This window comes from Macaca nemestrina, chromosome 5 (genome assembly GCF_043159975.1).
Source record: "Macaca nemestrina isolate mMacNem1 chromosome 5, mMacNem.hap1, whole genome shotgun sequence".
NCBI classification, from domain to species: domain Eukaryota; kingdom Metazoa; phylum Chordata; class Mammalia; order Primates; family Cercopithecidae; genus Macaca; species Macaca nemestrina.
Window position 1 is genome coordinate 169,967,500 of NC_092129.1, and position 72,089 is coordinate 170,039,588.

Consider the following 72,089-nt stretch of genomic DNA (forward strand, 5'->3'; position numbering starts at 1 on the left):
GGTGCAATCTTGGCTCACTGCAAACTCAGCCTCCTGGGTTCACGCCATTCTCCAGCCTCAGCCTCCAGAGTAGCTGGGACTACAGGTGCCCGCCACCACGCCCGGCTAATTTTTTTGTATTTTTAGTAGAGACAGGGTTTCACCATGTTAGCCAGGATGGTCTCAATCTCCTGACCTCGTGATCCACCTGTCTTGGCCTCCCAAAGTGCTGGGATGACCAGCGTGAGCCACCGCTCCCGGCCCATCTCCATTTTAACACAAGACTGCGCTTCTTGTGTTAACGGGCTTTTCTTTCTAACAAACCCATTTCTTATTAAATTACGTTCTTTCATCCTTCCTTATGATGCTAGAATTAGACAATCTTATCTGTGTTTAGTCACAGGAGACACAAAGTATTCTGGAATACCACGACACTGTTTTCAGCCACAGCGCAACAATACCAAGGGCATATGAAGCTTCTACAGATAAGGCATCGAATGCGGAAAGCATCAGAAGCCAGCTTTGAAGGACACAAGGTATCGCTCATGACATTTCAATGCCACGAAATAGGGCAGCCAGTGTTTGCAAAGCAAGCCAAGTGAGTTGGTGGCATAAGGAAAATGACTTCAGAGCTGGAACCTCTCCTGGTGTGGAGAAAACAGCTGGCTGACCTTCCACCCAGAAACTCCTCCAAGTAGCTGAGCAACACAGGCTGCCCGTGAAGGCTGCATTTGGCAGTGGGGCAGTCAGCAGTCATGGCTGGGGCAACCAGAAGGATTCCAAAAAGGAGCAAATAGAGAATTTGAGCAAGGATGGAAAGTGGAAGGACAGCAAAGTGGTGTGGATAGCTCCTTAAAGAATGAAGCTACATTGATTTTATCTGAAAGATGAAGTGTGAAATCCTGCGCAGGCATCTTCCATGGAATGACTTAGGGTAAGCCAGAGAACAAATGAGGGAAGAAGACAGCCCTGATAACTAAAGTCTCTCTCTACCTTGGTTGCTAATGTTTTACCCTGGGGTCAGGAACAGGGTGGTTGTGATGGCGTAGAATATGGTCCTTTCTCCAGCATTTGGGCCCCTCTGCCCCCCTTGCTGTCCATCATCACTATGCCCAGAGATGGGCATGGGAAAAATGGGAAGCTACATGGAGGGTCGTCTGAGTGGCTTTTACTAAGCAGGGCCTTGTACAGAGAAAATTGAAGCTTCTGTGCTGGAGGAGGTGAGTGTAACACTTGCTCCCTCCTTTGAGTGAGTCACACTCAAGTCATCCCATGCCAAGCCTGCGGTTTCACAGTAACAATGATTTTAGACTCCAGGGTCCCTGTGTAGACCAGCCACCAGAATTCCTTGTCCCCAAGCTCCACTGCCTTTTCTTTCTGGGCACTAGCAAGCTCACCCACTCACAGCAAAAACCTCCGAAGTTTTCCACCCACTTTTGTCATGACCTCTGAGACACCTCTGCTCTCCCCCACTGCCTCACCTCTTTTACTCTCCATCCTTCCTTGAAGTTTTGCTTTACTCTTTGGATAGAGACCTGAGGTTGCTTCTTCAGAAGCTCCAGAGGCCCCTTTATGAAGTCCTCCCCACTAGTTTCTTCTCTGTGTAGTCTATAAGCGTATATGGAGCACCTAGTGTGTGTTGGGTCTTTAGCCAGGGGTCAGGCCCTGGTATCTCCCTTGTGTCATGAATCTCAGTTCACTCATATGCAGAAAGTCTAATGCCAACAGCCTAAAGTGGAGGTCAAGCCCCTGTAACGCCAAAAGAGGCAAGAAAGTCACGAAGGTAGGGTTACCAGTGGTATCACTCGGCTACAGCTGCCGTAAAAAAACACCATATACTGAATGGCTTAAAACAGTGACGCTCATTCCTTCACAGTTCTGGAGGCTGGAAATCCAAGATTAAAGTGTCAGTAGGTTTGGTTTCTCCTGATGCCTCTCTGCTTGGCTTGCAAATGACCCCCTTCTCCCTGTCCTCACATGACCTTTTTTATGTGTGTACACATCCTTGGGTCTCTTCCTCTTCTTATAAGGACACCAGTGCTATTGGATTAGCACCAAGTCTTATGACCTCATTTAATTTTAATTACCTCTTTAAAGGCTTTATCTGTAAATACAGCCACGCTGGGAATTAGGACTTCAACCTATGAATTTTGGGGAGAATAATTCAGTCCATCACACCAGTGAGGAAGCTTTTGTCTGCAAGTAGCAGAAATCTGACTCTTGTGTTGAGGTGTCCAGAGGAAGAGAGTATCCACGGTTAGTTCAGGGACCCAACAAGTTTATCAAGAACCAGACTCAAAAGAGACCACTGAAATTATGTTTGGCTATGTGTACAGATCCAAAGACAACGATTCTCCAGTCGAGAAATTGTTTTAAGATTTTGTCCATCTGTTCTGCCCATGTCACTTATTATTTGTGAGAACCACCAGCAAAAAGCATTAAACCAGGCTATATGATTGCAGGGTACATAAGGGTGTTTTCACTTTATCATCACTGGAAATGACATTGACATCACTTTCTTAGTTCATTTATTCAGAACACAGTTAATAAACGGGTCCCCTGCATTTTCAAGGCCTTGAGTTACGGGCTTTCAAGGCCATCAGTATGAATCAGAAATTAGAGTGCCTCCACCTTGTTTTGTGAATTTCAGAGCAAGGTTTAGCCACGTATGCCCACAGTGAGAGGAGAATTCTGAAAATTCAGATGTTCAAGAAAATATATGGAAGCAATAAATAAATAAACTGTGACACTCCTTAGAATCAGGCAGTAATCAACTACACAATTACTTACAGTGAAGATTCACACTTCAGGGGACACCAGAAAAAGTAGCTTCTGGCAGGGCATGATGGCTCACTCCTGTAATCCCAGCACTTTGATAGGCCGAGGAGGGCGAATCATGAGGTCAGGAGATCGAGACCATCCTGGCCAACATGGTGAAACCCCGTCTGTACTAAAAATACAAAAATTAGCTGGGCGTGGTGGCGCACACCTGTAGTCCCAACTACTCAGGAGGCTGAGGCAGGAGAATCGCTTGAACCCGGGAGGTGAAGGTTGCAGTGAGCCAAGATCGTGGCACTGCACTCCAGTCTGGTGACAGAGTGAGACTCTGTCTCAAAAGAAAAAAAAAAAAGTAGTTTCTACTCCTTTTTACTATTATTGCTTTCTCTTTTTTTAAATTTTTTTATTTTTTTTTTTTGCCTCCCTATCTTGTTGATTTGTGCAGCTTCCAGCAGTTCTCTCTCCACTTCTCTCTAAGATTTTCCATCTTGCTTTTTATGGAGCTTGATGTCTCTCTCTTTCCCCTTTTTCCCCATTAGTCTTTGCTTTTAGTTCCTGGCCCCTGCATGTAATTCTCCCTCCTCCCCACCATGTCTCCACCTTTTCCCACTAAGGCCTTGAGAGACATAGATTTCTTCCAGAGACACTGGGTGGATGTTTTAAACTCGCCTTAGGAAGTTACTTCTTTCACAGATAGCTGCTTCAAGTGAGAACCAAAAGCACTCTTTATAGCCTGGATCTGGGAGGCTGCAGAGCAGAAGGCTGCTGCTGAAAGTGGAGCAGGAGCGCTGGGCATTCTCTTTGAAGAAAGCAGAATTCTTTTATCTCCGAGCAGAGTCCAATTTTATGAGCACATGGAAAGTTAGATTGAAGCAGGTCAAACCTCAGCCAATGCCTTTAATGACTGCATCTTCCCTCACAAGGGCCATATGCTTGGGATGGATCTGATTGTGTATATAATATATAACACAGACAAGGGTACACTCTTATACTCTCGCTGGCCAATTTCATGTTTTTGAACCATGAGATCCCTTGCTGTTGAAGTTGGGTCCCTGCGGGCCCTGTAACGCCTTCTACCCATAGAGGTAGAATTCGTGGAGTTCCATTGCGGAATTAAATTAACTCTGCCATCCATAAAAGCTGACAATCCAATGCATCCTCAAACCTCTGCATTTTTTGAAGAGTATAAAATGCGAACACATGGAGGAAGATTTGAGACCAAATAGACAAAGAGATAAGTGGTTGGATAAGTTAAAGATTTTCCCCAACAATGATTGTTGTGCTATTTTGACAAGGAGGTTTTTAATACATTCTGGCAATTAAATAAATTTAGTAGTCTTGGAACCAGAAGCCTTTGAGAACGAACATAGTCTTTACATAAGAAGCTCAGTGAACTAAGGGAAATACTTGGCAATATTGCCATCAGCAGAGTGAGGGATTTTTTTAATAGTAAATAACAATGGTTTGTAAAATTTGCATATCAAGCAAACACACAATCACCTAGCCAAAAAGCTGTGCTTAAGTATGAGGCAGATACAGAGCTGCCCCTAGCTGACAAGCAGTTTCCAGGAATTCTTTAAGAACAAATGCGACCTGGTAAACAAGTGTGGCTAATAGTCCCCATATCGCAACAGTTTATAGGGCCAGGGTCCAGAACAAATCCATGAAGAGCTATAGTTCAGCCCAACCCAAAACCCAAGGAGTAGAATGTTGGGGACATTAAGCTGTTTTAGGGACATGCAGGGCACACACATGTTTGCCTTCCTGTGGATTGGTTATGCTATAAATGCAAGCTATTTTGCTAGAGAGAAAAGCATGTTGGGGACAGTCTCCTAAATTCTGGTTGGCTAGAAAGGACAGAGTTCCTAGATGTAACGGCCAAGATGATTGCAGAAAGCAGCAGAAGGAAAAATAACTCTAAGAAGCTAGAATCACAAAGAATGTCAAGAAACCAGTGAATGGAAAATACAAGGCACAAGGAAGGAATGCACCCAAGGCCTAGCGTCGTGTCTGGTACATAACGCTTACTCGGCCAGGCGCAGTGGCTCATGCCTGTAATCCAAGCACTTTGGGAGGTGAAGGTGGGCAGATCACGAAGTCAGGAGTTCAAGACCAGTCTGGCCAACAGAGTGAAACCCCGTCTACTAAAAATACAAAAAATTACCCAGGTGTGGTGGTGTGCACCTGTAATCCCAGCTACTTGGGCGGCTGAGGCAGGAGAATTGCATGAACCTGGGAGGCAGAGGTTGCAGTGAGCCAAGATAGCAAGATCATGCCATTGCACTCCACCCCAGGCGACAGTGTGAGACTGTCTCAAACCAACAAACAAACAAACAAAAAGCCATTTACTCCATGCATGTTATTGAAGAAATGAAAGAATAAAACACTAAATGAATAAATGGGAAAGGTTTAATCCACTGTATGTATTAGGTATAGCCTTTTTCCATAGATAGTGGATCTGGAGCTTTGAAAATAGACGGAAGCAAACATTTCATAATCCGTGGGCAACTAAAGCTTCATGCTGTCCCTAGAGGGAAGATTCTCATTATGGTGACTGATGTCTCCCCTCTGCAGGGCTAGAGGTGACTGTGAGTACACTTGGCATGGATAATTGGGAGGTAAAGGAAACAAGATGGACACATTTTCAGGTTTTTCCAGACTTACTGACAGCCACTTGGCTTATGTGATTCAAGTGTAAATAGTTGCCATCCACATGAGAAGCAAACTTGAGTTGTGGGCAGAAGTAGGGTTTTCAGCTCTTCTTCCATTGAAACTCATGACTTTGAAAGTCAAGACACCTTTACGAAGTAGACAGGGAGTGAATTTTCTAGAGCATACCCAGAGTTTTTCAGTCAGGGGTGGGCACTGCCTTCATTTTGGGAGGGACAATATTTTATTTTGTAGGCCAATAGTACAGCCCTGCCTGTTGCCACCAAATGCCAGTTAACACACCCCAGTCATTGTGACAACCAAAAAATGCCCCAACACAGTTCCAGTTGCCCTCTTGGGGAATGTTTTCCAGGTGAGCAACACTGGATGCTTTCAAAGAACTGGATTTAGTCTTCTGAACCATAGTACACTATGCAAAAATAAATGGCTTAGGAAAGGAAAAAGTTTGTCTTGTAAATATTGGACTAACAGGCTTGGCAGAATGATGATGTGTTCAGAACAACGTTGAATGATATTCAAGTGTGGAACAGAGACAAACTCAAATATGCATTATACCCTTGCCTATCTCAGTAGGCACTCTTCAAGTGTCTACTCTAGTATAGAACACATACTGGGTGTTCAGAGTTAAGCAATCTTAGCTACTGCTTGCTTATGCCCTGCTCCAGGCCTCAAAGGCCTTGTTTTCAACCTTGCCTGCTCATCATTTCACCCTCTGGCTTGCTTTTCTACTTTCATCCAGTGATCAGCTACCTTCCAGCTCCTGGCCATGGCTCAGTTTCCTGGATGCTGCTTTTGTGGTGTTCCTGCATCATGGCAACCCAGATACATGACTTTGTGATGACCATGTTGCCCAATCCAGCCCAAGGAGCACCCACCCTTGGGCAGAGTGCCTCCATGCAGCCCTCACCCAATCTTAGTTCATCTTCAGTGGCAGGGCCAAAACAAACACCACATAACATAAACAAACAACAGTAAGGGAGGTTTCCAGTCCCTCTCAGGAAAGAATAATAGGGAAGAGGGTTAAAAACAATGCTGACATATTCACAATTTCACATGCAAATTCCCAGAGTATAAGTAACAAACCAAATGAACTTGAAATTCTAAGAATAGAAAATAAATTGGCCTCATGGGTCCAAATGAGAGTTAGGAGCTCATGGAACTAAAAAGTCCAGAGGTAGAGCTAGTTATAAACATGGGTAGTGTATTAGTACATCCACCCACTGTTATAAAGAAATACTCGGCACTGGGTAATTTATCAAGAAAAGAAGTTTCATTGCCTCCTGGTTCTGCAGGCTGTGTGGGAAGCATGGAAGTATCTGCCTTTAGGAAGGTCTCAGTAAACAGGAAACAGTCATGGTAGAAGGTAAAGGAGGAGCAGGTACATCACATGGCCAGAGCAGGAACAAGAGGGGCAGTGGGGGTGGGAGGTGCCACACATTTTTAGACAACCAGATGTCATGAGAACCCTATCACCAGAACAGCATCAAAAGAGGAAATCTGCTCCCGTGAGCCAATCACCTCCCACCAGGCCCCACCTCAACACTGGGGATCACAATTTGACATGAGACTTGGGCGAGGACACAAATCCAAACTGTATCAGGTAGATTGAGGAGCTCAAATTATGTCAATAAAATAGAAGTAAAATCTCTTGGTCTTGCTTTCTCTTGTGTTGACTTTATTCTCAATAAACTTTTTAAACTTGAACTATGTCTGAGATGGTCACTAGAGAGTATAGTTTACCTTCTATCAATCAGCTTAGTAAACCCAGTGTAAAAAACTCCTTTTCCTAAATTATTCCAGAAAAAGTCCTGGGGTCTCCTTCTGGTTTAACGAAGCACATAATTATTTTCCAATCACAAACAGCAAGGGTGTGAAGTACTATCATTGAGCTTCCTCATCCCCAGAGGTTGGAAAGATGGTTCCCCAAAGGAAAGTCAGAGGAAGAGGAAAGAATGCTGAGCAGCCAAGAAGGACAGATATCTACAATGTTGGCCTGGAGCTCTTGACCTTGTTTTGGCAAAGGAAGAGTACAGCTTTATTTTTAAATACATATACACAAAATATATACACATAAAAATAATATAAATATATACATAATATATATCTGTGCATACAAATGTGAGAGAGATATATATATATATTTTATAGCAAACTCTATCAGCTACCTAAAAAGTGAGCTCCACAAAGGCAGGGAATATTTTTTATCTGTTTTGTTTGCTATCGCATCACCATTATTTATAACAGTGCCTGGCACATAGTGGGTCCACCCAAAATAGCTGATGAATAAATGAGTATGGAAACCCATACATACGAAGAGGAAAGCCCAGGGGAGAGTGTGTGAGTGGAGACTGAGTATATACCATAGGCTGCCCCCCAGACGGAGGGTATTACTGATGCTCTCCTAACATCTGCCCATTACTAATGATGGATTTAAAGTCTCCAGACAGTGATAAAGACTGTATACCCCAAATATATGGCTTCTTTGACTTATCTTGCTAATAATTTCACCTTCAGGGAGTAATAGAAGTTGTATCCCTTAGAATTGTCTCTCAGCAACCAGTGAGAACCATTTAGGATTGAAGGTGAAAGAGATAAAAAACCTTTGGAAGAAAGTGGCCAGACCAGTCATGGTGGCTCGCACCTGTAATCCCAGCACTTTGGGAGGCTGAGTTGGGAGGATTGCTTGAGCCCAGTAGTTGTAGACAAGCCTGGACGACATCACGAGACCCTATTTCTACAAAAAATAAGCCAGGGATGGTGACATGCACCTGTGGTTCTGGCTACTTGAGAGGCTGAAGTGGGAGGGTCACTTGAGCCCAGGTGACTGAGGCTGCAATGAGCCAAGGTTGCACCACTGCACTCCAGCTTGGGGGACAGAGCAAGACCCTTTCAGAAAGAAGAAAGAAGGAGAGAGAGAGGGAAGGAAGGAAGGAAGGAAGGAAGGAAAGAAGGAAGGAAGGAAGGAAGGAAGGAAGGAAGGAAAGGAAGAAAGGGAAAGGGGCCATAGGATCCAAGGTTTAAAGGTATTGGTAAACACGCACCTCAGATGTGCATTTCTGAAAATGCAGACATAGTGATTCAAAATTTCATATGGGCCAATAAACAAGATTTATTTCAGCAAATGTGAATAAGAAGAACAATGAATGGGGAATATATATACAAGATATTAAAATACAGCAGTCCCTCAGTGTCCATAGAGGATTGGTTCCAGGACTCCCATGGATATTAAAATCCACAGATGCTCAGGTCCTGATATAAAATGGTGCCATATCTACATATAATCTATGCACATCCTCCCATATACTTTAAATCATCTCTAGTTTACTTATAATACTAACACAATGTAAATGTTATGTAATTAGTTATCTTGTATGGTTTTTAAAATTTGTACATTTTTCATCATTGTATTGTTATTTTTATTGTTTTTTTTCTCCTGAATGTTTTCAATTTGAGGTTGGCTTAATCTGCAGGTGCAGAATCTGTGGATATAGAGGGCCCACTGTACGTACTCTTTTTGAGGAGCAAGGATGGTATCCAGTGAAAACTGGAAACTCTGTTAGATAAATTCTAAAAGAACTGTCACACTCAACTCTATATTCTACAACGGCAGTAACTAAACAGTATGGCACTGCCTCAGAACAGACAGACACATCTACGGAACAACATAAAGAATCCAGAAATAAACTGAAACACATCTGGGAATGTAATACATTATATAGATGCCATCCCAAATGCGTAAAGAGAAAGTGGATTATTTGATCAGTGGTGTTGGATCAACACAGAAAAAGCCATCTTGAAAAAATAAAGTTGGATCCATGCCTCACACCTTACACCTGGATAAATTCCAAATGTAAGAAATCAAAACCCCAAAGCAGTAGAAGAAAGCATGAGAGGATATGTAATAAGTTGAGATGGGAACAACTTATCCAACATAAGATTCAGATGTTATAAAAGAAAAGGTTAATAAAATTATATCATGAAAACATACAATGAAAATTCTCTATGGAATAAACATTACAAGCAAAGTAAAAAAGACAAATGACAAATCAGGAAAAAATCTACTTCCTCCATCACAGACAAAGACCTAATTTCCCCACCATGCATGTTATCATGCAAATTAGTTTTTTAAGATGGTCAATCCATTTAAAAATGAGTAAAGGATATAAACAGCTCACAGAAAAGTAAATATAATAAAGCTCTTTAAAACATGAAAAATGTTCACAGCACTCATAAAAAAATACAAGTTAAAACTACCCTGAAATACTATTTTTTGCTGCTAAAATTGGCAAAGATCCAAAACTCCAATAACATACTCAGTTGGTGAGGCTTAGAGTAAAGGGAATTCATTTATCACTGGAGGGGAAATAAATTGGATGGCCACAAAGGTCAATATGGCAATATCTATTAAAATTACAAATGTGCCTGCCCTTTGACCCGGTAATTCATTTCACAGCTGTTATCCTACAGTTGTACCCACACATATGCAAAATGATGTATGTACAAGATTATTTGTTGCAACAACGTAAGAGGGAAAAATTGGAAACTACCTAAATGTCCATTAAAAAGGGACCTGGACAAGGAAATATTATTAAGGTGTAAAAAAGAACAAAAGATCTCCAATATATGCTGCTAGCTGAAAAAACAAACAAAAAACAAGATATGAAACAATGAGTGAAAAGGAGAGAAAAGAATATGTATCTTTTTCAAGTGCATAAAAATCTCTGGATGGATACTCAAAAAACTGGGTCCTAAGTGCAAGCCATATTCAGGGGGAGAGAAATTAGACTCTATCTTTGATGGGAAGAGTGTCAAAGAATTTGCAGACATATGTAAAACCAGTTTTTATACTCCTAAAATTCTGAACCTCATGAATATACCACCTGTTCAATATTTAATCCATCAATTTTTTAAATACAAGGGAATGAGTACCACTGGGTTTCCAAGTTGTGGCAGTTTACTTCTATTCAAAGAAAAGAAAACACTCAACTTTCATCAGAATTTTTTGCAAGTTAGACTTGATTTCAGCATTCCAGGAGGTCCCAGGAGAGATTCCTCCTGGTTTCTTGTGGGGATTCAAACCACAAAGAGAGGGATAGAGGCAGAGAGGGAGGAAAGAAGAGAGAGAGAGATATGTTATATGTTACACCAGTGGTAGTTAGCAATGTGGTAATTGTTATAACCCCCTTTATATTTTTGTGTGATTTCTAACATGTTTTCATTGAGCAAAAATTATTTTTGTAACCAAAAAAACTGTTATTTAAAAATTTATATGTTATTTAAACTTCACTTATTCTTAACATTCACATGTTATTTCAGATTCACCTTGCCTTCCAACGAAGACGCATCCCTAGAGAAATGTTGCTTCTGCTAATGGAGTGCTAAGCTGAAGGATGCTGGTGGAAAAATTCAAAAGAAAACTGTATTTTTAAAAAGAAAAACTAGGGTGGACGAAGAGAAATACAAGAGAAGGGAAAGGCTGGACAGCACTGCTGATGAGGTTGCAGGGTACAGGTCACTGGAGCATAAAGGAGCCATGCAGAGACCATCAGATGAATGCTGGGGACCTTAGACAGTAAACACTAGATAAATTCCATTAATTAGATATCTTCAAAGGGGGTTTTATGCTTGGCCATATGGTGTGTGTGTACAATTCTTCCTCATTTCTTTATGAAAGCATCAGTAACTTTGTATATATGTACATAGTTTTCCAAAACACCCTCCCTCCAAAGAAATTTAGCTGAACAGGAACCTGTGAAAACTTCCACCTGGAGAAGGATATCCCCAGCAGAGTCTTGGGACAGGAAATAGGATGGTCTGCACTGGAAGTGTGAGAAGGTCCGTTGGCTGGAGCCATAAAGCATCAGGCAGGGAGGGACAGGAGATGGGACCTGATGGACAATCAGCAGGAGACAGGTCTTGGAGGTCCCTATGTCTTGTAGGACTTGTGGACTTTATCTCATAGATTACTTGGAACTACCGAAGAACCTTAAATGGGAGGGTCTTTGATTTGTAACTTAAACTGAGCATGTGGCGGCAAGTGGAAGACAGATTGGAGTGGTCAAGATTGGAGACAGGGAGACAAATTAGGGTTTTATTTTGCAACAAACCTCATCCAGGTGATGGATGAGGATGGTGGAATAAGAATCGTGGGGTAGTGGGGAGAAAGAAATACACAGGTATGATAACTCTCCGAAGGACAGAATGGGCAAAATGGAGTGATTGATTGGACTGAGGTTAGGTGAGGGAAGGCGTTCTGTAATGTTTCTTAGGTTTCTTGGAACGGATACTGTTGACCAAAAAAAAAAAAAAAAAAAAAAAAAAAAAAACACTAAACATATGTAGAGAAGACCCATTGTGTCAGCCTTTTTAAATTGCTGCTTTCTATTTCTTTTGTTGTCCATAAGGAAGCTATGAGTTCAGTTTCAAACATGCTGCATTTACATTATTTCTGGGACAACCAAGTAGAGATGTTCCACTGGTGGCTGGATACTTGAGTCTAAGGCTTGGGAAGCATTCTGGGCTAGAGGCATAGAAATCATTAGGATATAGGCAAATAAATGATACAGAGGGATGGGTTCACCCCAGAATATCCGCACAGTAAGAAGGGTCATGCATCAAGCACAGAGCTTTGGAAAGTGATGTCTAGAGTTAGAGATAGGACTCTAGGGTTTAGGACTACAGTGACTGAGTAGATGTTGACCTGATTATTTCAGGCAGGCACCTTTAGTTGCAGGAACTAGGACTCACTCAATTTATCTCAAGAGAAGAGAGGATTTGTGGAAGGGTCTGGACCAGACCTGGAGACCTCAGCAAATGAGGCAGGTCTAGGGGTGTCCACCTCTCTCCAACACTATTTATTTCTGTATATCCTCTTCATTTTCACAGTATTGGCTTTATTATCTCTTCTCTAGGGCCAATTTCTCCAAAATTTGGAAGGTCTATAAACATCTTAAAACTTTAAGCAAATTATTCATTTATGCATTTCTCTGCAAGGGGAGTCTGTAGCTTTTGTAGGATTCTCAGGGTAATCTAAGATATAAAAGAAGCCTAAAACCTCCTTATCCCTCTCTCTCTCCAGAAAGAAGGAATTCTTGGCTTGCCTCAGCCCCACCTCAACCCCACAATATCCATTCACTTCCTGATCAATTGCAAATTACAAAATTCTTTTTATTTTCCTAGTTCAGATTTTAAAATTAGAGGATATGATTGATACAGTTTTTTTACATTAGGCCAAAGGTAATAGGATTATTGCTGCGGAGTCAGGATGAGCTAGCAAGGGAGCATGATGACAGAATGTAAAGCCAGGCTGCCTGAGAAGGAGATTAGGTAAAGAAACTTCCCTTGGAAGGGATGTGGTGCAGACAGGATGGAAGGTAAAGGCTTGGCCTCCACAGCATGCCCATTACCATTAAAGAGGAGTAGATTGTACATCCCACATACTGCGTTAGATGATCAATAGCTGGTTGGCTGCAATTACCCAAAGAGACTGGATTATAAGATTGATATTAAACTGGAAGATATCTAATGGACTGCTACAGATTTTGTAGAAGATCCCAACCTTATCTTTTCAACATTTATGTCAATTGAAGTTTATCAAACATGAATATCAAATTTGAGTTATTAGAAAGCTGGGGGTGACATAATATATTGGAAGACAGACCTGAGTCTCAAAAAGATCTTGGCAAGTTGGAACAAGAGGCCAAAACAAACAAGATTAAATTTAGCGGGACTGAATATAAAATATTGTATTTAGAATTATTAAACTCAAACACACAACTAGCACATCAGGAAGAAGTGGCCAATTATATGCTCATATATAGCTTTAAATAATCTCTAACCACTTTGAGCCCTAACAATAAGGCAATTGCTGAAGAAGAAGAAGAAACAAAAGAAAGAAGACAGAGAGAAGAAGCAGAAGCAGGAGGAAAAGGAGCAGGAAGAGGAAAAAAGGAAGAGGAAGAAGGAAGAAGGAAGGAGGAGGAGGAAGAAGGAGGAGGAGGAGGAGAAGGAGGGGGAGGGGGAGGGGAGGGGAGGGGAGGGGGAGGGGAGGGGGAGGGGAAGGGGGTATGTCCTGCATTAATAAATGTTTAAACACCCAGATCCAAGTGTGGCGCTCCATTCTTCATTGCTCAGAGGGCATCTGCATCCAGTGTCTACCTGCTGGGGCCCTATCTGGAAAGACCCAGTAAACACAATGTACTCTGCTCCTTAAGAGAGCCTGCCTGGCCTGGGCACGGTGGCTCATGCCTGTAATCCCAGCACTTTGGGAGGCCGAAGTGGGTACATCACCTGAGGTCAGCAGTTCAAGACCAGCCTGACCAACAGGGAGAAACCCCATCTCTACTAAAAATACAAAATTAGCCAGGCATGGTGGCGATGCCTATAATCCCAACTACTGGGAAGGCTGAGGCAGGAGAATCGCTTGCACCTGGGAGGTGAAGGTTGTGTTGAACCAAGATCATGCCGTTGCACTCCAGCCTGGGCAACCAGAGCAAAACTCCATTTCACAAAGGAAAGAAAGAAAGAAAAGGAAGGAAGGAAGGAAGGAAGGAAGGAAGGAAGGAAGGAAGGAAGGAAGGAAGGAAGGAAGGAAGGAAGGAAGGAAGGGAAAAGAAAGAGAAAGAAAGAAAAAGATAGCCTGCCTGGCTTCGACTTGGATTTCCTCCTAGGTTATTTTCTCTCAAATTACTTGCTCATGTTCTATTCATTCCAGTCCACAGGCACATGACGCCCTTCTGTGCCTCCTAAAGTCCTAGCATCTCACCTCCAGGGATGTCAGTGAGCTCAGACACCCCTGGACTCAAACTCTCATCATCAGGATCTTGCAATTATTTCCACTCCACGCCTTGAAACAGACTCCTAGAATCGCCAGTGCGCAAACGTGAGGATGAGTTGTTCAGTCTTCATGGTGGCAACAACAGAAGAAACTGAGGTACAGAGTCATATCTCAAAATAAGTGACCAGCACGGTTAGGATTCAGACTCCACATATTTGACCCCAAAGGCACATCCACCCCTCATCCACTTTTTTCAGTTCCCCTTTGAGCTATGGCAACACAAAATCCAAGAAATCGATTTTTGAATAGTCTGTTTTGACTCTTTGGAATTCTCCCTTCTCCTTTCTTATCCCTCAGGCTGTCAGTCCCCATCTGCTCAGCCTCCAAGACCCTAGCATCTCCCCCTACTTCCCCCCTTCCCTCATACAGAGTCAACATTGTGACTGACATTTTTGTTTGCATGAACCCTCACTTGAGTCGATAACCTCTGCTCAAAGAACACCTTGAGATGCAGATAAGTTTTGGTCACAGTTTGGAAAGAGCAGGGGGTTGTGCCCCCAGTGGTTTGACTTACCAAGCAAACTTGCTACATAAATCTGAGTAACCCACACATCATCAGTGATATCAACATGCTCCCAAACCTAGCTATGGAGGTGCAAAGATCGGCACATTTCTTTCCACTTGGGATGAAATTGAGCCATGTCGGAAATCAGGTTAACTGCATGCATGAGAGCTGTGCAACAAATCAGATACAATCCTCAGGGTCCCAGGCTTGTGAAGAAGGGACTCAGACAGAAGAAACCACAGCTGTGTCCATGTTCAATGTCCTGGTGTTGACTGTGTAGGGCTAGTAAGAATCAGAAGGGAGGTCAAGGTCATGGGCAATGGGGCAGTCAGGTGGAGCTGGCACAGCCATGGGGGGAGCATGAACTGAATAGACCAAGTGTACCATCCAACAGAACATAATGCTCATGCTGGGCAAATAAGATACCACCAGGGAGGATCAGCCCTTCCCCTGACAGCAAAACAATGGGGCAGGAACACCTGGTCCCAAGCAGAGATTCGGCCAGGCCTGGGCTCTACGGGACCCATGGGCCAGGAGGCTGGCCTTGTTGGGCAGAGCGTGCAAACCCTGCATAGTCCTGTTTCCTTTCCTGCAACCTACCAGCCAGGCCAAGTGTACATTTTCAGGCTAATGATCTATGAGGTTGCCAAACTAAACTTCATTTTCTGTTTGAAAGATTTTTCTAGTTTGGGGCCAAGCACAAAGCTTGGCAATTTTACCCAGAGTTCTTCTTACACGTGCAGTAATAACAATTAACCAAAAGCAACCGTGTGCCTTAGGGTATCCAAGCCCCTAGAACGTGCAAACGAGTCCCAAGGCAGACGGGGAGTCAGGCGGGAGCACATCTGCTCATTTTCCTTTCCAAAATCATTGCAGTGCTAAGATCCCTCCCACGCTTGCCAGGAAAGTGCTGCCCAGTAACTGGTTGCTGCCAGCAGTGGCCGCACATGGCTCCCTAAGTAGCAATTCAGGGTGATGTCCCATTTGCCAAAGAACAGTTACATACATTGACTAGTAGTACAGTTCAGACTTCTGTGGTTTGTGTGTACTTAAATAAAAATTACAGCCCACTCTCGGAAAGCATAATGAAAACTTGGTCTTTTTTAAGGGTTCTAAGCTATTTAATTGGTCCAAATAACATCTGTCCCTGAACCTTATACCATTACCCACCGAGTCACGGAGGAGATGCAGGTAATGCGGTTACTGCCTCCACCAGAGGGTGACATCACTCACGCCTTGCTAAGTGGGTCCTTCTGTTCTTCTCCAGTGTCAATCCCTAGTTGCTTCCTTTCACAAAGCTTCTTATCCAACACACTATCGTTGTCATTAGTCAACTAATTAAAATGCCTATTAACATGGAGAATCGTAAAAAAGATTAATACGTACAACCAACATTTGACTTTAACCTAAAAACAAATGTACATTAATTTGCCAGGTTTTCCTTGTGCCAACAATCCCCAATCCTTCTCTGACCAAAGTCAACTAGAAAAGAAAGAGAAACTTAAAACACTTCCCCAAACCTAAGTTCCTTGACTGATCATAAAATAATCCTGGGCTTAAAAGTCACCTGAGAGATTAGCTCATTCCACTCCTTTAACAGAACTGAAAATAATGTAAAATTGTTATCATTTTACAGAAGAAAAAAATGAAGTCAGACCAAATATGTTAGCAAACCTGAGAGCTGTGAGTGCTTGCAACAGAGGGGTTTCCGATGCTAAATAAGCTCATCTGCTCTCTGGAACCCCAGACAGATTCAGGAATTAGAGGCCCCGCTGGAGAGTCATAGAAGTTGGGAGGCAGGGATTGAATCAATCGGGAAGATTGATTAGATGTCATAAAAGAGGCGGTCAGACTTCCCAACTTGTCCAGCGGGGTAAGTGGTCCCCATGCCCACTCCCACCAGGATATGCAGGGGTCTTATTTGGCGGATGACATGGACAAGAATGGCTCCAGGCTCGAGGCTACCAGGGAGGTCAGAGGGCAGGGGCTGGTGCCCCGCTGACATCAAGGCAAGGAGTAAAAAGCCCAGATGCTGGACCCAAAGACCCCACCACCACGCTTGGGCAGAACTCAGGCAGGAGACTGCAGCGAGACCGGAGGTATAATGTGTGCAAAGCCGCAGAGGCTGAGACCGACCAAACTGCAAACAATCAGGCAGGGAGAGCATGAGCCCTGAGCAGGGAGGTGGGCAGAGTCCCAGTGGCGGTGGGAGACCAGAAGGCTCCAAAAAAGTTAAATGGCATGGCCATACCAGCACTGGAACAGGGTCGCTCTGGCAGCAGAGGAGCTCTCAATAATGAAGGAGGTAACACTGGGAATGAATGGTTGGGTCCAGGTGAGGACCACAGCTCCTGAAGAGAGGCATATGGGGGAGGGAGAATAGGTTTGAGATGGAGAGGATACACAGGAAAAGTTAAAACGAACAGTCAGGCCGTCTCTCACTGACCTCTTGGTTCAAAAGGTAGGAGCCCAAGTTCCCAATGTTACCTCTTTAACCTTGCCAGTTAATAGACCCAGAAAGACCTGGCTAAGTGAACGGAAAGAAATATTGCAAGCTGAGCCATGTGGTTGCTGTGAGATTTTAAACCAGTTGCCCATTGCTTGCCAGGAAATGTAATCTCATTTTGGGTTAGATGGATCTGCCAGGAAATACTCCAGTGTGCAGTGAAGCTGTGGAGTAGAGGTCAATTTTACAATTATGAAATAGCTAGCTTTTCCAGAAACACCAGCAGTCACCCGTCTACATCCTCAAAGGGCAGCTATGAATATCACACCTGTGCAGCCCGTCGCTGGGGGACACACTGGGGATGATAATTCACGAATGTTGGGAATGTGGGGGTACGTTGGGTGCACAGCCAAGTGTGTGCTGTGAACTGGACAAGATGGGAGACGAGGTTGAGGCTCCTCTACAAACCTCATCAGCTAGGGCTGGGCATCAAAATTACACTTGTGCCTCTACCACAGCCCTCATTGAATCTTCTCATGGCCTGGGCAGTTCTTGAACCATCATGGTCTACAAAATTGGCACTCTCCCCAAGAGAACTAAGGCTCCTTTACTTCTTCTGCTTGGCACTGATGATGACTTTAGCTGTGACAGAGCAAATGCCAAAATATGAATGCCATCTGGGCTTTAACAGTTACTAACTAGAGCAATAGTTCAACAACGCCTTTTGACTAGGGGGAAATAATGGAGCTAGTGTCTTTAGCCAGTCTCAAATCAGTCCTACCCCTGACTCAGGCAAGGCTTAAAGGGGGCTGGGACTAGGAAGAGGCAATTCACCGGGGATGCAAACCATCAGGGGATCCCAGAAAACTCAGTGATCAAGATATAGAATATTTCCAATATTTCTAAATATTTAGAATATTTTCAATATTGCAAAAATTAAAATGAACATAGAAAAATCCATGATGAATTAAATATCAAAATTTTATACAAAACGGTGCCCTGCCAAGCCGTACTGGAGCCTGAAGCAAAAGAAAAAAATCAGTAATGCTGGTTGTTTACTTATTTAAAATTTGCAGATTTTGCTCATCATTGCATTCATTTGGATTTTTAAAAGATATAACATTAAAACATTTTAATCTTGAGTACTGACTCTTTGGACACCTTCTTAAATCTCGTGCCAGAGACAAACAACCCACTCTTGGCCCAGCTTCGTGGGAAGGAATTTGAATAGTTTTACACGTGTTCACTTACAGCTTCGGACACCCCACCTCACGCCAACACACACACACACATACGTGCGCACACACACATGTATGGACATATACACGAAAGGGCTCGGAGAAATTAAAAGCCAGTCTTTGGAAATTTAAGCAGACATCCCGTCCATGGAAACAACTTTTCTCATTTTTTTTTTCAAGAGTGTTGCCGTTCACCTTTAAATACACACCTGAGATCAGCATTCGTAACAGAGCTATGCACTCGGGTTGTGCTCACACACAGAAAGGAGGAAAATCAATTTCAATCCCCGAAGGACAGAATTACTGGTGCAGAAGGTCACTAAATGCTAGCACTTGCTCAGTGGGCTTGGAACAAGATCCTTGTTCTCATTGCTTCGCTGCACTTCTAGCAGAGTGGGGGAGGGAGGCCTGGAGACTGGCTCTCACCAGGGAAGAAAGCGATGTCGCTTGTACAAGCCACAGGATAAACACTTAAAACAGCAAAGGGGACACGGCAAACACATGCACGAGCAATGTGGAGTCCCAGACTGACGTTCGCACCTAACACTCTGGAGAAATTGGCCAAGATTGGCCCAACCAACTGAAAATATTATTGCTGTAATTCTTTCAAGGTCACTTGTCAGACTGGGTTGTCTACTCCCGAAGGGCTTGCTGCACAAATCGGCCTTCCCACAGAGACAGAACTCAGGGCTGTGTCTCGGGGGAACCTCTCAGGCCCGGTTGCCATTTTGCTCATGCTCTTCCCTGCCAAGAGCATCTGATTCAGGCCATGTGAGGTCTGCAGTGGACATGGGCCGAGCCTGGATCCTGTGCCAGTGGTCACGTAGCCTGAGTCCTTCCAGATGTCGGCACACTGGTGCCATCTCTGCCACCTCAGAGATGACTGCAAATATTTGGTTGGAAAGCACAACAACGGTAACATGATCAGAGGCACGGAGGGGCAGTAGTCAGGAGAAGGTGGCCAGAACATGTGACCTTCTGCACACATGCTCCCAGGAGCACGCGCATTCTTCACCCAGTACGAGGAGGAGGGTTCAGCGGTAAAAGCCAGAGCATGGAAATCAAATAGATCTGCAGATGTGAGTCTGGATCCTGGCTCCACACATTAGCCATGGGCCTTGGGACATTATCTGACCTCTCTGAGGTTCAGTTACCTAATCCATAAAGTGGGGAAAAGCTAATGGATGCAAAGTGCCTGGTGTGAAGCCCACGCTCTCCACGTGTGTACTGCGCCCTTTCCCCAGCCAAGACCTGCCACATAGGACCTCTTCTCCCCTTCTCTGCACCAATCCCTTTTCTGTGCCCAGAACCTCCAGGCTGCTCTTCCTGTTCATTATGGTTGAGGCTCAACCTAGCCTTCTCTTTACTAAGCGTCTGGCATTGGCGACAACGGGATTTTTTATGAGAATAAAGGAGCCAGGTAAGAGCATCCCATTCCCAGCTTGCATGATTTAGGCAAGGAGGCAGGGAGAAGAAGAGGAAACTAAGGCACATCTCTTCCTCTCCGCTCTCCTCTCTCCTCTGCTCCTACCCAGTCCTGAGGACCAGAGCAACCATGAGAGCGGGCCTACCGGGCTGCATCCCAGTCGACCTGCTGCTGTTCTGAACTAGCTCTGGGGAGGGCCATGAAGGACACGCAGAGACTGAAGCTGAAGGAAGTGGCTGGACACTTTCTCCCACATCCTTGTGGGGAAGGGAGGTTATAGGAGCCCGAGGCAATGAAAACACTGCCCCAAGTGACAGGCTCATCAGGAACCCTAGTGCACATGAGCAGAACATCGGCTGACCTTGTTATCTGAACAAAAAGATTCATGCAGTGGGAAAGGAAATTTGAAATTACAGATGCCCCCCGCCACCCCAAATCTAAGCTATATGGCCACCAACCTCCACAGGCTTCCTAGGGAAGATGACCGGGAGACTGAACCCGAGGGGTCAGGCCCATCCCGGGATTAAGAGTCACAAAGACGACAGAGAAAGGCTGTACAACCTGCGAAGTCCCATATGGGCAGGGCATCTTCCTGTAGTGACAACAGTTGTGTCTGGCCCCTGCTGTGGTTTTTGGCTAACGTTGGGGGCAAGATGTTTTTGAATAGGGCACTGGGGTGGTGGAAAATGCCCCAATTCCAAGAACTGAAAGCAACAACAAGAAGTTATTATGTAGGGAGGTTTTATTGGCAAGAGAGGCCTTTACGACTCCCAGGGGCCCAGCGGCTGCAGCCTTGGGAGCAGCAAGTCAGCTTCTTGAGGCCTGAGCAGGAGGGATGGGGGAAGCAGTTGCTTAGCCAGTCCACCAGATGGCAGCACAGAGAGCAGCAGTGGCCGGACCAAGAAGACAACATTGAAGGCGGCCAAGGGCCAAGGAGAGCCTCGGAGGCCCACAGGAACGGGGCCCGTGCGCGGGATACCAGCCCTACTTGGTGGGGAAATGCAGCGTCAAGGATAATTTTATTTTTAACAGCATTGTTACTCATTCCTTGGTCATGAAGAGCCTGGAGAAATAAAATTATACTCTAAACTTGTTAGGATTTGTTTTAAAAAATGAAAACATAATGAGTTATTTGGCAAAGATCATTTCTGTCTGGGTAAATTCGCGTTAAAAAATATAATGGGGGTTCAGAGGACACTTTTTTTTTGAGACAGGGGTCTCACTCTGCCACCCAGGCTGGAGTGCAGTGGTATGATCATAGTTCATTATGACTGTTACTTATAGCTCACTGCAGCCCCAACCTCCCGGGCTCAACGATCCTCCTGCCTCAGCCTCTCAAGTAGCTGGGACAACAGGCACACGCCACCATGCCTGGCTAATTTATTATTATTATTATTATTTGTAGAGACAGGATCTTGCCATGTTGCCCAGACTGGTCTTGAACTCCCAGTCCCAAGTGATCCTCCCACCTCAACCTCCCAAAGTGCTGGGATTACAGGCATGAGCCACAGTGCCCAGCCCAGAAATCACTTTCAAAGAAAGTAAGGTTGCTGATTTAACCTCCTTTGGGTTCAGCTGAGGCTGATGTTTGGCCTTGTCTGAGAGGAGTGACTTCTTGCTTTCTTTATATTGCTTTGCTCTCAGCCTGTAAAGAGGATCCATCCACAGCTCGAGCTGCCTCCCTGTTGCTCCCCATTTCTGGTTCCCCAGGAGATGAACCCTACCTAGGAGAGAAGAGGCAAAGAAGGAAGAAGCCCCACTGCATACGGTTGGCCCACTGTGGCCAGGCGGCTGCTGCTGCTGCCAGGAGCTCTCGGGGGTGACCCTAAACAAGGAGAATCTTCCCAGGGAAATCCTGGGAGGGGCTAACTAAAGCCATGTAGAGTAGGAAGCAATTTCTCTCCAAGCCACAGTCCGATGGCAGGCTCAATTATGCAGCCTCCTTCAATGGAGCCATCTCCCCCAGCCTCGCCTTCTGCCCCCACTCCAGCTTGCCGGGCCTATATCATCGCTTCCATGCTCCAAAAGAAGAAAACTACTTATTGAGCAGAAGTAAATGCTACTGATAATTTAACACATACTGCACACCACACCTCTACACAAATATCAATGCGTTTAGTTCTCACAACAAATCTATGAGAATATCATACCCATTTACCAGATGAGTAAATTGAGTCACCTGGATTCTAATTCACATTGACTGACTCCAAAGACTACTTTTTTCACACCAGTGTGTAAGCCATCATCTTTCTATCGTTTTATGTGTTACCCCCTCTGGGGACCGTTTGCATTTTTTTTTAAAAGGAGCCTGAAAGGGGTAAGACTAAAGAGGAATACCACATATAATCTCCTGCCACGAATGTCTGCAACCTCACCCATGCCAGATGAATGGTATTTCCAGACTTTGGGTCTTAATGTCTATAGATTTTTTTTCCTTTTGCTACACTTGATCTAGCACCATTGGCTTCTGGGTGCATTCTTTGATTTTCTGATTTATTGTAGGGATCAAGAAATGGAATGTGTTAAATACATTTGCACAAGTGCAATTCAACATGTTAAGACAGGATTGACCTGCCAAAACATCTAAGTGTCTGAGAACCATCAACACCTGCAATGCCAGAGTACCGCTGTGATGTCCCTGTCACCACCATTGCACTCTGACCTCATCTCCAGCTGGAGCACACCACAGCCACAGCCCAATCCCTCCAGGAAATCTTCCTTCAGTTATCAAGATGGTAGGATGTGTTTTTAAATGAATGATCATTTTAACAATCCTGCATTTGAAAGCTTTCCAATATTCAGACCATTATATTAGTTTCTAGGGCTGCCATGACAAAGTACCTGAAACTGGATGGCTTAGAACAACAGGAATATATTCTCCCTTAGTGCTAAGGCCAGAAGTCTGAAATCAAGGAGTCAGCAAAGGCCATGCTCCCTCTGAATCTGTTCCAGGCCCCTCTCTTAGCTTCTAGTGGTTGCCAGCAGTCCTCGATATTTCTTGGCTTGCAGATGTATCATTCCAATCTCTGCCTCTGTCTTCACAAGGCCTCCTCTTCTCTGTGTGTCTGTCTCCACATTTCACTCTTGTTATAAAGACACCCATCTCAATCCAGAATGATCTCATCCTAACTTGACTACATTTGCAAAGACGCTGTTTCCAAATAAGGTCACATTCACAGGTACCAGGGATTAGGACTTCCTCACATCTTTTCTTGAGACACAATTTAATCTACAACAACTACCTTTTCCAGACATCAATAATCAATCATGGCCTATTCTGGTGGGCACACTAGATACAGCGATCCTCCAGGCAGCCGGCCTGGCTCTACCTACCAGCAATCAGAGCTGACGCCTGCGGTGAAGCCGATTTGCCATCACAATTCTCACTGAAGGAATGAGTCTGAAACGACAGGAATCTAACATGTGACGAGCCTGTTGGGGAGATCGTGCCAGCATCCTTCAAGCCTGGGTGCGGGTGGCCAGTCCCCTGTATGCATAAGGTGGGTCCTGCTGGGGAGGGAGTCATCACAGCGTCTCTTTGGTCTGGCAGGGGCTATGTACGCCTGACCACAGCCCTGGGTTCACAAGGGAGACCTTCCCGCTGCCTTTTCTGAGTTCGTAATCCACATGCATTGTAGTATGGCCTGGTTCCAACTTCACTCCATGCATACATTTCTCCTTCCTATACCCCCTGCAAATTGGAAACAGTGATACACAGCCATCTCACAGGGCTGTTGGGCAATTTAATTAATGTTTATAAAGCACTCTGAGGTCTTCAGATAAAAACTGCTGTGTAAGTGCAAAATTGTTATTAGTTCTCAGCCTCCTGTCCCTTGACTTCTGACATGGGCTTTTGTTGTTCCTGAATGGAAGCTGTTTATGGGCTGTCCAGCTGGCTCTTTTGGGTACATAGGCAAGTACATACACATTTGCAGATTTTTTCCCCCTTTGAAAAAAGCATTCCAACTCTGTGGGACGTCTCAAAGCTTTTCAATGTCTGAATTTCTCTCTACTTGTCTCTACTAAGTACTGTAATCTACAAGAGTAGATTGTAAACAGGCTACTTTTGCAAAGAGTGGGGGGGGGGGAATGGTCAATTTGAAGAAATAGCTCCTCTTATAATGAAGAATAAAACAATATCTCCTTCTCATGCAGAATCTAAATGAACCACTAAGTGGGGTCTCTCTCTCTCGCCCAGAGGGATACTGTACGTGTTTATGCATTGAAAAGAAGAAAAGAATAGAAGATGTGCTTCCAGTGCCCACGTGTTGCCTCCTTCCTTCACCCTAACTTCTCAGGAACCATGGAAACAAATATACCCCACCTAGAGGATGTTTTCCTGATAGTCCTTTGTTACCTCACTGTGCGCCGCCTGGGATCCCATGGGGAGAATGAAATAAAAAAGTGGAAAAGAAGAAAGATATGCCTGCAAGTGAAATGTCTTGTCTCTAAAGGACAGAGTGGGGCTCGTGTGTGATTTATCAAGCTCCAGGGGCAATAAACAATGTTATATTCCTTTTCCTTTTCCCTAAGACACATTCATACCCAAACCACGTCACTCAGGCACAAACCGTCACGTTCCCTTGAAGGTATCTTTTGGTTGATCATTAGCAGTGTTTGTTAGCCAATTGCTGGAAGATTTTATTTTATTTTACTTTATTTTATTTATTTATTTATTTATTTATTTATTTGAGATGGAGTCTTGCACTGTCGCCCAGGCTGGAGCGCAGTGGCGATCTCACTGCAAGCTCTGCCTCCCGGGTTCATGCCATTCTGCTGCCTCAGCCTCCCAAGTAGCTGGGACTACAGGCACCCGCCACCACGCCCGGCTAATTTTTTTGTATTTTTAGTAGAGACGGGGTTTCACCAGTTAGCCAGGATGGTCTCGATCTCCTGACCTCGTGATCCGCCCGCCTCGGCCTCCCAAAGTGCTGGGATTACAGTCATGAGCCACCGCGCCCGGCTGCATTCTGTTATTTTTTAAAAGGAAAAGATGGCTGAGTTTTAAAAAATAATAACAAAAACATATAAGCAGCAGCTAGGATCATAAGAAAACCCAAGGCTGGCAATTGAAAAGACAGAAGCAGGAGTCAGCTGGGGCCCAGCCCTCCTCTTCTCTTCCACTGATGCGGTGCTTCTTCAGGCTTCCCCTCAGTCTCCTATGTGGTCCTCCCACCTCCCATCTCTTCCAGCTCTTTCATCCTTTACTTTGTTTTCCTGGTTATTATCCTAAAATTGGATCTGACAATATGGCTCCCAAACTCAGAATCCTTTGACACTACCAGTGTACAAACTCTACAATATCCATCTTCCATTACTGCCTTCTCCCTCCTCCACCTGAGCGGAAGCCACTCCATGCCCACCTAAACTCCCATACGACCCTCTGTTCAGCCTGCTCTCTCCTTTCTTGCCTTAGAGACTATGCCCTCGCCTTTCTCACTGCTCTTTCCATTGCTACCATTCAAAATGAGGTCCAAGCTCACACGGAATCAGCTCTGCAGGGCCTCCTAAGATGCTCCCAAAAGAATCCGGACATTGCCACAGTTCTTTTTCTGTGTTCCCAGTAATCTTCATATTTCATATATCACTCTCATATTTAGTAAAACAAGTAACCATGCATATGGCTCTGAGCTCACTTCTCCTTCCAGTTGATTGTAAGCTCCTTGAAAGAACGTGTCTCACTAGGTTAAGTATTGCATGGTGTCTACAACAGTATTGTATCAGCCAACATAACTTATGTTTAATTTCACCCATTCAACACACACACACCACAGAATGGCAGGTGGTAGAATCTTAATTTCGTAAGTACTTTAAATGTACTTTAAAGGTGAACATTAAAAACTGCACACATCTAGTCTTGAGAAGACAATAAATAACAATAGTAGACCACGACCAAATAACTGACAGCATTTAACCAACCAATTGATCCCATCTGCCTCTGCAGACAATCAGTTACAAAATTATGGGGGACAAGAGCTGGTGAATTTAGCACATAGCTCGTATCCTAAGATTTTTAGGCCTTCGGCTATTTTTACATAGGAAAGATGAGGTATTAAACAATGATCCAGGTAATGCCACCAAATAAAGTTGCCAGTGAGGAAAGAGCTGGGAACCAGATTGAATTATTCCAGACTTTCGACTGTCACTGTGCTGGGAGGTTGAATATATGGCCCTTGCTTTGCTGTCTCTACGTCCAGAAGTCGCTGTTATATCTCTTCCCTTGCAACCCCAGCAAATAATCGGGCTCTGCTGCATTCCATGAGTGTGGCTCAGTATTTTCTACGAGGAAATCTCCTAAGTATTATTATAAATATGAAAAAAACACAGGCTTTCTTTTGGAAGAATGTGGAGCTGATAGTCACATCTGTATTTGTGTCCTGGGACATCCCAAGGCAAAATCACTGTAACTGTAGAACTCATTTCATAGACAAGGGACAACCTTGAATACAAAGCTTCCCCTGGCAGTGGAGATGAAGAATAAATAGGGTCCATGATTATCTGCCTTCCTCCAAAACATCTTCATAGGCCTCAATCGAGGCAGTTGAGACCAGTTCACTCTCCTTAACAAATTCTGCCCTCCATTCTCTTCTATACCCCCTTCTTTCTCCATGTCTCTCTCTCTCTCTCTCTCTCACACACACACATTTTTTTTTGAGATGAAGTCTCTGTCGCCCAGGCTGGAGTGCAGTGGCACAATCTCGGCTCGCTGCAACCTCCCCCTCCCAAGTTCAAGCGATTCTTCTGCCTCAGTCTCCTGAGTAGCTGGGACTCCAGGCACGCACCACCACGCCCGGCCAATTTTTGTATTTTTAGTAGAGACAGGTTTCATTATACTGGCCACGCCAGCCTCGAACTCCTGACGTCATGATCCACCTGCCTTGGCCTCCCAAAGTGCTGGGATTACAGATGTGAGCCACCGCACCCGGCCACACACAAACTTTTTCTTATACCAAAGACTAGGTCTGAAACGTTGAGACTACCTGCTCTCAAATTTCCATCATGTTTCCAGCTTAATTCAGTCCAGATTGACAAAGGGCAACCCTCCTTCCCCGTGTGTCCTGTACTGTAATTCTAATGGCCATGAAGAATTTAGTACACTGAGTATTAATCCTCTGAAAGCAACATGACTCCTTCACCAAGCCAATTCATTCCTTTTAACAAAACCACTTTGTCAAAGATTTACAGTTACTGATACTTTCTCTGCTACCCTTTTCTCCTTTCTTGTTCTAATATCAATCAAAGGCTTACCTTTTGCTAGATACTAGGCTTAGTGCTTCTATATATTATCTTATTTAATCCTCACAATAAACCTATTAGGCAGATACTATTCTTATTTTAAAGATCGGCCAGCTAAGGCTTAGAGGGCTAAGTCCTCTGCCTAAGGAAATATACCTTCCAAATCTTAAAGCTGGGCTACAAACTCAGGTGACTAGGAGCTCTGTGAACTCTCAATTACCATGCCCTGGCACTTTGGGTAAAGCATTTGAGAACAGACTTGATTCCATTGAAAGTGAATCCACAGCTTTTAGAGACATTTTATGTGTATTCATCTTTGTAAAGAGCCATCCACCTATGATGCTTTTCTAACTATTACAACTACATTGTAATAGTTACATTACATTAACTACATTAGACCACATTGTTCTTAACATTTTGAGGGGAAGGGACCTATCTGAGAATCTCGAGTGAAACCCATGAATCCCAGGCACAAAGCCCCCGATGTTACACATCTTTCTGAAGCAGAAACCCTCCCACCATCCCTCCCACCTATGACCATGCATGTTAGTATGAGCTGCTCATGTACTGGGTAGCAACGTGGCCCCAGGATGGAAGCAGAAGCATCTCTGGGAAGGAGGGTGCTGCTTACAAAGCTCTGTGTGCCAGCACGCCCTCCCTCCGAGAGAGACTCAGCCAATCTTTCAGCTCTCATTTTGGATTCTGAATCTCAGACTGGTTTACAGACATCCTAGCACTCATCCCAAAGTCGGGATTTTTTTATTTGTATTTGTATTTTTTTTTATTTTTAACTTTTATTTTAAGTTGATGGGAACAAGTGCAGGTTTGCTACATAGGTAAACTTATGGGGGTTCGTTGCACAGATTATGTCATCACCCGGGTATTAAGCCTAGTGGCCATTACTCATTTTTCCTATCCCAGAGTCTTATGAGTTGAATATAAAACAGAGAAACACCCTTTCTTCACATGCGTACGTTTAATAACATGAAAGCCACGACAGAGGCAAAAACACTAAACCAACTTGGTATCCATTTTACTCCCTAATATTAGGGGGACAGTGAACATATAACCCAAGCAATAAAATGCCTTCGGAAACCAAGAAGGGAAGGGCCCAAGTTTGATAAGAGAAACCCAACAATGGTTAAAACATCCATGCAACATTTCGTGGAGTCCCTTCTGCCAGTGGCTCCCGTGTGTCCGTATCTTGGAGTGTGTTAGGCTTCTGTTTCAAGAACAGACCGTGGACCTGGCTTCCTCACTTCCCCAAAAGAATTCCTACAGAAGGCTACAGGAAAGGCTTCTTGGTAACCTTCTTTGTTTCACACAATGGAAAACATGAGAAATGGACAGCACCCTCTCATCCCCAAAACACCACCATCATAGCAAGGATAATGGCTCAGTGGAGTTTCGAATTTGTATAGTGCTTTATACGTTTTCAAAGAATTTTCACGTATATGATCTTCATCAGCCCATGCAACAGCCTTGTGGTTTACCACGGAGAAAGCAGACACCAGAAGGAACTTGTTCAAGATCACGCAGCCAGATAGTGGAACCATGGGGCGAGCACCCAGACTGCACCGTCAGCCCAGCATTTCCAGCCGGCCACTAAATAGCTCTCTATCCTGTCACCCTCTCCGACTTCTTCTCCCTCTCTATGTCCAGGCTGCCTGTCAGTTCACAATGCTATCTCACTACACATACAGATTTCAAAAGCAGAAAAGCACAAACCCTTCTCTGACAAGTACATATAGATATAAAAATAAATGTGGCACTCTTCTTTATTGCTTCTTTATGGATGTCTTTCCCAGATGAAAAGACCCTGCTGGGGAATAGTTCATCGACCTGTTATTTCTTTGTACACAGATTACTCCTTAGTAATAGCAGGACCTTCACACCAGGAAATTATTTGCTAAATATTTCCCACTGTCTCACAGCTGGATCTGTCCATTTCTCCCAGACGTAAAACATCTGGGCGGGTACAGCAAAACACAGCAAGTTCAAAGAGACGTCCCCAAGATGCAGAAGTGGAGAGCTGTCCTCAGCAGTCTGTCACGGGCCAGCTGGGGGCATTTGTATTTCCCAAGACCCTTTTCCGGCTGCATCTCACCATAGCTTTTATATGACTGAAAAAGTGTCCAGGAGGTTGACCAGATAGCTGCATACATCGCTGAAAAGGTGGCCATGGAGAAGCAGCAGTGGCCCCATGCTATGTGGTCATGTGATGGTTTTCGAGGTCTGCTCACAGCAAATGGGGTGGGATCCACTTCCGGATGCTCTCAGTGAGGTGAAGGACTTCACAGGAGGATGCCATCTTCAGCGTAGGCTCATTCTTCTCTCCTCCAGTGTGACAGACAGGCACACCCCTGAGCCTCAGCTTCGGGAAGAAGAACCCGCAGAAATCCTGCTCATACCAGTTCTGTCTTGTGAAGAGTCACTGGCCCCAAATGCTTATTTGGGGAGGTGACTGGGAGAAAAGCTCGTTCCATGCCAGCTTTAGAGAAATCCGGGAAGATACTCTGGAGTCGTGCAAACTTCTAAAAAGAAATGAAATAAAAGTGAAGTGAATAATTGGAAAAATTCAGCAGTTGCCACCTCCTTTTAAACTCTGTTCACTAAGAGCTGGCTAGACAACCCATTCTGGAAGCTCCCATACTCACTGCCTCACTCGCTCCACAAGGGATTTGTACCAACCATGTCACTGGCGTCTCCAAACTTGGACCAGGAGATTCACTAATTGTGGTCATTTCAACCTCCTACTGTTAGGTCTCTGTATGGAAAGTCAATGCCCACAGAAGAAGGCATTTGCAAACAAGAAGCTAAAGTCATTCATGTTTAAAATATACTGCCTGGTAACTCTAATTATCTTCTTATATGCAAATAACCCTAACATCCTAACTGTAAGCTCCTTGAGGGCAGGAACAATGTCTTACACCTTTTTATGCCCTGTACAGTGCCTAGCATAATGCCTTGAACATAGTAGGTGCTCACTGGAGTCTTTGATTGACTGGTATCTCAAACAGAAAGCAGAGAGATGAGTGCACAGCCAGAGAGGCAAGTTAGTGAATACAGAGACACAGTGAGCGGCAAGAACCTGTCCTGGGGTAGCCCCTGGGTGAGGTCTGTCCTGGCCCCTAGGTAGCCAGCCCTGCCTGGTAGATGGAGACAAAGGGGGCAGATCACTTTCTAGAGGGGTCAGACACACACGTGGCCCTACTCTCCCACAACCGTGGTCAACGCAGGTGAGCAGCCACGCAGAAAGAATCTCTGAGGGCTTTTAGCTGGAGCCTGCAACCAACAGCTCATGGGCATGTCTAGGTGCCCAAGTACCAGCCAGCCATCCTCCACCCCGGAAGCCTCCTGCTATGCCCCACTGCTCTGGCTTCTTGGGCTTAATTCTTAAGGCATGGGCAGAAATACCAAAAATAAAAGGGGAGAACCCCCATGAGAAAATAGCTTGAAGGCAGCCAAAGGAGGCTGATCTATCCCCTGGCATCCCTGGGGCAGTGGGGCCCCCTCCCTCACCCACAGGAAGAGCGGGGCCTCTGCTCTGGGATGGGGGGCCCTCAGCGCTGCAACTTCTAGCACTGTGCCTACAGGGCCTCTGCTCTTTCATAGAACCCCTTGTCATTTCCCAAATGTCCTTCCTATATCTTACTTTGTTTTTTTCTTTTTTCCACAACGCTCTACATGTAGCCACTAGACAAACGCTGGAAATATTTCAGGTAGCTTCCTGTAATGATTCTCCCAGTCTAGGGGCCTCAAAAAGTCCAGGGTTCAAAGAATAATCTCTCTCACCATTATTAAATGATTCACACTGTCTGCAAAAGATATTTGGATTGGTGCCCTGGGTAATCTTTTAATAACAGAAGATGTTTTAAAAAGATACTTACGCAAGTGAAAATGATGAGTGTTAAGTAGAAAATAACCAGAGCCAGCAGCAGGACAATCTCCGCTCTGTATTTCTTAAAAGTGTCTTCTTTACGTTGTGCAGGGCATCCTTTAAAAAAGTAAGTGACATGTGAAGCCATTTTAACAGGATTTTTCTACCATGAAAAAAAGCTAAGAATGCTTTGTTCCTCAGTCCTGGAGTCCTGCTTGTCTCCTCTTCCCACCACCAGGATGAACGACAGTAACAGTGGCAGGGATGGTGATAGCAGCAGCAGCAGCAGCCAGTGTGCACTGTTGCTCTGTGTCCGGCTGCATGCACCAGGACTTGCACACAGCATCTCCCCGAATCTTCAGAGCAGGCCTGGGTGTCCCATTTTACAGATGAAAGAGCTGAGGCTCAGAGAGGGTCAAGGACCAAGGACCAAGGACCAAGGCGGCTGAGCCAGGCATCTGGTCCAGGCTTATCCTGCGGCCTGTCTGCCTCCACTTTGGATGTCAAGCCTTTCCTGGCTTACTTTGTCCTCCTACCAGATGAACCACCACTTGTTAATCCATAAATTATCTTAACCTCATTAGCGTTGGGTAGACTGTGGTGTGTCCTCACCTCATGAGGATTCAGGGACTATGAAAGGAAGAAGGTGAGCTGCCCTGCTATTGCCAAAAACGTCAACAGATTTTTGTAGAATCGTTCAAGCTCTTTCGGCGAGGCTACCAGCATGGGTGGTTGGAAGAATAGCTCCCTCAGGGTTGTTAAAGGGTGTGGTGCGGCACCAAGGGAGGGTAAGAGCAGCGAGGCCTTTAGCCCAGGAACAGATATGAAGGGAGGCGCCTCTCCCCACTCAGGTGCAACACCCAATGTGCTGTTTGGGGAAGCAAGTTGAGCTCTGGCTATAGTGTGCTTGCAAGCAGAATCTGCTCGATGCCCCAGGCAGGAATAGGTGGAGTGCAAGTGAGTGGAGGGGGTTCTGCCATTGGAGCCTATGGCTGGATCTCCAGAGAGCTGTCGACCCCTGAAAATGGATTCAACATTTTGTGCAGCAGTCTAAGGATGGATTCTCACAGCCGTGGGCAATGAGAGCCATTGTCCTCATGGTCCCTAACACGTATTGATCATGCAGTTTATCCCGGGCACCACATTCAGCATTTTAATGCAACTTCTCATTTAACCTTCACAACAAGCCTATGTTATAGATATTGCTTCCATTTTAGAGATTAGAGAACTGAGGCTTAGAGTCAACCAGCGATTTGCTCAAGGTCACACGCTAACAAAAGGCAGAGTTAATATTTGAGCCAGATCTAAGCGACTGCAGACTCTGACCCCTTAAGTTGTAGGCAATATTGCCTTGGAAGAGGAAAAGGAGAGAAAATCAGCTATTCTCTTCATTTTCTATCCACTCCCCACAAAACATGCCTCCCCTCTCCACTCTCCTCTGTAAGGTTCCTCTCATTCATGTGAATATTCATTGAGGGCCTACTATGTGCCCAGATACATCAGAGAAGAAAATAAAGAGGTTCTTGTTCTCTTGCGGAGACAGACAGTAAATCAATCCATAACATGCCAGTTGTACTAAGTACGAGGAAACAAAGAAACCAGGATGAAGGGCTGGAGATCCAGGAGGGCCTAAGAGAGGTGTGTGCATACAACACTAAGCAAAAAGCACACACTGCCCCCTTAAACAGGAATTGTACTCTTGCAGGGTAATAATATTACCCTAAGTCCGATTCCTTTCAGATCCTGGACAGAAGGAGAAATCAACTGTTGTACGGAATCAGGGGCTCTGTGACCACATTTTTATCACTTCCAGCCTCAGCCCCTAACAAGTGTTGGGCAAAAGTCCAACAAAAGGCATCATTTAAGCCACAGAAAGAGAAAATGGAGACATGCTTGCAGCGGATTTTCACTTTCAGCCACAGATGTGATCCAAAGCTCTAGAGCTACACTCCGAAAGAGAGGATCGATTTTAGGACCTAAAGGAAGTACACATGCATTGTGCAAGAAGAAAACAAGTGCAGCAGGTCACCTCACCTGTCACTCTCAAGATCACCTTGCCGCTTAGGTTTCTCTGCCCATCCGGGTCCTGCAGAGTGCACCTGTATGCCCCCGAGTTGCAGCTGGTAGTGTTTCGGATCTTCAGGGAATAGGGCCTTTCACTGGGGGCGTCCAAAGAACCATTTTGCCCCTTCTGATGATAGTGCTGACCCCTGAGGTGGTCTTCCTGGGGTGTCTCCATCCTCTCCTCACCGCCCTCCAGTAGCTGTGAAGAAGGAATCATAGCGCATCACGGTCCACTGCAAGAACTCCAACTCGACACCAGTGTTTCCATTTTGTTTTCAGAAGATCCAGCCTCAACTTATGTTTGTAAAACAAGACACGATGCTCTTGTGTGTGTGTGACCTCTGGGGGAGGAGAGATCTATGAAAATTCCTAAGGCTACATCTTCGGAATATATCAGTACTGCATCTCATGATTCTATCATAAGTATTCCAATTTCTACCCTATGTAAGAGAGAGGGAGTCACTGTTGATGATAGTGATATGCTGTGTGTGAATCTTGCTGGATTATATTTTGTGTCTATGTATACATGTATAGATAGGATTGTTCTGTATTAAATGTTCTCTTGTTTTCTTCAGATACCAACTCAGCCACTGAATGATTCCTATTTCTGTATCCCAGCCTTTTATTTGGAAAAATTCCTGAATCTGTTATGATCCTTGCCAGACAATTCAACTAAAATCAGATAGGCAGACAGACAGATGAGCAACGCCTCCTGCAAAGAGTCACCTTGTTCCTCAAGGGCTGTGTCTCTGTGTGGTCACGCTTGACGTTGCCAAATGTGCCACACCTTTTCTCTGTACTAGGGCAGCGAGACAGCTGAGAAGCATGCTTTATAGTGAGCGTATGTGTCAGATCATTTGTTGGTCATATCAAACTCCACGTCGAAGGGCAGTAACAGCTGACTTCACTGTACTCAGGACAGACCAGCCAGACTTGGGTAGATGCCCAATTTAGCCAGACGTTTCATCTGGCTGGCTTTCTGTCGTTTTTTTCTTTTTTGAGACAGGGTCTCGCTCTATCAACCAGGCTGGAGTGCAGTGGCTTGATCAGGGCTCACTGAACCCTTGGCCTCCTGAGTCAACCTTCTGGTACTCCCACCTCAGCCTCTCCAGTAGCTAGGACTATAGGCATGTGCCACCATACCTGGCTAGTTTTTATTTTTTTTGGTTTTTTGTTTTAGAGGCAGTGTCTTGCTCTGTTGCCCAAGCTGGTCTTGAACTCCCAGACTCAAGCGATCTGCCCACCTCGGCCTCCCAAAGTTCTGGGATTACAGGCGTGAGCCGCTGCGCCCAGCTTGCTTTCTGTGAATTCTCTGTGATCAAACTGGTGGAGTGTCTTCAGCATCTCCCACTGCAGAGATTAGGTTCATACCACATTCACCATTGATTCTCTCTTTCCTAGACATATTTTTAATCTGCCTAATTAACTTGCTAAGTTGCTCCTCCATTGAAATACTTTAAAGCCTCTAAAATGAATTTACACATGCAGCAAAGCAAATCCTTGTTTTCAGCCTGCCTGGGCAGCCCTTCAACATTGACATCCCCTAGCAGTACCTGAGTTTCCCTTTGCTGGTTGGCTGGGGACCAGCAGGGAGCCCAGGATTAAGTGACATTCCTTACCTGTCCCTGGCGTGATAACTGCACCCAAGAGCCACTTTAGGGAAGGAGACAGAGATTATCGGGCCCCACTGCCACTGTCTTTGCTTGCACCTATTAGTGCTGAATCTCCTGTTCTGGGAGTACCCTACAACTCTTCCCTGACTTTTAGGAAGGGACTCAGTGCAGGGAAAGAGATATCCAAGGAGTTAGGGAAATACTCTGAGAAGCAACTCAGGAAAGACAATACACACACATGGGCACGTGTGCACTCGTACACACACACACACACCACACACACACACAGTCATTTCTGCGTCTTTTATTAATTCAGGGCATATACCACAAGGTCACCAGAAAGCTCGGGCTCCAGCCCTGGTGTCCGTTATAACGCATTCCTGTAGAGTGGGCTACAGAGACACCTGGTGGCAGATCGATCGCTCCTGCAAGAAAACCTGCTCAGCTCCCTCCTAGCCCTGAGCTGAGACGAATGGCTCTTTTCAGGCCGAGTCTGTGGACATAAATCCCATTTCTCGGTGGTCCTTTTTGTCTGGAAAGATTCCTTTCTAAATAATCAAGAATCTATGGGAGGAAGTTAAAAGACTGGGGCCCTTGGGTACGCAAAAAGAAAGCACAAAAAGGAGGTGGGGCCAAGGAAATTAACGGTGTCCAACTGATTCCTGAACACATCTAATTTAGCACCATTTTTCCCTTTTCAAGCCTAAGTAAACCTTATATAAACTGCAGCCTCATTATGGGCTCACACCACTCCCCTCTCCCTTTCGCTGCCCTGGCAGAACTGCTTCTTCCTACCAGGCAGGGCTTTCACAGACCAGAGGCCGAGGCCCATCCAGGGCCAATCTGTGCCTAGCATGGCCTGAAAGGTCAGTTTGAAATTATTAGTTCAGCCCAGTCCCTGCAGTCCCCATTCCAATGTCCAATCTTGCTTTTCTTTTTTTAAATTAACCTCCAAATGTGAGCATAGCTGCAACAACCATTCTGAGATTATTCACCCATGGTTTTCTCCTGGGGAGCTCCTCTCCCATCCAGCAACCCCTCCCTCAGCTCAGAGAGGCCCATCTGGAAGTCAAGACCAAAACTGTGAACCCCTCTGGACCTGGGAGAAATATAAACTATTGTGTCTATTTACATAAAGATGGCCCCGTTATTGTGTTAGCTGCTGGGAACTGTTGAAGCAAAAAGGTGCTGGTGATCAAAACCGGCTGGCAGTGACTTCTGCCTATTTGCAGAGAATTCATTTTAAACATCAGCAGCAACACCAATAAAATGTAGTTTATTTGATGGTTAGATTTCCACGGGCCTCTGGCAAAACCGTCAGTGGGCTGCTAGTTATTTTTCAATGACAAAACAAAGGCAGGGTGAGCCATAAGAACAGAAAGAAGAACCAAGGCACAAGGCAAGACAAAGAACCCCCAAAGCAACCTGCAGAATTCTGAAGAGCTGAAACATCACTGCCATCAGTGGGATCGTGGCAAAATATCTCAACTCTCACAGGGTCATCTTCCAAACACCCCGTTTCCTAAATGACCCAGAGAACTATCGGCAAAACCTCGGAACTCTTGCCAAACTAATGAACAGGACCGTTTGCCTAATAACCAACTACAGCAAAAAGAATTCCCTGTAAATTCACACACTGCAGCTGGAAATCTTTCAGAACCCTCCCTCTAACCTCCTTTTTTAGGGATATACATTTTCAGCTAAACTTCCTCTTGTGACCCCCAGCTGTAGAATGTGACGTTTGTCCACAGCTGCAAAAGTCGTAGTCGTTTTCTTGTTAACGTTGCATACTCAGAATGGGGGTGGAGCCCTAGCAGGACCAAGGGACCATATGCAGAAGCTCAAATCATTATCATCAGATACATGGCCAGGCAGCTATCACCCTGCTTTATCGGATGAGCTAACTGTGGCAGAGGCACCACCAAAAACTGAAGGAGAAATTTCAGTGGGAGGAAAATGGAGTAACAGCAAATGGGCCATCCTCACTTTGCTTTGTTTTATGAGTTCTCATAAACATTGGAGCTGGCTCAGAATCAACCACTGGCAAGAACAGCTCTTTAAACATTCCAAATCTAAAAGTGTTCCATCGCTTCTCTGCAAAAGCATTTTAGGAAATAGTAATTTATAACAAAAGGAACCCTCAGATTCATTCACAGCCAACCATAATTGACAGGAACTATTTAATGCACCCTTCACAACGCTAATATTGTAGTACAGTGCGCTAAAGCACAACACAATTTCAGCAAATTAATTACTCAAAACACTCATCCCAATCATGTTTTAAAAATCCACATGTTGTGCATTAACTTTTATGCTGACAACTCTATCATTTTTGGTTTAGCTGGAAAAGTGCAAACGTGAGACATCTCATTTTCAGAAAGCCTGGGGACTGTGACTTGTCTCAAGGCCTCCAATTTGACTAAATCATTTAAATACCATATTCTTTCTCTCAAATGGAGATTTGACCTTAAGGAAACCACAAGCCCTAAATTAAAATAAACTCTCTTTCATCTGCAGAATGCTAAATCAAGCAAACACAAGTACTAATTTTATGGGCACGTGAATAGAGTCATTTTTGTTTTTTTTTTTTTTAATGATGAACGAATTTGAACTAAAACAAAAGACATAAAAAAAATCATCAATTATGGCTGAAACTTAACCAATATTAAAACATCCAATTGTGGAAAGCGTTTTTTTTTTTAAAGTTTACATAATTTTATCCAAATATATGCCAACCTCCCACATTACCATATTTGAATCTAAGAGGGTGATAGTTTCATTTTATAGCAAAAAAAGAGTTTTGATCACAAAATTGAAATCTAAATTTATCATACATCAGATTTGTTAAGAACGCAGGGCCAGGCACGGTGGCTCACGCCTATAATCCCAGCACTTTGGGAGGCCAAGGCAGGTGGATCATACGAGGTCAGGAGTTCAAGACCAGCCTGGCCAACATGGTGAAACCCCGTCCCCACCACAAATACAAAATATTAGCTGGGCATGGTAGTGGGCATCTGTTAATTCCAGCTACTTGGAAGGTTGAGGTAGGAGAACCCAGGAGATGGAGGTTGCAGTGAGCCGAGATCGTGCCATTGTACTCCAGCCTGGGTGACAGAGCAAGACTCTGTCTCAAAAAAAAAAAGTGGGGGTGGGTGGGGGGAAATGCAATAGCTGCCTACCTAAAAGAAAAAAAAAAGTATAAAAGTTTCATCTAATGATTTGATAAAACATATTTAAGGGTATAGATTGTAAGGATTTAAAGTTGGTATTGAATTAATCTGATGTATTCCAACCACATTGAGCAGCTTTTTTTTATTGCATTTCTGGTGCACTAACATTCATGTACCTTGGTTTCTAACTCAATTAAAGTGCCAATATAATTCCCATTCATCATAAAAACAGCTCTTTATAATGTGCAAAATAGTTTGGCTCGGAGGTTGATGTCATAATGAGGGTAGAATGTATGAGCATTAATATCTTTTTTTCTATGCGTAGTTTTATTAGAAAAATGATTTTCCACTTTGAAATTTACTGGGTCTAACAGACAGAGCTGGATTTATGGCTGTTAACAGAGTTATGAGTATAGCAGAGGCAACATAATTAAGAGCACAGGCATTGGCATTGGGCTGAGCTGGAAGCAAACCCCAGCCCTCCCACGGCTACCTCTGCTCTTGGCCAACTGACTGAACCACTCTCAGGCTTGGATAGCTCCACTGGAGTCTGGGGGTGATCACATCTCACTGAGCTGGCATGAAGATACTTATGATGATGTATACAGACCCTAAGCACCGTATCGATCACACAGAAAGCCCTAAAGATGTTACTACTCTCTCTCTCTCTCTCTTTTTTTTAGAGCCAAGGTTTCACTCTGCATACTAAATAGTTCCCTGAATATAAGAAGTATTGAAAAAGTATTTACTGAATGAATGCATGAATTTTAGAAAACAATGAGAAAGTTACAAGAGCACTAGCTTTGGAATCAAAGGACTGAAGTCAATCCCAGCTTCTCCATGCGTTAGCTGGGTCATCTTACATACGTCACTTCACCTCTGAGCCATTTCGTCATCTGGAGCTCCCTTACTTGCTCATGGGGTTATTATAAGAATCAAGTGAGAAAACACAGAAAAGTGCTATATAATTGGTAATGCTGGCAATAGAAATTATTCTTTTTTTTTTTTTTTTTTGAGACGGAGTCTCGCTCTGTCGCCCAGGCTGGAGTGCAGTGGCCGGATCTCAGCTCACTGCAAGCTCCGCCTCCCGGGTTCACACCATTCTCCTGCCTCAGCCTCCCGAGTAGCTGGGACTACAGGCGCCCGCCACCTCGCCCGGCTAGTTTTTTTTGTATTTTTTTAGTAGAGACGGGGTTTCACCGTGTTAGCCAGGATGGTCTCGATCTCCTGATCTCGTGATCCACCCGTCTCGGCCTCCCAAAGTGCTGGGATTACAGGCTTGAGCCACCGCGCCCGGCCTAGAAATTATTCTTATATGTGATAGCTTTCCACACCATCCACCCATTCTGTCACTTCCCTCACCAATGACACTTCCCGTCTCCTCTGGGAAAGTTGTCCTAGAAGTCCCAATCTCTGCTCCAGGGAGAAACTGTTTTTTCCACATACAGTGTCTTCAAAATATCCACAACATTCTGAATTTTTTTAAGCACCATCATAATAATATAGCAAAGCCCCTTTGGAATTGAGATTTGAAGGCAATGTTGGACCCTTCATTGTTCATGCCAATCATCTCTCTTTCATTAGCGTCCTGTGGGGCCTGCTGGACCTGGAAGAGGTACCATTACAAGCTCTGAGTTCATGTCCTCTGAAGAACTCCACACCTAGGTTCTAGAGGAGGCAACTTAACTCAGGCCTGGTATCCCATGATCATGGAGACTGGCTCTGATAGGCACGTGACCCAGTCAAAGTCCCTTGAGAATACTCAGACATACGGTGAGATATTTGAAGAGAAACACAACCTTCTCCTTTGCACTTGCTTCTGGAAGGATATACAGGTTGAGCATCCCTAATCCAAAAATCTGAAACACTTCTGCTCCCAAGCATTTCAGGTAAGGGATGTGCAACCTGTCCAACTCTGTACTTATTGGCTATGATCTGGCTGCTATGTGGAGGCTGGACACAGAACCAATGTAAAGGAAGGCAGAGTTGAGAGATGGAGAGTCACCAAGTCCTGGGGACATTCATGAACCTCTACACCTAGCTATGTGCATTTGCCAGGGCTGCAGAGCACCACAAACTGGGTGGCTGAAACAACAGAAATATATTCTCTCACAGTTCAAAGGAAGCCGGAAGTCCAAAATCAAGGTGTTGCCAGGGCCAAGCTCTCTGAAGGCCTTAGGGGAGAATCTGTTCTGTGCCTTTCTCTTAGCTTCTAGTGGTTGCCAGCAGTCCTCGGCACTGTTTGGCTTGTAGACACATCACTCCAATCCCTGTGTCTGTCTTCACGTAGCGTTCTCCCTGTTGTCTGTGTCAGTGTGTGTTTTCTCTTATTAGGACATCATTCATACTGAAGTAGGGCCCACCCTAGTCAGGTCGGACCTCATCTCAATTTGATTACATTTGCAAAGATTCTATTTCGAAATAAAGTCACAATCACAAGCATCAGAAATTGGAACTTCTGATCTTTTGGGGGGGCATAATTCAAGCCACAATGCCACCTGTATCTGAAAAGTGAACTGTATTTTGATTTTTCAATTTTTTCCCATTCCAATTATATATAAGCCAATATATTTCCTTTTCCTTAGGCTAGTTTTGATTGGATTTACAATCCCTCACAACTGAAAGACTCCTAATGATAAGGCACCCTGCACCACCATGTAAATAAGGGTGGTACGTAGGGGGCTATTGGCACATGGCTCCAGACTCGAGGTCAGTCCTGCTTTGTCCCTTGGGCTCACATGCCTCCCACTCCTTGGGGAATGAGACCTCAAGGGCTGATTTGAATCAGAACCTCTGTTCTCCAGAACTGCTAGTCCAAGGCGATTATGAACTGTTTATTGAAACCAGCATCCTTCTTTTCCTAAAGGTTTTCCCTATGTGGACCCATAATCCTAGGCAGCTACCACCTCTTCTAGAATCAGTAACCTCGATTCTATCAGTAATACCGATCCTAATCCGTAACCCCGAGGACTGCTGGCAAGCACTAGAAGCTAAGAACTGGAACAACTCTCCAAACTGTACCGATTTGGGACATGCAGTAGACCGGTCCTCCAAGAAAGCATCAAGTGATATTAACAAGCCTTGGGCTCCCAAGTCTTTACAGTTCCACATGAAACACAGGGAAATTTTACCCAAATATACCTCAGTGCAAAATAAAACAAAATGAAAAACAAAAACATGCTTATGAGTAATAAAGGAATCTTAGGGAAGTATTTTCCGTCCAGCTCTATTTTGAGCTAATGATTGTTGATACAAAATTTAGGGTTCTTCCAGGAGCAGCCAGGAAGGGACTATGGAAACAGCTTTAGATGGAAGAAATTTTTTTTAGGTAATCAATCTGCTTTTAGTCTTGCCCTACATAAAACTTTCCCTTATGTCACTGAGACCTTCTCCAAACTTCCTCTTCTTTGTGTAGTGACATTGCCAAGTACTTAGCTAAGACAATTCAGTCCTCATGTGACTCAGGTTCCCCCTTTTATTAATGGAAAACAAGTTGGGTTTTTTCTTTAGTTTAGTTTGTTGTTTTTTTTTTTCCAATTGAACTTTCAGCTGCTTTCTTCCTCCCTCCCCACTGTCAAGCTAAAAGATTTTGGCAACTTGTGCTTTGTTCCACTACAGTCCAAAACTCTCAGTGATCCACCATTCTCATCTAGATGGACTTCTTCTATAGCCCCTCGGTGGCAGCCTCATTCTTCCTTGCCCACTCTTCCTCAGAACCACATGGACAGGACTGGTGACCAAGAGAAAAGAAGGAAAAGAATGAAGTCTCCCTCTGACACTCATCTTCTAAGAAGAATCATATTCTATCCCTCACCAGGAGAAATATGTTTTGCTTTAGGTATATTTTGCATTATGCCATTCTCTGCGCTTAAAATCCTTCAATGGGGTCAGGTGCGGTGGCTTACGCCTGTAATCCCAGCACTTTGGGAGGCTTAGGCAGATGGATCACCTGAGGTCAGGAGTTCGAGACCAGCCTCGCCAACATGGTGAAATCCCATCTCTACTAAAAATACAAAAAATTAGCCGGGCATGGTGACAGGCGCCTGTAATCCCAGCTACTCGGGAGGGTAAGGCAGGGGAATCACTTGAACCTGGGAAGTGGAAGTTGCGGTGAGCTGAGATCACACCATTATACTCCAGCCTGGGCGACAAGAGAAAAACTCCATCTCAAAAAAAAAAAAAAAAAAAAAATTCCTTCAGTAGCTCCTTCCTACCAAAAGGATAAAGTTCAAGTCATTATCGTTGGGCATTGGAGGCCCCTCACAATCTGCCTCTAGCCTACTTACTAATGTTATTTCTCAGCCATCTGCTGTTTAAGTCTCCCTTCTACATTACTGGTTACCTCAATGGTTCCCAGAAGGTCTTAGTGGATTCCCATGCCTTTGCTCAAGATGGTCCTCTGGCAAAAGTTGTACATTGATCCTGAGATGGCCAATGCCAGGCCCAGGACGGGGCACGCATTTGGGACTTAGAAATATTTACTAAACAATGAAAGTGTAAATATGAGAGACATCTGAAAAGCAACTTTACATCTTTCATCGTTTGACCTAGGGAGGAACCCATAAAAGTGATTCAACCAGGTCAAGTACTAGAGGTGCCAATAGGGAGAGTAAGATTTGTTTTTTTTAATTCTAACATACATTGTTTTCATAATTCAGTGGTTCTACATTTAATGTAGAAATGTTTCCTTTTTGTCCTATAACATGTTCTTAAATCCATCTTACAACAGAATCATTGTAGAATCAAGGAAGCACAGTCAGTGTTCAGCACTGGCTCCTCCATGGGCCATGAGGGTCTGTGGCTGTATAAATTACATCTGCCCCAACTGCGTATCAACTCTAGGCCTTCCTAAGGCACTCTGCTCTCCTCAGTATCCCTGGTTCTGTAGGTCATTATCACACAAGATGGTAGAGAGAGAAAACATAACTCCACCAAAAAGAAGTTTAGCAACATACGTGGAAGACAGCCTTGAACTTTTGAAGTGGTCTCATGCAAGCCATTAACCTGCTCTCCAACAGTTTCCTCAGTGTTAATGTCAGAGACAGAACACTCCATGGATGGCCCATGATCTGCCCCAGCTGGGGCTCTTCTCGATATTATAAAATCTATTTATAGTAGACTATTATCTGAAATCACACTCTTACTTCCCTTTTCTTCCTTCCTTTGGAAATCATCTGAAAGGGGCACTTGTCTTGTGATGCTTCACTGTCCTCACCCCCGCAGCATCACCCAGAGATGACACCGTATATCCTCTTTCGTTTTGCATCACCCGTAGGCTGTCAGGGCTCCTAGCATGATAGAAGAAGGCATTGCATCTCTGGGATAAATGACCACTCGTTATTAACCTTAGTGAATATCAACCAAGCCCAAAGTACTCCATCCAAAGTTGTCCTCTCTCTCCAAACCTACATTAATGAGTGTAGACACAGCGATGCTTTTCATGAAGTACAGATGCAGCCCTTTAATGCACGGCTTTACTCCTCACAGACATGATACTGTGCTATGCCCTCTTATACCAGAATTTAACCACAGGTCATGGCCAGTGGAAGAAAAGTCATGGATCAAAATCTATTTGCATTATTTTCTCAAAATAGCTCCTCAAAGAACCACATCTATTACAACTTTCCTTTCTTTCTTTTCTTTACTTTTTTTTTTTTTTTTTTTGTAGAGACGGATCTCACTACATTGCCCAGGCTGGCCTCAAACTCCTGGGTTCAAGCAATCCTCCCATCTTGGCCTCCTAAAATGCTGGGATTACAGGCATGAGCCTGAGCCATCACACCCAGCTTGTTACAACTTTAAAAGATAAATCGATTGGCTCATGCCTGTAATCCTAGCACTTTGGGAGGCCAAAGTGGGAGGATGGCTTGAGCTCGGGAGTTGGAGAACAGCCTGGGCAATGTATTGAGATCTTGTCTCTACAAAAAATTAAAGACATAAAAATTAGCCAGGTGTGGTGGTACGCCCTTGTAGTCTCAGCTACGCTACTTGGGAGGCTGAGGTGGGAGGATTACTCGAGCCCAGGAAGTCGAGGCTGCAGTGAGCCGTCTTCATGTCACTGTACTCCAGCTTGGGAAACAGAGTGAGACTCTGTCTCAAAAAATAAAAATAAAGCTAAATTGAGCTACTATCCTAATGAATATAATTTATTAACTTTTCTATTTCTTCTCAATCACCCATTCTGCCTTAAAAAGTGTAAGGGAGGAAGGGATGAGAGGAGGACCTTTTGTTGGATCCCAGTTAAGAGGACATGGTCCATAGAAGAGATGAGCTGGGCCAACAGGAATTGGGATATCTCTGTCCACTTTTGGCTTCACCTTTACCCTCCTGTGCATGTCTCCATTAAGTCCCCTCTGGCCCATCTCACTGCATCTTTGAAACAGAGAGAATAAAATGAACACTCTTCCTTACCAACCCTAATGTTGCAAACAGATTGGATGCTGTCTGTTTTGAGTTTTCTGGTCAAAGGCATATGATAAAAAACACATGGTTTACATGGGTCCTTTTGTTAATTACAAGTAATCAATGCCAAATGGACAAAGGCAAGATGCTACATGGTGCCGGAGGATTGAGTGGTGAATGGAATTTTAAATTATGAGTCATTATAACCATACTTATGATACGCAGACAGCCTGCAGAATGTACTTCAATCTGGTGGATGGTGCAAACCCACTGCAAGGGACTCTGCTTTCCTTGCCCAGCACGAAGCCCCTTCCTGTGCTGGCAAAACAGGTTTTACAAAGCCAGGGTAGTGATGATGAAGTGAGGCGAGATGGGATAAGCTGGCTCTGGTCACCAAAATGAAATTCCTCCCTTTACGGCTACCCCTCCACTTTGATGAAACATTTTACAAGAAACTTGTAGAAAAATGACCAGACGCTTAATCTTCTGTAAAATGAAATATTTCGGCATTTCAACACTGGCCTTATCTCCAGAACATGCTATCCATTTTTGTTGTATAAACGCAATCAATGCAAAAGTATAATTATTGGGCTGGAAGATAATAAATATGTACAGAATATGCTGAGACCTGTTTAAAAAAAAATGCTTAAAGGCACATTACATGTCACTTTCGAGGCACCTGATTCATTTATTGGTATAGCATAACTCTCCTATCCACGAATCTCAATCACCATTTACTTCTCAAAAAGTAACTACAGTATGACTTTTCATTGGCACTATTCCATGAATCAGCAGGAAAAAAAGAATGCCTAGAGACTGCCGTCCCTTTTTTTCTTGACAGAGTTTTGAAAGACCATCAGGGTCAATCTTGCAAGAACTGTGTCCAATAAACAAGCTCATGCGTTACAGAGTTACATCACCACCTGACATCCAAGTTGAAGTCCAAGGTTAATTGCTATGGTTTAGTGGACCATTCCAAATGACCCTGTGCAAGAAGCTTTCACCCCAGAACTGTTTGAACTTTACAGTCGGAAATTTCATCTACTTGTTTCATGAGTACTTTTTAATTACTCCCTGGGGGTATTAATAATGTTTTCTTTCTTTATTAAATAATTACTCTCTGGAAGGGATAGTGATTTCATGTTTTCCCCCTTCTTTGAGATAACTAAGTCCCTGCCTGGTTAGTCCAGGGGCACTTTGATTTTCTTTACCTTAAGTTATTCAGGTAGAAAACAGAGATATCAAGATAGACCTCAAACAACTCAGGATTTGGAATCAGACTGTTTGGTTCAAATCCCAACTCCACCATTTAGCCAGTGCAACAGTGGACAGGTTATTTCCCTCCCTAAGGCTCAGTTTCCTCACCTGTAAAGTAGGAACAGTAACAGTACTGATCCCTAAGTCCATTCTTCCAATGGATGGAAATGGATAGTGGATGTAAATATTTACCTGGGAGCTTGGCATGTGGTGAGCATTCAAAAATTGTTTTTACAATATTTTTTAAAATAGTGTTGTTTTGACTATGCGAACAACTTTGGAATTGTTGTGTTTGCTGATCCTACAGTAAGGTACAAATGAAGTAAGAATATTTAACACCTAACTTTCATATACAATACAATGCTCTGAGGCAGCAGCACTATCGCCGTTATGCATAACTCATGAGGTGCTGGGCTGAATTCACAGAGCACCTTTGCAATTTATAGGGCAAAAATTAGGTGCCGTGAAGAATACACAAAAGTATTGATACAGCCACTGCCCCCCAGGGAACTGACAATCCAGTTAGGAGACACACACACAAAGAGATCACCGCAATGATGCCTTGTACTGTTAACTGGCCAGAGACACGTACAGGTTCTTATAGTATCTTTTATGGTGGGCAGAACAAAGCCCTGCATTTTGGGGAAAGCTACAAGTGCACAGATTTGCCCCCACCGTAAGACAGCAAATCAGTGAGAGCTACAGAGTGAGGCTGGAATATTATATTCATTTGGGTTAAAATGGAGGCGCAGTGGTAGCAGTGGCCTGACTTAAAGAAGGACCAGTGATATCGAACAGTAGCTGCTTGACTTTAGAATGACACCATCATTGCCATCTTAGAATCTGAGAATGTTTCAGTCAAGAGGAAACCTTGAAAAAGCCTCCTTGCCACTCAGTCCTCTTACAGTAGGAGCAGCAAGGCCTGTTGTTACACATGCAGGCTCCAGTTCATGCATCCACCTGATGCCCTCATGGCTGCCTCTCTCACGGCTGCCAGAGGAAGGAGGAGGAGGGCTAGGGGAGGAAGCCAAGGGTATCCCACAAAGGGGATGACCACTGATAACTACCACGGATGAAATGGCCTAAGTCACTTCTGTGTCTTAGCCCTTCATTTCAAATTGCCCCCTCCCCCTCCCATGTATCATGGGCATCACAGTCATAAAACACAAGAAATCAGAAGTCTGGAGACATTCCCCCTGTCCAATGCCCAAATCTAGGTCCCTGTTGCTTTCTTCCTGACCTGTAGGCCCACAACCACAGGTGGCCTCCAGAATTAATCCAAACGAGAGAGTCTCTGCCCTTCCAAAACGTCTTAAGTGGATCATTCATCTCAGGCCACCTTCAGGGGCAGGAAGGGGATTGAGGTCTGCGGAGAGCAAAACCTAAGTCGGCCCTGTACCTGGATGCGGATAGGGCGGGGGAGGCGCGACGGGAAACTGGGTACTCCAAGATCAGCTGCGGGAGACGCCCCCCGCCCCCACCCAGCAGCCACAGAGGGTCGCCAGCCTCCGGGAGATGGTTCCCACTGCCTTCAAATGAGTCCACCAAACCCCAGCCCGCGGGCATCGCAGCACCCACCTTGACCCAGGAGACCGTGTAGGGAACCTGCGGATCCCAGGGGGCGGTGCAGGGCAAGTCCACATCTTCAGAGCAAGCCACCTTCACCTCCGGCGTCGCGGGGGCCAGGCTGTAGGCTACAAGAAAGAGAGAGTGCGTCGTGAGCAAGCGACCGACGGGAGGGGGTGTCGTGGAGGGGCGGGGGGCGACGGGCGCTCGCGGGCCCTACCGCAGCTCAGGAGTAGAAGCTGGAGGCCGCGCGACATGGCTGGAGCGCTGCGCCGCTGCCACGAGCTGCAGGGCTGTGGCGCGCTGGCGCCGGCTGCCCTTTTATGCCCGTGCGTTGGGGAACTTCCCTACGCGCCAGCCCCGGGGATTCCCCGGCGGGTAGCGGAAGCGGGTGGCGCGCCCCCCTAGTACCGCTTAGGCCGGGGCGCCCCCGTCCCCGCCCCCTTCGCCCCCGTCCCCGCCCCCCGTCTTCCCCGCCGCCCTTGCCGCGTGCGCGTCTCCGCCCCCGCGCGCCCGGGTCGGGCGCCCCAAGTTCGCGTCGCTGCTGCGGCTGGCAGCGGCGACAGCAATCCCCGCGTGACGCCCAGCGCTGGGGGCTTCGCAGACCGCGCTGGCGCGCGTGACGCTGCCGTTGACCCGCAAAAGGAAGCCGGGAACCTGGCCATCGGAGCGGGATCTGCCCATTTTACGGAGGCCAAACCAGATTCCGAGAGGGTGGGCAACTTCCTCAAAAGCCCAGCCTGTCCTTGGGAACGTCACTGGTGAACCCAAGTCCTCACTCTTCTCCAGAATCTGTGATAATCAAAGGCGCCTTAGATTTCCATAGGAACATACAAGTCTGTAGTACTTGGCTCCCTGCCTTCCCTGGGAAGTTGTCGGTCAGTACCGTCCTACCTGTTTAAATTATATCACCAAAAGAGAGTGTCTCCTATTAAAGTAATAATTACACACACATACACAACATTTTTGGAAAAGAAAATTCTAGAAGACAATGAAATTATCCGTAATCCATCCAGGAAGTAACTTCAGTTAACATGTTTTTTTATGTTATAAAATGTTTGTAACATAACATAACATAAAAATATTTATAACATTTAAGTCAGTGCACAGATTGGTATTTTTAATGGTTTATTCTTCCTGCTATCTTGTAAACTACTTTCTTTTAGCTTAATAATTTGCAAGGAGTTCCATATCATTAAAAACTTCCAACAGCATCATTTTGGTCCATCTTTCAGTTGCACCATAAATTAGAATCGATTAGTGTTAGACATACAGGTTGTTTCTTTTTGTATTACTAATATTAGAAACAATGCTGTGACTGCTATGGGAAACTTCAGTGTAGATAAATCTTTGCTCTAAAATTGCTTATTTTCTTAGAATAAATACCTCAAGGAAATTGTGCTAGGTGAAGGGGAGTTTCCAATTTTGTTAAATATTGCCAAAAAATTACCTGCAAGGAGGTGTCTTCAATCTATATTCCCATCTGCAACGACAGGGCCTGTTTCCCAACACTCTTGCCAACACACACTGTTGTCCAACGTTTCTATCTTCGTCCATCCAAGAGGTTAAAAAGAGTGGCATCACTATACCACCAGGTTTTTTTTGTGGGTTTTTTTTTGGTTTTTTTTTTTTTTTTGAGACGGAGTCTGGCTCTGTCGCCCAGGCTGGAGTGCAGTAGCCGGATCTCAGCTCACTGCAAGCTCCGCCTCCCGGGTTTACGCCATTCTCCTGCCTCAGCCTCCCAAGTAGCTGGGACTACGGGCGCCCACCACCTCGCCCGGCTAGTTTTTTGTATTTTTAGTAGAGACGGGGTTTCACCGTGTTAGCCAGAATGGTCTTGATCTCCTGACCTCGTGATCCGCCCGTCTCGGCCTCCCAAAGTGCTGGGATTATAGGCTTGAGCCACCGCGCCCCGCTATACCACCAGTTTTAATCTGCTCTTGGAAGTGGCTATACAAATTTACAGTCCTACCAGCTTGTGTATCTTTTCCCCAGCAGCCTCACCAAACTACTTTTTTAATTACGAAAATGTTAAGCATACAAAATAAGTGTAGAAAATATAGAATTGAACACGTCTGTATACAATTTATACTTGAGAAATAAAACAGTACTAACATTTTCGAGACCCTCTTTTTTTTTTTTATTTGAGACAGAGTCTTGCTTTGTTGCCCAGGCTGGAGTGCAGTGGCGCGATCTCAGCTCACTTCAAGTTCCACCTCCCGGGTTCATGCCATTCTCCTGCCTCAGTCTCCCGAGTAGCTGGGACTACAGGCGCCCACCACCGTGCCCGGCTAATTTTTTGTGTGTGTATTTTTAGTAGAGACGGGATTTCACCGTGTTAGCCAAGATGGTCTTTTGAGACCCTCTATGTGTCCTCTGCCAGATCTCATACCTAGGCATTTATGCTTCTTTCCAGCTTTTCTTGATCATAAACAATGTTGCAGGGGAGCTGAAAGTCTTCCAACACTCTAGCTCAGTAATTACATTGCACTGTTAAATATTGCCGTCTTATTATCCAAAATGCACATGCCCATTTACACTCTCTTCAGCAGGTCTTATCATGATCAGATTTTTTTTTTGAAGGTCTCACTATGTTGCCCAGGTTGGTCTCAAATTCCTGGGCTCAAGCAATCCTCCCACCTTGGCCACCCAAGGTACTGGGATAATAGGTGTGAGCCAACATGTCCAGCCAGATTTTTTTAAATTTCTGCCTATCTAATGAGTGTGAAATATTAGATCCTTTTTGCTTAATTTATGTTACATTGATAACATATGTTTCAAGAACATTGGATAACATTTTCTGAGGATTGTCATTCATATCCTTTGGCCTTTTCCGTGAGCACTGTTTATAAAATCTGGGCCAAATCCTTTCTTGGTTATATCCATGCCAAATCTCTTCTCCAAGTTTAAGATTTGTATTTTCCATTTTGTTTACGATATCTTTAATCTACCAAAGAGTTTTTTAAAAATATTTTAACGTGGTTAAATTTATTGATCTTTTTGTTTATGATTTGTGCTTCTGGTATTGTGTTTAAGAAATCTTTTCCTGACCTGAGATCATAAAAATATTATCCTTCATTTTCTTCCAAAACTTTTAAAGTCATGCTTTTTCATATGTTGGTCTATAATCCATTTAAATATGGTTAAATGTAGTGATCTAACTTATTTTTTCCATATGGATAACCATTTTTTCCAATGTTGCTTGCTAAAAGTCCTTCTTTCCCTACTGATTTAAAATGACATCTGTGCTTTATACAAATTTCTGTGTATGAGTGGGCCTGTTTCTAGACTCTATTCTGCCTCTCTTTGTGCTAATATCACACTTTCTTATTACTACAATTTAAGTCTTGCTGTGGTGGGAGTGAGTGAGTCCTCACATGTTGAACTTCGTCTTCAAAATTGTTCTGGTGGCCAGGTGCAGTGGCTCACGCCTGTAATCTCAGCACTTTGGTATGCCCAGGTGGGTGGATCACTTGAGATTAGGAGTTCAAGACTGGCCTGGGCAACATGGTGAAACCCAGTCTTTACTAAAAATACAAAAAAATAACAAATACAAAAAATAGCCAGGCATGATGGCTTGTGCCTGTGGTCCCAGCTACTCGGGAGGCTGAGGCAGGAGGATCGCTTGAGCCCAGGAGGTCCACGCTGCAGTGAGCCGAGATTGTGCCGCTGCATTCCAGACTGGGTGACAGAGCAAGACCGTGTATCAAAAAAATAAAATAAAAAATTGTTCTGGCATTCTTGGTTCTTTGTTCTACCTTATATAAATTACATCAATTTATGAATCTCAAAAAAACTCATTTGAATTTTAGTAGGATTATATTCAGTTTATAAATCGCCTAAAATCAACATCTTTAGAAGTCAGTTCTACAAATTCATCTCATATTGTATATCTTTCCATTTATTTAGGGCTTCAAGAATTTTTAAAATTTTATATATATAGAGAGAGAGGTTTTTCACATCTTTTGATAGATTTCTTCCTGGATACCTTCACATTTTGTGTTGCTACTTTCATATATATATATCTTTTTGAACTATATTTTTCTAGGGGTCCACGGCCAGTGAGTAGAAAGTTCATTTCTTATTAATGTTAACAATGTGTTCTTAGACTTTCCATTAAGTCACTTGTTGAATTATGAATTACTTAGAGGGTTTTTAAAAAAAAATTTCCTGATATATGGTTTGGATTTTATTTTGCTACTGGTGTCTAACAGTTGACGTTGCTCAAGAACAGTCTGTATGATTCTTTGTTGCATATAAAGGATTGCTTTGTAGCCTCATGTGTGATCTTTTGGTAAGAGTGGCAGGTACTTGGAAAGAAAGGTCTTTTTGATCAAGTTTGTTCATGGTGTGGCTCAGATCTTCTATATCCTTTCTGTAATCATAAACTACCAATTACTGAAAGAGATATGTTAAATTCTCTCCCGTGACTACAGAATTGTCCGTTTATCTCTGAAATTTTACCAGTTTTTTGGCTTGGTATAATTTGATGCTATGTTTTAGTGTCTGCAAGTTATGTTTTTCCAATGAATTGTTCCTTTTTCTCTTCATTCATTTAATTTTTTTTCTAATATTCCTTTTTGCTTGAAATACAACTTTGTCTACTTTTTTTTTTTTTTTTTCAGATGGAGTCTTGCTCTATCACCCAAGCAGGAGTGCAGTGGCACAATCTCGGTTTACTGCAACCTCCACCTCTCAGGTTCAAGTAATTCTCTGCCTCAGCCTCCCAAGTAACTGGGATTACAGGCACCCATCACTATGCCTGGCTAATTTTTGTATTTTTAGTAGAGATTCACCATGTTGGTCAGGCTGGTCTCAAACTCCTGACCTTGTGATCCGCCCACCTCAGCCTCCCAAAGTGCTGGGATTACAGGCATGAACCACCACGCCCGGCCTGTTTACTCTTAATATTACCATCCTCTGCCTCTTCCTTTCTCTGGATTAATTTTTTGCCGGCATTTTCCCTACTTTTACATTCAACATTTCTTTGTCTTTACATTCTAGTGTGTCCTTTTTAAAGTATATTGTTAGATTTTCTTCTATCCAGTATGACTGACAATCTATCTTGCTAATCGAGGGTTTAATTTTACTTACTTTGTGAATTCTGCTATATTAGGATTTATTTTGGTCATTTTGCTTTATACTTTATGCTTAACCTGATTTTTCTCTGCCTCTTCCTTTCTTGCATCTTTTTATTGACCATTAAAAAAAATATTTTATGGCGGGGCGCTGTGGCTCACGCCTGTAATCTCAGCACTTTGGGAGGCTGAGGCAGGCAGATCACAAGGTCAGGAGATTGAGACCATCCTGGCTAACTCGGTGAAACCCCGTCTCTACTAAAAATACAAAAAATTAGCTGGGCATGGTGGCGGGCCCCTGTAGTCCCAGCTACTCGGGAGGCTGAGACAGGAGAATGGCGTGAACCCAGGAGGCGGAGCTTGCAGTGAGCCAAGATCGTGCCACTGCTCCAGCCTGGGCGACAGAGTGAGACTCCATCTAAAAAAAATAAAAAAATAAAAATAAAATAAAAATATTTTAGCCCAGGCATGTTGGCTCATGCCTGTAATCCCAGCACTTTGGGAGGCCGAGGCAGGCAGATCACATGAGGTCAGGAGTTTGAGACCAGCCTGAACAACATAGTAAAACATCATCTCTACTATAAATAAATAAATAAATGAATAAATAAATAAATAAATAAAATTAGCCGGGCGTGGTGGCATGTGGCTGTAATCCCAGCTACTCGGGAGGCTGAGGCACAAGAATCAGTTGAACCCAGGAGGCGGAGGTTGCAGTGAGCCAAGACTGTGCCACTGCACTCCAGCCTGGGCGACAGAGCCAGACTTGGTCTCAAAAAATAAAATAAAAATAAAAATATGTTCTCTCTACTGGTTTGGAAGTCATGCATACGATTTCTCTTCTTATATGATTACCTTTTTATAATTTTTAAGAAGCATACTTGATTTAATAAATGCTAGTTAATTAACATTGCCACCCTTTTCCCTAAAATGCCCAAATGCCCAAACTCTGCCCATCTCATCTACTATTATGACCAGTACCCTCATTCCACTTTGTTTTCATACTCCCCAAGCAGTCTTTTTTTTACATATTAGATATTTGTTGAAATTTATCTCATATTGTACATCTCACTGCTTCTTTCTTGGGTCAATTCCTTCGGAAGTGTATTCTTCATTCTTTTAGCTAAGGTCTTCAAGTGGAAAATGCTCTCTGTTTTTGTCTGAAAATGTTTATTTTGCCATATCCTTGAATCATAGTGTAGTTGTAAGTTGACAGTTATTTCTTCTCAGCACTCAAATATATTATTCCATTGGTCTTCTGGCTTCTATTGTTGCTATTGCAAAGTTCCAGACAACCTGATAACTCATTCCTTTGTAGGCAATGCTTTTGTCTTTGAGAGCTTCTAAGATCTTGGCCTTTCTACTTGGTCTGTTTTTTTTTTTTTTTTTTTTTTTTTGAGATGGAGTCTCGCTCTGTTGCCCAGGCTGGAGTGCAGTGGTGTGATCTCGGCTCACTACAACCTCCACCTTCCAGGTTCAAGCGATCCTGATGCCTCAGCCTCCTGGGTAGCTGGGACTACAAGCACGTGCCACCACACCTGGCTAATTTTTGTGTGTGTTTTTAGTAGAGATGGGGTTTTGCCATGTTGGCCAGGCTGTTCTCGAATTCCTGACCTCAGGTGATCCACCCACCTTGGCCTCCCAAAGTGCTAGGATTACAGGGGTGAGCCACCACACCCGGCTGGTCTTCTTTTAGTTATACTGTGTTGTGTCCAGTAGAGGATTTCATGTTTTTAACTTGCTGTGGTTCATAACTTTCATTAGTCCTCATTTATCATGTCTTGAACATCTAATAGGTGTGGTTGGTCCTTCACAGTCCACACTCCTTGTCAGTAAGCCCCTCCTCTGCATGTTCTGTCTCTTCATCTCTCTGCACTGGCTTCTGAAGATTCCTCAGCTCTTTCTTTCCATTCATTAGTTATTTATTTGGTAATATATAATCTTTGATTTAACATAGTAAGCTTTAAATGATTTTTAAATTTCTGAGTTATATTTGATTTCTTATTTAGCTCAGTCTAATCTTTTTGATGATGTCTTATTCTGTTATGTTCTTTATTATTATTATGCTTCTTTTATGACTTCTCATTTTAAACATGCTTATTTTTAATCTACCTGATAATCATATTTTATCTGAAGTTGTTGGCAGTTTCATAATTGCTTTTTGTTTTGTTCACTAACTATTGGTTTTGGGGGATTTTTTTTTCATGTGTATGGTAGTTGGGGTTTTTTTGTTTTTTGGGGTTTTTTTGTTTTTGGTTTTGTCTCAAAGACTGGAGTGTAGCAGCACGATCTCGACTCACTGCAACCTCTGCCTCCCGGATTCAAGTGATTCTCCTGTCTCAGCCTCCCAAGTAGCTGGGAGCCACCATGCCCGGCTAAGTTTTGTATTCTTAATAGAGATGGGATTTCACCATGTTGGCCAGGCTGGTCTCGAACTCCTGACCTCAGGTGATTCACCCACCTCACTCTCCCAAAGTGCTGGGATTACAGGTATGAACCACCATGCCAGGACTGTATGGTAGTTTTTAATTATAAGTTGATCTGTAATTGGGACTTCATGTGAGGATATGCTAGGAGGCCTAGGATGGGTGTATGGCCTCCCAGAAAGGTTTTATTTTTGTTTCAACCAGGTTCCCAAGGATATTATCAGCATGTGGCAGCACTTCATATTAATTTCTTGGTGGGACATGTCTTAGACCACTCTAGTAATATAAATTTTAATATCATATCCATGTGAGGGCACATTAATTATTATAAATTAATTTTAAGGGGAGCTTTTTTTCTTTTTCTCAAGCAAGCTTCCCTGTCATCTCCCTGTGTAAGCAGGCAATGGTTTTCAGTTCATCCTTACACGAGGGTCTCAGTTCCAACTCCCTACTCTTCTGGGACCCAAGCCCCTTCTTGTGTGCCTGCTGGTCATCAAAGCCTAAGCTCCTTGATTTAATATGTTCTGAAGTGAATTCATATTCCCAAATCAGATTCCCAGCCTGGCCAACTGTCCTCCCCAACCTTATCCCCAGCAGCCCCAGGGGCAGCTCAGGCTGGTCATAGTTCTTCCTCCATTTTTGACCCTTCAGTGTTCCCTTACTTTCTTACAGGTGCAGCTAGGCATTTATTAGACTGGATTCAACATTTCTAGAAATTTGCAACAGCTGTTTTTCATATTACATGGAAACCTATGTTGTTGAAAAATAGAAGTATCCAATCTGCTGCTCAGTAACCTAAAAGCTTGCCGTCACAGGAACCCCTTCTTAACCCACAGAGCTGAAACGCCAAGGTATATTTTCACACATAGCATATTCTTCGTCACGTCCTCATACTGAGTATGAAGAGATTTCTGATGAAGGCCATTCCTGAGGAAGCATTTTCAGGCTAACTACAGGCTCCCTTACCATAAAAAAAAAAAACCAGACAGTATTTCGCAGCATGTGTCTGGCGTGGGAGTGGGAGTGGAAATTCAGTGGCTCCGAGTCCTGACTTGGGTTCTTCCTTGAAGGTATGAAAGGAGCTTACCCGTATGTTGATCTTCACTTTCAGTGAAAAGGGAAAAGAAAGGTGAATGCAGAGGAAGAACTTCTTGCCTTTCTGAAACCACTAGTTGTCACCTTCATGTTTTCTCTGCTGACACTATAAAAAGAGAAAAACCCAAAATCATTAGAAAACATTGTGGTTACGCATTCTCACTGCCAAGGCAAGCATTTGGTAACCTTGCGCAAAGACAAAGCTAGCCAGGGCCCTCTGCCTCTCTTCTGACCCTCAAACCTTCCTGTCTGATTGCAATTTGCATCATGGCCAGGGCTTCGTCGTTTAATTTCTCTCAGAGAGTGTCCCGACGGAGCATGGCAGAACATTGTGAACTTAGACATTTGAGAAGCTGGTCAGAGTTTGGGGGCCAGGGGAGAAAGCTCTAGAATGTTTTATTAGTTCTCTCACCTGCCCATCCCAAGGCAGGGACTCATGGGGAACAGGTGTGGAGAGAGGGAAGTTTTAATTCACTATTAAACATTTACTAAGCAGCTGGTAGGTGGTGCATTAAAAAAGACCATTCTCAAGAAGTTTACACAGTAGAGTACGGTTTCCTTTTTTTTCTGGAGTTGCGGGGGGAGCATCTCACTATGTTGCCCAGGCTGGTTTCTAACTCCTGAGTTCAACTGATCCTCCCATCTCAGCCTCCCAAAGTGCTGGGATTTCAGGCATGAGCCGCAGTGCCTGGCCACTGAATACCATTTCTCACAGTGGGCCTTGCTTGCCTCTCTGGAGTTCTACACAGTTTCTCTCTGAGGGTCTGTGGGGAGTGGGATGCGGGGGCAGAAGGTGGTTCTATGAGGAGAGAGAGAATTAGTGATGGGAGAATTCGGGGAAGGAGAGAGGAATAGTAGAAAAAGGAAATGAGAGTAAGGCATGCCCTTTAAGAAAAAGTCCCGAGGGAGGGGGGCCAGTAAACACGTTTCTGCTGTCTGCCTTGGACAACTGTCAGATGCTGAATGGATCATAAATAGGCAGAAAGAAGTTTGTGATGGGCTGAAAATAGCTCACCTGATGACTGCTGCCAGCGATGGGGACAAAACCCATGGTACTCCCCAGGCACCCAGCTCTCCACCCAGCCTCTGACTTCCTGGCTGGACTGATCTGCAGGATGAGGAAGTTCTGTAAAAGGGGAAGGCGGGGGTTCCCCTCTGCCCCAAGTGTGCCTTCTGAGCCTTCTTTCCAGAGAAGGGCTTCTGAGTGAAAAGAATGCATTTAACCTCGGCCTGCCCACGGACTACCGCAGCAGCTGCCCCTTGTTGAGCTCTGGCCAAGAGTCAAGCCTTCTGTGGTCAGTCCCTTCTGATTCTCCTCTCCCCAGCAACCCCAGTGGGGAGCTCTTATATGCTGGCCTCCAGGTCTCGGGTCCCCATTCCCACAACCCTTCCCTCAAGCCGGTAGAACCTTCGCGAACACCCTCCACTGCTCGCGGCGCTCCCCAGCGTTAAGACCTGAACACCCATGGGCCATTGAGAACCACAGAAGGACTGGAAGGAAAGCCCAAAGTGTGGCTATGTAAATTGTGTTTTTAGATAAAATTTCCCATCAGGTTTTTCCCTAAGGGCTACTTCTTAGTCACCCTGTACTTTCCAGTTATGGTCTTGTTTGTTCACTGAGTGAACCAAATAAATAGAAATAACTCTTATTTCAAATACTTTGTCTTTGCTTTCTTTTTTTCTCTTAGAAACTAAAAGCCTGTGAGAGAGTGCCCATCCTCTGCCAAGGAGGAAAGAGGGAGGTGAAACAATTCCTTTGCTGAACATGAGGAAGAAACCGCATAATCCAGCAAGTGGCACAAAAACAAAACACAGAGATACTGGTCTCAGGCTTGATTTGAGGCACTTTAGTGGAAAGTCTTTCCACAGGCACAACACAGTCCTTCAAGGACCATGTAAAGAAAGCCTTTACTTTTTTTTTTTTCTGAGATGAAGTCTTACTGTGTTGCCCAGGCTGGAGTGCAATGGTGTGATCTTGGCTCACTGCAACCTCCACCTCCCAGGTTCAAGCAATTCTCCTGCCTCAGCCTTCCAAGTAGCTGGGATTACAGACACCCACCATCATGCCTGGCTAATTTTTGTAGAGACAGGGTTTCACCATGTTGACCAGGCTGATCTTGAACTCCTGACCTCAGGTGATCCACCCACCTTGGCCTCCCAGAGTGCTGGGATTACAGGCCTGAGCCACCACACCAGGCTGCCTTTTTTTTTTTTTTTTTTTAGTGGCAGGAATTTCTATGTTGAAATCTCCTACTTGTATGCTTCTTGCTGTACCTTTGAGCTTGCTTGTCCCTCTCTCTAGAAACTTCTTGCCCAGAATCACAGTCCAACTTCCTCATTCATTTCACCCAAGTGTGTTCAAATGTCACTCTTCCAGAAGAGTCTCTCTTGACCATCTATCTAAAAGATCTAAGCCCTGCACACTCCCTGTACCTTGCCTTAATTTTCTCCCACAGCACTTTTCTCAATCTGACATTATCACACATATTTTTATGCCTATTTATATTTTTTCTCCTCCACTAGAAGGGGGAGGCCATGTGTTATTCACTTCCTTTAGTCTCAGGTCCAAGAATAGCACTGGGCATGTAGTAGGTGCTCAATAAATGTTTGCTGAATGGATGTATCAATGAAGACAGATGTACTTGAGATAAATATTGTGGCAATTTGCATTATCAACTTTCATTTTCATGCCTCCTTGTTTTCATGCTGTGAAAGTTGAGGCCAAATGTTAAGTCAGGGGACCCTCACTTGCAACATCAATTCAAGTTTGAGGGGTTCCCAAAATCACCCTTGAGTGTGATAATACACTGAAGGGACTCACGAAGTGGCTGAAAGCTGTTATACTCATGGTTGCCATTTTTACAGCGAAAGAATACAAATTAAAACCACCTGAGGAAGAGAAGCCTAGGGCAGAGTCCAAGAGAGGTCCAGTGTGGAGGTTCCAGGCATCCTCTTTTCATGGAGTCATGGACAGTGGTACCTCCTCCCAGCCATAATGTGTGACAATATGCATAGAATACTGCCAAGCAGGGATGCTCACCTGAGTCTCAGTGGTCAGAGTTTTTATTGCAGCTCAATCACTACTGCCCACATGGCTGACATGATTCTCTAGTTCCTCCAAAGGCAAAGCGAACATCACTACCTCCACCAAATGCCTCCATTGCATATCATATTTTTAGACTGTCAAGTGGCCAATGCCCCTAGACAAAGACATTTCTATCAGTCTTGATATTCCAGGAGCCTAGGGGTTACCTCCCAGTAGTGAAGGGCAAAGGTCAGACCTCTCTTTGGGTAAAGTTAATTCTTTACACATGCCTTATAAATTTGCTGTGCCCTGAGCTGTGGGTGGGAATAACTCCCCCAGCTCTTGACCTTGGGTTTGTCTCATGAGCAGTACAAGATCAGAGGTAACCAGGTCCATGCACATTTGTGTCTTTTCATAATGTCAGACTTTTACTGATGCTATTTCAATCACAAAAGTCACTAGCTACATCAAATCCCCAAGGAGGCAATTCTCATTAGTACTTCCTCTTCACTGGGCAGGCAGAGTCACGGGCACACAGGCTGAAGCCACTCCACAAGTCAGTCTATATTGCAAATTATACATAATAGTACACCTAATCAATATATAAATGTTATGGGTTAAACATCTACAACAAACAAAATAACATTTACCATCAAGAGAAAATAAATGGGAAAAAAGGATTATGAACCAGTCCATGAAGAGCAACAGAGACAAAAAGAATCTCCTGGTCTGGGCCAGGCAGTCCAGTGGTCTTATGAGGAACACCTTTGATGTGGGTAGAGCCTTTCATGGCAGATGCCAGAGCCTTTCATGGCAGATGCCAAGGAGCTTACCTCGAGTGACAGCAAGACAGTGTTGATTAAGACAGCTGTTTCAGCTGGGTGTGGTGGCTCCCGCCTGTAATCCCAGCACTTTGGGAGGCTGAGGTGGGTGGATCACTGGAAGTCAGGAGTTCGGGACCAGCCTGGCCAACATGGTGAAATCCCATCTCTACTAAAAATACAAAAATTAGCTGGACGTGGTGGCACGTGCTTGTAATCCCAGCTACTCAGGAGGCTGAGGCAGGAGAATTGCTTGAACCCGGGAGGCAGAAGTTGCAGTGAGCCGAGCCTGAGCCACTATACTGCAGCCTGGGCAACAAGAGTGAAACTCCGTCTCAAAACAAAACAAGACAAACAAACAAAAAACCACTGTTTCAAGCGCTGAAGTCCTGCTCTTGCCCTTTTTATGGCTGCAGTGTCCTGTAGTAAAGAATGATAGTGGAAGATTGTGCTTATTTATGTCCTTATCTGTTTGGATGCAGTCTTTATTTATTAATTTATTTATTATGCAAAATATCTTGCCCCTGTTGGCAAGTGCCCTATGAAATGTAAGATGGAGTTTTTTTCTAAGATTGAGTCACTTATGTCAAGGGTGCTTTATACAGTTTGTAGTGTGACTTCTTGCTCATGGAATGAAGCACAAATCAAGGTGTATTAATTCCACTTTCTCTCCTTCATCTCTACCATCATCATAAGAAGAACAGGTCCAGCCCAGTCCATTAGTGCCAGGAAGAAGATGAGAAACATGTGGTGCAAAGCCACCCCACCCCCAGTCTGAACCTAGCCTAGAGTCAGCCTTCATCTCATTGGCCAACTATCTGAACTCCACAAATGCCTTCTGCTATATGCTGCTGAGATTTTCTGATTGGTTTTTAAGCAGCATTATCATGGGTATAATTAACTAATAAAGGCATCAAACCCTTAACGACCACTTACATTTTTCTATAAGTTTGCTGATCCTATTAGAACTCCTTTGGCTTTCATAGAAACAGGGTAGCTTGAGAAAATGGGCACAAGTTGACGAAGTTTGGATGAAAGCAGGTGATGAGGGAGGAAGCTTGCAAGGTCTAAAGCAGTAATTGCAAACACAGTTACCTACAGGGCCAGGAGGGTTATGTGAGGGAACAAAGAAAGCCAGTTACCTGACAATAAATGTGATCCATGTGAGAAGAAAAGCAATAGAGTAGTGAGGACTACGGCAAACTGAACAGTAATCGCCCATCTAAGAGAAGCCACCACTTAGCTCCCACCAATTGTTGCTAATGGGAAAATGTTAACCAATGTCAAATCTTTCAAGCTTTTTTTTTTCAGAGAAGTGGATATAGATATTACATGAAATCTCTTAAATGCTGCAAATGGTTGATTTTTGTTCAAAACACTGTTGCAAGACAAACCAAACACACCTATGGCTGTCTGTATGCAACCTCTCATTTGTGTCATGATGTACAACATCTGCTGGTAGCAGGCTTGTCTGGGACCTTAAGGAGAGGACCCTTGATGGCCAGGGTCAGCATGAGGTGACCAGTTGCCTTGTGTGCAGCTGGGTGATGGCTTTTAGTTCAGAGAGGAAAAATCATGCAAAGAGGAGAGCAGGCATAACAAGTGGATACCAAAGACAAATTTCTCCACCATTATTTGGCCCGTGGCTGTTCCTATCACATCTTAATGGAGCCACTTGAGGGTTCTGAAATTATTTGTTAACAGTTTTCGATGGTGGGGGTGTAACACCCATAATAATCAGGCAAGAAGCAAAATAATTTACATGCATAACTCTCCGTAGGGTGCTGCAGAATGTTTCAGGAATTCAAGCGACATCAGCGACAGCACAACATGAGTAGCCTCTGCCTGGGGCTCAGGGGCAAGGTGGAAGGTGCTAACATAGCCCCTCCATATGCTCGCCCCTCACTAGGTATTGCCCCAAACACTGACCCTCCGCCGTGTTTGCAGAATTTTGCTCTTCGAAACAGAAAAGCAAGAGGTGGGCTTCTTTTCCGTTTGTGACTAAAAGCTATGGACATCAGCAGCTACTCTTTTTTCTAAGGTGGAATTCAGCTGTGGACACAGTAGAGCTGTAAGTCCTACAACTGCCTTTCGAGGTGTTTATTCTCCAGTCACTGGTCCTGATGTGAGCTTCTGTCTACTCTACAGGTGCAAGAACTATTCCTGAGACAAGTCATTTGTAACCTGATATTTGTTTAGCACCAGGTTGTTGCTTGCTCTTCCTCATTTCCTTACTGTCTTGTAGCCCCGGGAACGCTGCAGACATGATGGTTCTGAGGAAGGCCAGGGAAGGTCTCCCCTACATGCGCAGACCTGAAAGCAGCTGCCGGCAGGAACAGCAGAAATGACAGAACATTTATCTCTTCCTGCAATGGGAACAAGGCCACTTCATACGCAAAAGCACCTAAGCTTGCCTAAGGGTTTTATTTTTAAGAATGTATATCAACAACGCCACTGAAAGCACATTCTACTGGTACCAGTAAGACAAAAGAAACAAACATCCACTGAGTGATACTCACCAGACATACACATCACACTATTTAATCCTGATGATGATTCTGATGGGTGATATTAAAATGTCCACTAGTGGCCGGGCACGGTGGCTCAAGCCTGTAATCCCAGCACTTTGGGAGGCCGAGACGGGTGGATCCCGAGGTCAGGAGGTCGAGACCATCCTGGCTAACACAGTGAAACCCCGTCTCTACAAAAATACAAAAAACTAGCCGGGCGAGGTGGCGGCGCCTGTAGTCCCAGCTACTTGGGAGGCTGAGGCAGGAGAATGGCGTAAACCCGGGAGGCGGAGCTTGCAGTGAGCTGAGATCGCACCACTGCACTCCAGCCTGGGTGACAGAGCCAGACTCCATCTCAAAAAAAAAAAAAAAAAAAAAATGTCCACTAGTACACATGAGGAAATTGATGCCCAGATATGCCTGACCCAAGAGACCACTGTTAGATATGGTAGGCATATGTCTTGAACGTTCCAGATTTTGAGTACTGTGTTCCACAATTACACCTTCTCCCCTCATGGGATGTCACTATGTCATGAGGACAGTGAGGAGCCCCCTATCCTCATGCTCTTTTAATATCCTACAGAATTTTTATAAGGTATTCTATAAATGCCCTCTAGGTACCACAGGTGAGCATCAAGCCAAAAGGGAAGAGTTGAGTTCAACTTTGTCTCTGGTCACTTCCATGAGAGGGAAGCAAACAATTGAAAGCTCCTTGACAACGGTACCTTCAGTAGCTTACATGAGAAGATTATGATGTTGCAAAGGTAAAGGCAGCCTTTCCCATGTCTTGTGGCTAGCCGAATAGACCTTCCCTGAAGATTCAAACATGATATCACAGTCAACTCTCTACCATTCCAAAGATAGGTTTGTGTGGGGACACAAGTCCAGAAAGTAGATCTGTACAAGGAGGCCAGCCTGCCAGGAAAGAGAGAGGTCAGATGTCTGGTAGCAGAAGCCAAGATCTCATCAGGCTCTGAGTGTGGTCATTTGGTCCAAGAAGGAATGGGGCAGGCAGTGAGGGTGTGAGGAGGGCCCAGGAAGGTAGGAGACCAGCATCAGGGATGTGAGAGTGGGTGCCAGGGGCTAAGACTGGGGACAGGAAAGTCAGGCTGGGGAGCGAGGTCAGACTCCTGACCCTAAGGACTCGGGGCAACTAGGCCAGAGTCAGGCAGGACCAAGACCACCCAGCTGCGCCAGAGGACTTCCAACGGGGTTCCTGCCTGGGTCAGACTCAGTCCCCAAGACCCCAAGCTGATTTTGATAGCCTTTATTTAACAAAGGACTGGCATTTAAATAAAATACTTCATTTATCCATTGACTGGTATTTTTTTTAAAACGGTGTTTGGGTTCAAAACATTTTCTCTAAGTGATGAGACTCCTTTATCCCACCCACGACCTCAGGTTACTGAGCAATAGGAGGGTCCTGGGCTGCTGCCTGTGTCTGGATGAGAAAAGCTGCAACTCCAGGTTTGTGCATTTGAGGACATGCCTATATGAGGGTGGGTATATGTGTGGTTGTGGACATATGTGTGTGTGTTTCTCTGTGCATGTTTGTGTATGCGTGTTTCCTCAAGATCTGAGGCATCTCTTGCAGATGGGGATTCAGGACTGGTAATCCCCAAGCATCACTTCTCTCTCCGTGAGCAGAGGAACTTGGAGGAATGGGTGAATGTCTCCAACCTCACCTGTCACCACTACCCTCTTCCCCATTGTCCAGACCATGTCCATCAACCTTGGAACCCAGGCCTGAGAGTAAGAGCTGGTGGTAGGACCTTGCCTCTCCTTCACACAAAGACCTCCTGAGACATGGCATGGAAACAGAGGTGGCTTTTCTCCCCTGTTCTCCTCTCCTGCCTGTGTGAGTATGGGTCAGGGGATCCCAAGTTCAGGGCACACTTTTTTTCTACCCCAAAAAGATGGATGTCAATTTCCAAATTATTATTATACAGCTATGACTGAAAAAAATGAATCTAGCCAAGTGCAGTGGCTCATGCCTGTAATCCCAGCACTTTGGGAGGCTGAGGCAGGAGGATCATCTGAGGTCAGGAGTTCAAGACCAGCCTAGTCAACATGGCAAAACCCCGTGTCCACTAAAAATACAAAAAAAAAAAAAAAAAAAAAGGAAAGAAAATTAGCCAGGCATGGTGGCACATGACTGTAATCCCAGCTACTTGGGAGGCTGAGGCAGGAGAATCACTTGAACCCAGTAGGCGGAGGTTGCGGTGAGCCAAGATTGTGCCACTGCACTTCAGACTGGGCAACAAGAGCAAAACTGTCTCAAAAAAAAAAAAAATCTGAACTTTATTTCTAACATCTTAACTGGTCATAGACCATCATCTTTAATTATTAGTAAATACCCGGCTCTTACATCCCATACACACCATTTGTTACCTCATACATGGACCCCATCCTAAGTCCATTAATTATTTCTGCTCCCTGAAAGACTGATTTCCTTGACACTATCTATTTTCCCTTCAGAACAACCGGGGACCCTTCCTTCCTAGGGACTCCAGGTAAGATCACCCTCAGCGGCACAGCCAAAGCAACACTGGAGTCACCGATTAAATAGGGCTCGTTAGGAATGTGTTATCTTCCGGAGGTGCCCAGGTTAAGTTCACCTGGCAGGGACACCTACAGTCTTCAGAATCTGGCTTCAAATGTTTTGGGATTCTCAGGAAGTCTGGATGGAAAAGGAAGCTCAAAGTAGGAAGGTGTTTTTCAACCCTTGCTCGCTTTTGGAGAAAGAGCTAAGGCTTTGATTTGGGACCTAGGGCAGGTTGCTCAGGTAGGCAGGGATCCCTGTGGTTTGATCCAGGTTTTTGCCTATTTGACTCCTTCAGGGTCTAGGCTCTGAGTTCCATTATGACACTGAATATATTCTTCATTCATCTGGTCTACACTGCAGAGGAAACCCAGGCTCTTTTCACAATGAAATCCATGCCAGTCTTTCATAAAGGGCTTTCTATGATCGCCCTCAAGGTTCTCTGCCTCTGGGTTTTAAGAAATGATAAGCTCTACAGACAAGCCTTTTAGACTCAGACTTCACAACTAAATCCAATCCTGAAAGGTTACCAGGGAAATAGACTGAAAAGGGGTGTGGGGAGATTTCTGGGAGTGTTAGGACTAGGACTTCCTGGTGCTGCAATTCTGCAGGTCCTTGAAGAAAGATTGATTCAGATGCCGCTGTCTACCTGCTCTCATCTACATGATGATGATAATGCTACCTCAGTCATCTCTAGCCTTCCAGCCACTGCCCCTATTTATCAGGAGTTCAGGATCTGGCTCATTGTCTCTCTGCCACCACCACTATCATCACAACTACAAAGACGACCCACGCTACATTCTGGCCCTTCTGTTTCTTATCTCCTTGTTGACATCTTTTCTTCATCCCACTTTAACCATCCACTCCCAAGATCATTTCCTAGATCAATATCCGGGGTCATTGCTTCCCCTTGCATAGACTCCAGCATTTCTTGGGCTCTCTGATCCATTGGCACCATTATCTTTTTCACATCTGTCCCTCTTACCCAGCTTGGATCCAGGGCCCGTCATTCTGCTCCCTTGCATCCATGTCCTTCCACACTTAACCCCTTGTCCCATCTGTCATACTTGTGAGGCTAACACCCCAAGTCTGCTTACACTTACCTCCTTGCCTACTCAGCTCCCAAACCTAAGCCGTATACAAGGCTGGTGGAAAACATAACTAGGCCTACTTCTTCCTTTATATGTATGATCATAAAACTCAAGTAGGCCCCAGCACCATCTGGGTAGTTCCCTAGTCAACTCACTCTGCAATCCCCCTGCGCAAGATGACTATTTCTCATCTTCTTTCCTCTCCCCACTCAGCTGTTGACCTTAGTTTTTATTTCACCAGAAAACAAAATCAGAAGAGAATTCTCCTCATCAACAAATCTACCAACTTCCTGAATCTGGGTTCTCTGGCTCCTTTCCAAGACCTCTCCACTTGTGCCTACCAAAGGACTTCGCAACAATCTCCTCTCTCTCCTGACCCAACTTGCTTATTCTCATCAGTCTACATATATTCTGCAGTAACTCCTTTCTTTAAAAAAATTCTATCTAGGTCAAATGCAGTGGCTCATGCCTGTAATCCCAGCACTTTGGGAGGCTGAGTGGGGCGGAACGCTTGAGCCCAGGAGTTCGAGACCAGCCTGGGCAACATAGTGAGACTCCATCTCTACAAAAAAATCAGCCAGGTGTGGTGGTGCATGCCTGTAGTCCCAGCTACTCTGGGGACTGAGGTGGACAGATCGCTTGAGTCCAGGAGGTTGAGGCTGCAGTGAGCTGAGATCCCACCATTGCATTCCAGCCTGGGTGACAGAGTGAAACCCTGTCTCAAAAAAAAAAAAAAAAAAAAAATTCTATCTGAACGAGGAGTGGTTCTACACTGTATTAGTATGCACTGTGAAGCCCCTATAATGAAAACAGTGTGGTACTAACTGATAAAAATACAGAAAGATCAATTAAATAAAATAAAAAGTCAAGAAATAGATCCAAATGCTTATAGAAATCCAGGTTATGTAAAGGTGCTATCTCCAAATAGCCCCAAATCACTGACGCAAAGATAGTCTTCTTAATACAGGGCACTCAAACAACTGGATAGTCATTTTGAAAAAATAAAATAAGATAATATCTATTTCTCACACTATCACAGGAATAATTGCCAAATGAATCAGAGACCTAGATGCAAAATGAAACTATACAAGTACTGGAATAGACATGGGTGAACTCCTGTATAACCTGGCTAGGAAAAGATTTTTTAATATGAACAAAATCCAGCGGCTACAAAGAAAAGACTGCAAAAAAAAAAAAAAAAACTACAAAATATCACTACAAAACAAAAAACAAAAAACAAAACTTGTTTTAAAAAAGGCATAAACATAGTCAAAACATGATGACTGTGTTTTGACTGACAGAAAAATATTTGCAGATGCTGATCATAAGGTTTTAAAATTTTAAAACTTCTAAAAATTGAGAAAAAAGACCAAAAATCCTGAAGAAAAATAGACAAAATACCTGAACAGATAATTCATTAAAAGAGAAATAACACCGGTCCTTAAACATACAAAAATGTGTTCAAATTTACTTATAGTAGGACCGGGCACGGTGACTCACACCTGTAATCCCAGCACTCTGGGAAACCGAGGGAGTCAGATCACCTGAGGTCAGCAGTTGAAGACCAGTTTGGTCAACATGATGAAACTCCGTCTCTACTAAAAATACAAAAAGTAGCCAGGCGTGGTGGTGGCAGGCACCTCTAATCCTGGCTACTAGAGAGGCTGAGGCAGGAGAATCGCTTGAACCCAAGAGACGGAGGTTGGTTGCAGTGAGCCGAGATTGCACCACTGCACTCCAGCCTGGGTGACAGGGTGAGACTCTGCCTAAAAAAAAAAAAAAAAAAATTACTTATAGTAAAATGTAAATTAAATGCACATTTTTACCTCATCAATTGGCCAAAAAAAAAAAAAGTTCAAAAGCTTAACAACATGCACTGTTGGTTAGGCTAAGGAAAAAGACGCTCTGGTACATTGCAGGTGGGACTGTGATATGGTACAACCCCTGTGGAGATGAACTCAGTTACATCTAACAAAACCATGTATGCATGTACACTTCCTCCCAGCAATTCCACTTCTATAAATTTGCCCCAAATATATCCCTTTCACTATGTAAAAATACAAATGCCCAAGGTTATTCATTGCAGCAATTTTTTATAATTGCAAAATATTGGAAGCTACCTAAATGCCTAAGTATAGAGTACTTGAATAAAATATTGTTCACACACGCAATGAGGTACTAAGCAGATATAAAAGTACGTGGAAGATCTCTGTGAAATGATATGGAATGATTTCCAGGAGACAGTATTGCATGAAGAGGAAAGGTACAAAAGAGTATGTAGAGTGTGATATCTTTTGTGATGAAAGAAGGGAAATAATAAGACTTGAGTGTTCTTTTTTTTCTGAGACAGAGTCTCGCTCTGTTGCCCAGGCTGGAGTGAAGTGGCGTGATCTCTGCTCACTGCAAGCTCCACCTCCCAGGTTCGCGCCATTCTCCTGCCTCAGCCTCCCGAGTAGCTAGGACTACAGGCGCCCGCCGCCACGCCCGGCTAATTTTTTGTTTTTGTATTTTTAGTAGAGACGGGATTTCACCGCGTTAGCCAAGATGGTCTAGATCTCCTCACCTCTCTGGTCCGCCCACCTTGCCTCTACAAAGACAAGCTTCTTGAGCTTCTCTCTACAAAAAGAAACACGGGAAGAAAAAATCCAAAACATCTGTAGTTGTCTTCCTCTAAGGAGTGTGAGGGAATAGGATGGAAAAAACATGGGATGGACTGATGGTTCTCTAAGCAAGCTTTTCTTTTCTCTTCTTTCTTTCTTTCTTTTTTTTTTTGAGTTGGAGTTTTGCTTTTATTGCCCAGGCTGGAATGCAATGGTGCGATCTTGGCTTGCTGCAACCGCTGCCTCACAGGTTCAAGCAATTCTCCTGCCTCAGCCTCCCAAGTAGCTGGGATTACAGGCGCCCACCACCACCTGGCTAATTTTTGTACTTTTAGTAGAGACGAGGTTTCACCATGTTGGCCAGGCTGGTCTCGAACTCCTGACCTCAGGTGATCCGCCTACCTTGGCCTCCCAAAGTGCTGGGATTACAGGCATGAGCCACCGCACCCCGCCTGAGCATGCTTTACTATATCGTTTTGACTTTCGAAAGCATCTTCACATTCTACCTGGCAAACAATAAAATTAAACCAATAATGAAGATTAACACCCAGTACTATTTGCCGTTCTTTGGGCAACCATGCCCTGCTTTTTTGGAGGGAAAGCACTCATCCACATCCTCTTCCCATGTGTGTTTCATGGGCCTCACCCATATGTGGGGTGGGGCATGTGACAGTCCTGGCCATTCGGAGTACCACATTTCTCTGGCCGTGGGGCCTGGCCTAGGGGTGGGCGCTTAACACAACTGAGTCAGTGATTTGTCATAGTCTTTGGCTGCCACTGTTCAAAGAAAGGCCACCTTCCTCTTTTTCCCTGCGCTAGCATCTGGGAGGTAGTAGACCTGGAGTAACCAGCAGCCCTCTTGGCATCATGTGGAGCCTTGAAATGAAGCCGAAATGGAAGGAAGAGAGCAGTGCTAAGAGGGGTACAGACCAGTTCCTGCAAATATTGTTCAAGCCCCTGCCCGTTTTAATGTGTTGCATAAACTAATCATTTCAAGTTCTTGCCTATGCCTGCTTGAGTTAGGTTTTCTGTAACATGCATTCAAACCATCTCAATGGATACGTTAGTTCAAACCTCTCCTGTTATTGGTGTGGAATCTGAGTCTCAGTAGAGTGAAAGCACAAGCCCAAAATCATGCTGAGGATAATAGCAAGGGCGGCGCTAAGACTCAGAACCTCTGGCTCCAAGTTCAGATTACATAGTCAGTGTGGCAGACGGCCTTCACCCAGGGGACAGCTTATGTCCCAGGTGGAAGAGAAAGAGAGAGAAATCAAGCTAGGCCCCCTCCCGTGGCCTAATACGTCCCAGACCTCCAGACTCAGGGTTTATGAGAGTTGGATGAAGCTTCTGTTATTACAGGTATCAGCCATCAAGATGTGCACTGAGGAAACTCAGCAACAGGGAAATCAGCCACATGGCAGCAAGATACATGGCCTGGGAGTCAGAAGATGTGGGTCCAGACCCTGAGATCCACCCACTTGCGTGGATGCGTGGGCTTCTGCATGTGAAGGGAGGCTAATAATAGTGGTCCCAGGAGTTGAAGGACTGACGCTTTGGAGAGGCCTCTGTAAGCCAGCGTCCTCCCCCAGCGGTGCTCAGGCCTAGAGACAATCCACAGGCTGTTTTAATTGGCCATCACAGAGGCTTTTTTCAACGCAGAATTCTGCCTTCTCTTGACAACAAACAAGCAAGCCTTGAGAACACCTGTGGAGAACTGTGACCCACATGCCTCTTTGTCCACGCAGGAGAGGCTGACATGCCCTCAATTCTCCTTCACCCGCTCCTACCCAGTGCAGCTAGAAACCTGGGGGTGTGTTCCAGTCGCCATTTAGGATCCCACACTGCCAGAGGCCGCATACAAGATAACTCTTGCTCTGCAGCCAGGTGTCTTCCAAAGCAGGGAAGCAAAGGATTCACCCAGAGGCCCGTGCTGTTCCTGCCCCAGCTTCCAAGCTGCTCACCCGCCTCTCTCGGCACAGGACCGCCTGGCCCCAGGGGGCCTCTGAATTCACAGGCATAACTGTAAATGCAAATTGGCACGTAAAGCTCATGGATGAAAGGAAGGAAATGAGAATTAGGACTCAAGTTCTGTTGGGTGAAATATAAAACCTGGGGTATCTACTTAGATAAGATTAAAGCGAGTGATTGGCAGGTGGACCAATGGTGAGCTTCAGGAATCAACACAGGGAAGCAAGTTTAGAGGCCAAGAAGGCAGCCCCTGGGTGCCAAGCAGGGGAACTAGTGATGCTGATCACCTGGGGCTGGGTGAGAGCTGAGGCCAAGCCTCCCAGTGCTAGGCACAGGTACAGCTGCTGACATTGACCACTAGGTACAGGAAACCAGGCAGACCTTTACAGAGGCTGGGTGACATCCTGGTGAGCTCCCATGTGGAACCCACAAGAAGCCACGTTTAGTCTCACAACATTTATGGGGAAGTTCCCCCGAATTGACGTTTAATCTTTAACAGAGGAAATCAACGTTCTCAGTAAATCTGGTAAAAGGTCTATGGAAACTTAGTTAAATTTCAGCCAGAGACACTCCCAGTGGGTGGTCCAGCCAGAGCTGTCCATTACGCAGTTCATTCCATACAAAGCCCTTGTTCTCAAACTTGGCTAAGGCCTCCTATGAGAGAACACCTTCTACACCAGAAGCTATAATTAGATGCCCTATGGTAGTTTTTAGCCCATGTTTTGAACATCAGTGCGGTCCCTGAGCTGAGGTGGATGGTGGATGTGCTTTGAGGAGATGGGCGGACATGGGGTGTGTTCATTTGGTTATTCAACAAGCATTCATTTACTGGGTATATAGAGATTCCAAGCCATTATGCGTAACACCGTGGAGCCCACAGCAATGGACAAAATGGAGCAAGTCCATTTTGCTCCCTGTGGAGCAAGTCAGAGGCCAGTTGGGGCCACGTGTGTGTCTGGGAGCAGGAGGCCAATGGGGATCGCGATGCCTGTGAGATTCCCTGCTGTTCTTTCTTAGTGGGGCCCGACCAGAGAATGTTGCCTATTGAAAAACATTTCTTTGTAAGGACTTTGTAAGCAGACGTCTCCAGCTGGGAGCAACTGAGGAATTTTTAAATCAGGGCCTTGATCTGCTCTTGCGGCACTGCCTGAGGCTAGCAGCGTCCCTATAACACCAAACTGAATTCTAAAAAGAAAAAAATAATCAACTGATTGCTTCCAAATACTGGGATGCTTATGGGTGTGGGTGTGGGGGTGTGTGTGTGTGTGTGTGTGTAAAGTTACCATTTATTACATACTTTGTGCTGGATACTGTACTGGAACTTATATGTATTTTCTCATTTAATCCTCACAACAACCCTTTGAGGTAGCTGGTATTATCCTCATTGTACATTGAGGATACTGGGACACAGTGAGGTTCTATAACGCTTTAGCTCCACCTTGATTACTTCTGAGGGTCCTGTGATCTGTAGGAGAACATTGCAAGTAGAAGCTGGCCTTTGTTTGGAGTGCAGTTGACACAAATCAGAGGTCTGTTTTTTCGTTGTTGTGTTTGTTTGTTTGTTTCAGATAACGTCTTGCTCTGTTACTCAGGCTGGAGTGCAGTGGTGCATTCTCGGCTCACTGCAATCTCCACCTCCCAGGTTCAAGTGATTCTCCTGCTCAACCTCCCAAGTATCTGGGATTACAGGCATGTGCCACCATGCCTGGCAAACTTTTTTGTATTTTCAGTAGAGACAGGGTTTCGTCACATGGACCAGGCTGTTCTCGAACTCCTGACCTCAGGTGATCTGCCTGCGTCGGCCTCCCAAAGTGCTGGGATTACAGGCGTGAGCCACCGGGCTCAGCCAGGGCTCTGTTGTTATACCTAC

At 44.5% G+C, this 72,089-nt stretch overlaps 1 protein-coding gene and 1 non-coding gene across 3 annotated transcripts; both read right to left on the bottom strand.

The window, feature by feature from the left end:
* Positions 1 to 8,954: 8,954 nt before the first annotated feature.
* Positions 8,955 to 9,014, bottom strand: LOC112426819 (U7 small nuclear RNA). The gene has a single exon (XR_003018223.1). It is a non-coding gene; the product is annotated as a U7 small nuclear RNA (small nuclear RNA).
* Positions 9,015 to 27,831: 18,817 nt separating this feature from the next.
* On the bottom strand, positions 27,832 to 47,461 carry LOC105482460 (CD83 molecule). Of its 2 annotated transcripts, none has more exons than XM_011742578.2 (5): positions 47,287 to 47,453; positions 47,079 to 47,194; positions 33,029 to 33,257; positions 31,005 to 31,111; positions 27,832 to 29,648 (listed from the first exon to the last, which is right to left on the bottom strand). In XM_011742578.2, exons 1-5 carry the CDS (start codon positions 47,321 to 47,323, stop codon positions 29,520 to 29,522), a joined length of 618 nt encoding a protein of 205 aa, XP_011740880.1. In that variant the 5' UTR covers positions 47,324 to 47,453; the 3' UTR covers positions 27,832 to 29,519. The 2 variants fall into 2 exon arrangements, with proteins under 2 accessions (XP_011740880.1, XP_011740881.1); XM_011742579.2 differs by having other exon boundaries at positions 27,868 to 29,645; positions 47,287 to 47,461.
* Between the last annotated feature and the right edge of the window lie 24,628 nt (positions 47,462 to 72,089).

Coding starts and splice junctions, on each gene's coding strand:
- LOC105482460 (XM_011742578.2), bottom strand. CDS start 47,323: ATGTCGCGCGGCCTCCAGCTTCTACTCCTGAGCTGCG. Junction 47,195..47,286: donor GCTTCTACTCCTGAGCTGCG/GTAGGGCCCGCG, acceptor TCTTTCTTGTAG/CCTACAGCCTGGCCCCCGCG. Junction 29,649..31,004: donor CACTCATCATTTTCACTTGC/GTAAGTATCTTT, acceptor ATTTCTTTTTAG/AAGTTTGCACGACTCCAGAG.